This window comes from Lethenteron reissneri, chromosome 43 (genome assembly GCF_015708825.2).
Source record: "Lethenteron reissneri isolate LAM-NWPU_2019-01 chromosome 43, ASM1570882v1, whole genome shotgun sequence".
Lineage (NCBI taxonomy): Eukaryota > Metazoa > Chordata > Hyperoartia > Petromyzontiformes > Petromyzontidae > Lethenteron > Lethenteron reissneri.
The window spans coordinates 1,863,146-1,932,383 of NC_083821.1; the positions used below are offsets into that span (position 1 = coordinate 1,863,146).

Below are 69,238 nucleotides of genomic sequence, written 5' to 3' on the forward strand. Positions count from 1 at the left end.
GTTGGACAGCATGTCCCAACGCCACGCGTCCACAACCCGGCACAGCGTAGACAAACTATAATCGTAGAAATTGTCACCTATGAAGGCCAACACGGCACACGAGGGGGTAGGTGGCTGTCACCACGCCAGGCCCCCTTTCTTTCACCAGATACACATTTAAGGCTGAGCCGACCAAGGGGAGGGTCCAGGACTCCTTCAAATATGTATCACCGACAATGACCGTGAGTTGGAATCGATCTCGGGACGCCAGGTTCGTAGCGCAGTGCGTAAACCAACTACGTTGCCCAAGTCCACAGACACTCCAAGGCAAAGATCCCTCCGTGCAGCCTTAACAGACTGTTGGGACAAGTGCTGTTAGCGAGCAGCACCTGTGAAGGCGAGCACGGCACCCCCCCCCCACTGAACGCAGAGCGAGCTGCTCACTCCGTGCGCCATTCATTGCCTTTGCCACAGCGGGCGAGTGGACAAAAGCAGAGCGGTAGGAGCTTGACACCAGCTCGCCTCCCTGCTGCTATTGGCCGCCGCTTGTTTTGCAATGGGGGCACTTGCCCGCTTTGGCCACGCAATGCATCTTAGGCGCGGGACGCCTCGTCTGCACGCAGCGCAAACTCCCACGCGGTCTGCACATATCGGAGGGGGGGGGGGGGGGTCGAGTGATGTAACGGAATGCGCGGCGCGCAATGCGATGGCGACTACAATGGAGAGCGGCCCAGGCCGCCGTGGCCACGTTGCGCAGAGTGTGCTCGGCAGACGTGGGATCTCGGGAGCTCAGTCGGGCTTGAGTCTCTGGGCAGTCATCTTCTTGTTTCTTTCGGTAAAGTCACGTAGAAGGGAAGTAATAAAATAATAAAAATAAAACATAATAAAATAATTCTCACGACGTTTCGGCCACAACGCAAGCAGCCGCCCTCAGGTGAAGACTAGGTCTGTCGGGGAGACAGCGTCTGAATGAAACACCACCACGCTTGGAGCGTATATTTAAGCTGGGTTGAAAGGGGGGAACGGCCCACAGCTGCTAGCGGCAGCTGATGCTATGCTTTGGCTGCTGTCGGGCGACTGTGTTGGGGCAGTGCAGCTGACTCTTGATTTGTTTTTTTGCAACGATCCATCGGGATCTTGTGTGCGCAAGCAGTCGATTTCGTGGCTCCGTCTCCGTTTGTGGACGTCCGCTCTCGGGCGTGCGTTTCCGCTCCTTCTTCGGCTGCCACCACACTCCGTCGTCAAGTCTCGACCACCGGCCAAGGCGCCGCTTGAGTTAGTCCGAAGACTTGTCCCGTGTCTCCCAACTCCACGTTGTCTCTGCCGCTACTGTCGCTCCGGGTCAACGTGTTGTCCTTTCTCCCGCGCCTCCGATTCATAATCGGAATCAGAATGTGTATTTGTGACTGGAGGACGAATCCGATGAGCTGTAAAGCTCTTTTGCACAGATATCCAGTCGGGGCACGGGATCAGAACGTGACAACAGATGCTCTAAACGCACGTTTCTAAACGTGGAGGGAAAATCCGGAGGACCTGGAGAAAAATCCACGCGACCACGAGGAGAACATGCAAACATCAAATACACAGCAGCAGGCATCGTCACGGTCGGGATCGAACCCAAGACCTCCTGTATACCAGGCGAGGTAGTTAACATCTCGCCACCGCAGCAGCAACAGCAGCAGCAGACGCACGACTGAAGTTCCCTCTGCGTGCTGGGGGAGAGAGGAGGAGGAGGAGCAGCAGCCTGGCTTGTTGATGCCCATGTCGAGAGCGGACCTCAAAGGTCCTGGTGAAGGACTCTGGAGAGCCCCTCGGAGTGGGGGTGGAGAGGGTGGAGAGGGGGGTGTGGAGAGGGGGGGAGTCACTCCTGAAGGCCCCCTGAGCAAGCGGCGCCTAACGAAGCGTTCAGTCGTGAACGCAGCACGAGTGCACGATCATTAAGCCTCTCAGAAATAATAATAATTAATTAATAATCCGTGTAGCTTGTTACACTGAAAAAATAAGGAACCGTGTGGATCGTTGGAGTGGTTTACCGATTCGGTGTTCTGCTGTTTGGTTCGGGATGGAACGTGGGGGGCTGGTGGGGGGAGGGGGGCACAGTGGAGTCGTGCAGCTGATGGTTTGGAGGCAATCATCATCAACTTTGTGATCGTTATCGTAATGCATTCGTGTCGTCATCGTTATCTTCGTTATCAACATCGCCACCATTGTCGCGATCATTATTACATAATTCTTAGTGTTACTTTTCCAACATCGTCGTCATCGTCACCATCAACATTAACGTCATCGTAATTACGATCTCAGTAATCATACAAGTAATTCATCATTACGTTTTTTGTGTTAGATCGCGTAAATGTGTCGTAAACCCACCTCCACCCAACACAGCATACTACTGACGTTTGCCACGTGAACAAAATGCGCCAATTATTTTCAGGACTACTTCAGCACATCGATATTTTCTGGCTTCAACAAATGCTGATGTAAACTATTGGCCTGTAAAGCCGATAGATCGATGGACTAATACAGTATTTTACATGTTCGGTCACAGACTGGAGTTATTCATGTGTCGATCATATCAATTCGCATCAATTAGCAATGTTAATTATTCTACACCGCTTGCTTACCCAGAACATCATCTCGGAGTCTCAAGACCTTGTTTGCAGGAGGGCCTTGCCAGGTTTTCGCTGTCAGGGGTCGATGGTGGCCGCGTGTAATCCCAGCTGAGTCATTTGCTGGGAATCTTTCAGCATTCCTTTGCCATTTCCAACACCAGTTCCATTGCACAATTTGTATTTATGTAGACATATGTGTCGGTATGGAGGGAAACCAGAGAACCTGGAGAAACCCCCATTGGGAACAGGGGGAGAACACACAAACTCCTACACAGAGGGAGGCGCCCGAGTCGTGAATCGAACCCAGCAGCAGCAGCAAGAGTCGTCTTGCTGCCAGGCCACGTGCGGCGCTGCGGTGGCCCACAGCCTCCGCACGCCACAGCCACGTGGGCGATTTCGCTTCATTGATCGCTCTTCCACCCCCCTCCCCTCTTTTCCCACCGCCCTCCGCTCCCCCCATTCAGAGGGCGCACTTCTACGAGGTGTGGCCCACGCTATTCAGAGGTCGATAAATCACGAAGCCATCTCAATGATCCCCGAGAGAGCAGCTGGTGGGTGTGGTGCGAAATGTGAAAGGCCCTCACAGCACCCTCTCACATCGCCACCACCTCCTCCTCCTCCCACCACCACCACCAACCTCTTTGTTGTATATAAAACATGTTTCTGGCCATGTAGTTTCATTTAATCGGGGAGTGAGCTGCTCGGATATAAGACGCCACGTAGCTACCACCACCACCACCATCAACGTGATCACCTTGACTCACCATCACCACCGTCACCACCGTCACCACCATCACCACCGTCACCACCGTCGTACCGCGTGAGCGTCAAGGCCACTACCGAGTCCAACATCGAGACCACAACCGTGACCGATCACCACCACCACCACCACACCACCACACCGCTACAACCTCCACCACAACAACACAACCACCGCCACTTCCATCGCACGACCACAACCAACACCAACACCACCACCACCACAACGTCCACCCATCACATCCGCTTCGTATCAACCCATCGGTGACAGAGAGTGACGCGGCGACGTTGACCGATGACAGTTTGACCACGTGGGGGCGACGATGATTATGACGACGACGACGACGATGACGACCACGACGACCGACGCCAAGTGACATTAGCGAGGAGGCGAGCGGCCGCCTAGGGATGCGTGCGGCATGCGGCGATGGCCCAGGAGGAGGAGGAAGATGGGAGACGCGGGGCCCGTGAAGGAGGAACTCCCGAGCCCCCCATCCTCGCACGGACCCTTCTGGCCCCGGGACTGCGTGGGCCCGAGCAGCGGCACCCCGTGCCACGACGCGGCCACGGCCCAGGAGCGCGACGCGTGGCCCGCCTCCGGTGTGGCACGTTTTATTCGTTCGTTACGTCGTTCACTCACCCGTTGAATCGTTCGTTTGTTCGTTCATTCGTTTGTTAATTAGGACGGTGACGTGGCCGAGCGTCCGTGTGTTTTTTGCCGCATGATGCAGAGGTTCGCCGTTGGGGTACACTTTGTAAAAGGCATGCGTCTTGTCTCCTCATTCATTGGGTAACCTTTGTAAAATGCCATCTGGTGCGTGCGTGGTTCGTGTCTCTTCATTAATTGGGACACCCTTTGTGAAAAGGGAACCACTTTGTGAAAAGGGAACCACTTTGGAAGAGAAGAGAGCCACGTCTAAGCGCAAAGAGCAGGGCACACGGGACAGCAGAGGGATCTGTGTCGCTGTGGGGATCAGAGATCTCAACCCTAAGCATCTCGGAAATAAATTCGCAGGCATTTGTGCCCAGGTGTCTGAGACGCACGCTGTGAATGTCGTGGCAAGACAGGAGAAGCAATGCACAGGTCCGGAAGAGAACGTGGCCATCGAGTGTTGTAGCTCTGATTGGGCAGAAACGGTTGCGCTGTGAGGGAGACGTGGGTGCAGATTTGGGGTTGAGGGCCGGTGACCGAGACCCGGCATTGGAGCGGTCTCAACGAGTCCGGCGACCAAGGGGAGGAGAGAAGACCTCGGGGCAGATGGTGGGAGACGGTCAGGACAGGTCTTGGAGGTCGCCGCGTACGGGAACTGGTGGAGGGGAGGAAGCGTTCGTAGCCATGAGGTTGGAGGTCGCGGTGGTCGTGGCGGCATTTTAACCACGGTGGCTAGGAGATGTTAACTACCTCGCCTGGTATACAGGAGGTCGTGGGTTCTATCCCGACCCTGACGGCTGCTGCTGTAGATTTGGAGTTTGCGTGTCTCTCCCCGCCCGTGGTCGCGTCGATTTGTCTGCGGTTCCTCCGGCGTTTCACTCACATTTAGAATCAACATCACGCGTTTCGAGTGTCTGGCTTGCTATACATAGCCACACGATGACGATTACACTGGTCAACAAAAAAAATCATTTTTTCTGGCCTGGACTTTTGCAGCTGTTCTAGACTAATTTCAGGGTGCTGATTCCAAATCTGATCTCAGATTTGCTCTATCACATCTCATTCTTATGCTATCGGCATACCCCATTTTCATTGATTTTACCCGAAATTAACTACGTCACTTATGATTGCAAGTTGCTGCGAGTCAGTGACTGCTTTAGTGTTAAAATATGGTGCTGTATTTTTAGGATAGTGTGTTTATAATATCATTTTATGTAGATATCCACATTTATTTAATATTTTTCTTCTGCAGTTATTTTTATTGAAAATGGAATATTTGATATCTCAAAAACCTGATGTGATCGACAAAAACTGATGCCAGATTTGGAATCAGCACCCCAAAATTACCTTAAACCCGTTGGAATACCTAATGCCAAAAAAAGTGTGTTGACCAGTGTTATAAGCCCACTTCGTTGAGCTATCATTTGTGATAGTCAGCTCGCTTCTCAAAAATAATCTATACAGCTCGGTGGGCCTTACCTGGTAAAATAAAAACAAATCGTTTAAAATAGTTAATTTTTGTGCCCAGGTGAGCGCCTACCCGAGGCCACGTGGCCGGGATGTGGGCGGCACGGGGCCACGGGGGGTGGCGGTCGAGCGTCCTCAGCGACCGCGTGGCGAGGCCGCCAGGTCGTGTTCGACCCCGACCGATGGGGGACGCGGCCTCTGGTCCCGCTCACCTCGTCCACGTCGTCCACCGTCGCCACGTCGCCCACCGCTTCGCTCGCCGCGTCGCGCGCAGGGCTCTGCGCGCCCGCGCTGGTCTTCGAGTCGCGGTTCGAGTCCGGGAACCTAAGACAAGCACGGCGAGTGTAAGCGAGAACCTGTGTGTGTGTACCTGTGTGTGTACCTGTGTGTGTATGTACCTGTGTGTGTGTATCTGTGTGTGTGTACCTGTGTGTGTGTGTGTGTACCTGTGTGTGTGTGTACCTGTGTGTGTACCTGTGTGTGTACCTGTGTGTGTGTACCTGTGTGTGTACCTGTGTGTATACCTGTGTGTGTGTATACCTGCGTGTGTGTACCTGTATGTGTGTGTATCTGTGTGTGTGTGTACCTGTGTGTGTGTACCTGTGTGTGTGTGTACCTGTGTGTGTGTACCTGTGTGTGTACCTGTGTGTGTGTACCTGTGTGTGTACCTGTGTGTGTGTGTACCTGTGTGTGTGTACCTGTGTGTGTGTGTACCTGTGTGTGTGTGGCGATGGTGAGCGGGCCCGGGTAAAACTACGTGGCCGGGAGTCGGAGCCTTTCCCTGTACACCTTGGGGTGCGACAGGGATGTCCTCTGGCTCCCACATTATTTAACATCTATTTTGACCGCGTAGTTCGTGAAGCCTTCAATAGCTGTACCGGGGGAATTTCCGTTTGGTACAGATATAATGGGAGGCTGATCGACGCCCGGGTGCGATCAAGGGATGGCTCCCTATTGGTCAACCACGTTATGTATGCCGATGATTTGGTAATAGCTGCTCATTCAGAAGAGGAGTTGGAGGCGCTGCTGCTGGGACTGGAGCGTGCCACTAAGAGGTGGGGCCTTACCATCAGCCCCACCAAAACCAAGCACCTGCCTGGGTATTTTGTACCATCGGACACTCCACCCCCACAACTCCCAATTGGTGATGGGGCAGTTGTGGAGAGAGTGGAGAGTTTCCCATACCTGGGCAGTGTGCTTATGACCGGCTCCAGTCTATCAGCAGAGGTCTCACTCCGAATCAGTCGAGCGGCAATATCTTTTCATCGGTTGCGTAACGCTGTGTGGAAGCTACCTGGTCTGTCGCTCCGCACGAAGCTTCAGGTCTTCTCGGCCACGGTCATTCCCTCCCTTCTCTACGCTTGCGAGACGTGGACCCCCCTGGTGGAGCATCTTCGCCGGTTGGAAACATTTAGGCTGGCCTGCCTACGATCCATCCTGGGTTTAACCAGGCTGGATTGTGTGAGGAGCTCACAAATCCTTGAAAGATCTGGGCAAAGTCCCATCAGTGAGCTCCTCCGGCAGGCAAGGCTGCGTTGGCTGGGTCATGTAGCCCGCATGCCCAGCCACCGCATGCCTAAACAGCTTTGTTCGGCCGGATCGAGGGGGCTAGACGGGCGCGGCACGGGCTGGAGAAGAGATGGAGTGATGTGGTACAGGAGGACGTGGAGCTGAGTGGACTTGCCGATGACTGGTACCAGCGGTGTCAAGATCGGCCTCAGTGGAGGAGGCTCGTGAAGGACGCTACTGGGCAGTTGGAGGCAGTCGCCCTCCAACAACAACGGAGGGCGGAGGAGCGACGCTCACAACAACGAGCGGAGCGCCGGGTGGCTAAAGCACAGCAAGTTGGCACAGTAGGGGGCACAGGTGGTGCATCAGCCAGTCATCTCGGTCATCTCGGTCAGTCGACCAGTGGCACCTGGGTCTGCCCCGTGACCTCCTGCCAGCGGGCTTTCGACACTTCACGTGGCCTCAAGGTGCACTTGGCCTGGCACAAGCATCGTGGTGACGTCACCGCCACTTAGTGGCGAATGGCGGTTGTTGTTGTTGTGTGGCGAACGGTAGTGTAGCGGTTAGCGCGCTGCACTAAGATCTCGATTCCCGCTCACGGCCAACACCAGTGACGATTATCTGAACCGGTCCTGGGCCTCCCCTAGGTCGACTCAGCCTCAAATAAGTACCTGGTTCAATGTGTACATATCGCCACCCGGGAGACAAAGACGGCCGGGCGTGGTGTTGCCCCCCCCCCCCACCCTCGTGCCGTCTCTACCTTCACAGGTGCTACCCGCTAACGACACTTGCCCCAACGGTCTGCGGAGGCCACATGGCAGTGTGGTGACCTTTGTCTTTGCCAGGGGCGAGTTCGAGTACGAGTTGGTGCTGCGCAGCGACCTGCACACGGAGCGACACACGCAGTGGTTCTACTTCCGCGTGCAGAGAGCGGTCCCCGGCCCCTCGTACCGGTTCGTCATCACCAACCTCCTCAAGCGGGACAGCCTCTACGGCCACGGTGCGGTGCCGGCGGGGGTGGGGGTCTCTGTGCGAGGTGGGGAGGTGGGGTCAGTGTGGGCCATAGTGGAGGGGGGGGGGGTGCGGGGCTTGGGTAAAATCCCACGACGCCTTCAAACTAAATCGGAGGTGTTGCATCTGACACTGTGACGTCGATACGCAGCGCTCCCCCCCTCCACCCCAAGCGCGGGGCCCGGGGCAGTCGCCCAGTGCCCTGGTTAGGAAGCTTTGAGTTGGGGGTTGTGGATGGCTGGGTTTACTGGGCTGCCTCCGTCCGCTCGGCTACAGCTCCTCCACACGGCTACACGATACGAGAGAGCTGCAGCCGTGGGGGGCGGTTGAGATAATTCGGTGGTTGTGAGTGCTTGTAAGTTAATCGCACGGGTGGCTGAGACAGGTTAGTGACGTCAGATGATCGCGGCGAAGCAGGCGGCGGCGTGTATCTGCCGTGGTCAATGCACACCGCGCTCTTAACCGGGGCGGTTCGCCGGATTCGAACCGCGAACCTCGGCAGGCATGCGCCCGCTGGTGTACTCGGAGGTGGCGGCGAGGTCAGGGGCTCCGGGCTGGTGCCGGACGGGACACCACATCCGGTACGGACCCTGGAGCAACCCCAGCCGCAACCCCCTGCTCCCCGCCGGGGTGCAGTTCTACTGCCTCGACTTCCTCATGGTGAGCGGAGCGCCCACCTGCTGCCTCACCGCACCCGACACTGGAATTGAGAGGAAAGGGGCCGTACATAAATGACGTCACGCACGTGACATCAAACGATCAACTGATTGATTGGTCTGTCGATCGACCGGTCGACCGATCGATTGCCCTAGCGATCGACCGGTCAACTGATAATTTGATTTATCGATCGACAGGTCGATTTATCGATTGGTCAGTTGATCGACCGGTCAACTGATCGATTGGCCTATTGGTTGTCTCTGTGTGCACGTGCGTGTGTGTGTGTGTGTCTCCCGTGGCCGGTGGCGCGCGAGCGGCAGGAGTTTGCGCACGCGGGCGACACATGCTACCTGGCGCACTGCTACCCCTACTCCTTCTCCGAGCTGCAGGCGCACGTGCGGGCGCTGCTGGCGCACCCCCGACGCGCCGCGCGCCTCCGCCGCGACTCGCTGTGCGCCACGCGCGCCGGCAACAGCTGCTTCCTGCTCACCGTCACCGACTTCCCGCCCGGTACAGCGCGCGGTACAGCCAGGCACAGCCAGGCACAGCCCGGCACAGCCAGGCACGGCCAGGCACGGCCAGGCACGGCCAGGTACAGCCAGGCAAAGCCAGGCACGGCCAGGCACAGCCAGGCACGGCCAGGCACAGCCAGGCACAGCCAGGCACGGCCAGGCACAGCCAGGCGGCCAGGTCGGCAGCACCTCGTCGACTTTGCTCGATGCGTTCATCGTTGTGAATATTTGCGGGGTTTATCGATGGGTTGAACGATACGTACGTGCGTCACTCGAGTGATTGCTCGATTGATTGCTCGATTGATTTATGGGTCGATTTATTGACCAGATGATTTAAATATCACCCAAATTATTGATTTATTAACTGATCCCTCAACTGATTAGTCTGTTGATATATCAATAAACTGATTGGTTTATTGATAGATCAATCGACTGCTTGGTCTATTGATTGATCGGTCGATTTGTTGATTGATCGGCCGATTTATTGATTATTGATCATGTTTTGAATGATCGATTGATCGCTTATTCATTCATCAACATATCGATTCAACAGTGCAATCCCAGGCACGCGTGTCCCCGCGCTTCTTTGAGCTGTCGTCGCAGTTTCCAAGCTTTCTGCCACCAGCCGCCGTCCGTCATCATCCCCCCCTCCTCCGCCCCCCCTCCGTAGACTCGTCTCAGGATGACCGCACGGAGGAGCACGCCGGGAAGCTGGGGGTGGTGATCACGGCGAGAGTGCACCCCGGGGAGAGCCAGGCGAGTTGGATCATGAAGGGAGTCCTCGACTTCCTCACCTCCGACGAGCCCAGCGCCCAGGTCGGCTCCGCGCTCGGGTTGTTAACCGGTGACCCGGTAACCGTCTTTGAAAATCGCTTACCGGTTAGTGGGGAGAAGTGTGAGTACCTTGACTCCACCAACACGTGACCTGCCGATGGACTCACCTGTGGTCCAGCCCATTTGGCACCGCCACTGCCGCCGCTGCCGCTGCTGCCGCTGCTGCTGCTGGGAGGATTTAAGAAACTCGCGGCCGTTGTTTCGTTTTCCGCGCCGGGCGATGGGATTCAAGCAATACGTTGGCCACTCTTACCGAGTAAAAACCTTCGATGGTGCCGTTTGTTGCTGTCCGCTCGGTGTTTCGGACCTGCGCCGTATTTATATTTTTCGTGACGCCGAGCAGCGTCGCTTTGGTGAGTAAATGAGAAGCGGTGAAAAGTGGCCGGTGAACGTGAGAAGGAAGGAAATGAGCTGAACATAAAACATGATAATTTTTACAACGAACAAAACAATAACGACCGATAACCCCGTGACCTTAATAGAAAACATGACGTAATACGTGAAGTTTCGGGCAATGGTCCTACGTCTTAGCGCATCATTAATGTATATACACGTGATCGTAATGCTCTGGAGTTGCGCTCTAATTGTTAACTGTGCACCACCACTGCCAACGCTACAGCAGCAGCATCACTAAAAAAAAAAAAATCTGTATTTGTTTTTGCTCCGCGAGGTTGGCCACGATACGCCAGTGCAGCAGGTGGCTTCCCCGGCCTTCCCCGTGTGAAGTCCTTCGCTGTGCTCTTTGCGTCCCGCCGATCGGTTCATTTTTGTTGTAATCCCCCGCAGGAGCTTCGGCGCAAGGTGGTGTTCAAGATCGTGCCCATGCTGAACCCCGACGGCGTTATCGTGGGGAACTACCGGTGTGTAGGAGGGCGTGGGTTTGATCTCGATCCTGACGCCTGTTGTATGTTTGGAGTTTGCGCTGTCTCTCTCTCCGTGGTCGCGTGGATTTCTTTCCGGGTCCTCCGGTTTTCCCCCTCCACATTTAGAATCAACATTACGCGTTTAGGGTATTTGGCTGCTATACATTTCCACAAGATAAGCCACTTCGTTGGGCTATCGTTTGTGGCCAGGTCACTTCTGCAGAAGAGCTACGTAGCTGAGTGGGGCTTACCTGGTAAAATAAAACATTGTTCAATAGTTTTAGTTCATAGTTTAGTGTGATGCGCGCGACCCCCGCGACCCCCGCGTCACACACTCACCACTCACCCGACAGCTCTCGCCTAAACTCTCGCCACTCTCCTCCTATCAACTCGCCTCATCGATTGCTCATTAATGTATTATTGAAAAACGAGCAATACCCGCCGAAAATCAGCAAACAAAAAAATGTTATACCTTTTCCACGGCTATTCTTGCAGAGGGCGGGCATGACCTGACCTGGGGAATGGGCCAAACAAAAAATCTCCCAGTTTCTCTCCCTGGACTTCACCTCGCTGTGTTGGCGGCGGCGACGGTGTCGTCGTTGTTGCAGGTGTTCGCTGTCGGCCCGCGACCTCAACCGCAACTACCGGCACCCGGACAAGGACGAGTTCCCCACGGTGTGGCACACCAAGCAGATGGTGGAGCAATTCCAGAAGGACCGGCCGGTCAGCGCGCAGCAGCAGCAGACACACACGCACGCACGCACGCAAAGAAACGATAATAATGATTGTATCAACTTTTATCACTGCGCCACCACACAGCGTTCGCTCGCTCTCGTAGCGAGAGGATGACTCAGAGGCGCGAGGAGCAGCCACAGACGAGTGGGAAGGTGGCAGCAGGAGCCACGCAGTGAGCCGCTGTCAAGTGCCACGCTCTGCGGTCCTCGATATATTAAGATGTTATTGGACAGTTATTAATGAGCTTTTACTGGAGTACATTGAGGAAACTCACGCGTGCCCAGTCCCCTTTCAGAAACGCCGGAGGTCATGGCCGTGTAGCCAGGATCCGTGTAGCTCTGTCCACGATATTTAACTCGAGACCTGTCCAACAGACACTGCTCCCAGTTGCATCCGATTGTTCCAATTGTTTGTGCAATAAAAAAATTAGCTGTTGAACAAACAAACATCTCAAGAGGTGGATGCAGCAGTCGTATTTATGCACGTTGAACTTCTTTCGCACCGTACGTAGCCAACCGTGCTAATCGAAGATGCGGGGGTAAGGGACAACAAACTAAACAAAAACTGATTTTGTCAATCTCGATGATTTAAAAGTGCATCGCTCCCAGTAGCTTCCTAATATCGGAAGGAAGAGCGTTCCAGACGGCCGCAGCAGTCGCGTTGACGGTCACCGCTGGTCGTCACGCCGCCGCCGGTGTGGTACCTCGTGGTGCAGGTGATCCTCTACTGCGACCTGCACGGCCACAGCCGCAAGCACAACGTGTTCATGTACGGCTGCAGCTCGCGGCCGCCACGCGGCGCCGGCGACGCCAGCGCGGCGCTCTTCCTCCGCGAGCGACTCTTCCCCTGGCTCATGGCGCGCAGGGTGAGTGAGTCCGTTCGTCTGTCCGTGTGAATCCGTCCGTGTGAATGAGTCGGTATGAGTGAGTCCGTGTGAATGAGTCGGTATGAGTGAGTCCGTCCGTGTGAGTTCATCCGTGTGTGTGAGTTCGTCCGCATGAGTCCATCCGTGTGAGTGAGTCCGTCCTTCCGTGTGAGTCTGTCCGTGTGAGTCTGTCCGTGTGAGTGAGTCCGTCCGTCCATCCGTGCGAGTCAGTCCGTCCGTGTGAGTCCGTCCGTCCGTGTGAGTCTGTCCGTGTGAGTCCGTCCGTCCGTGTGAGTCTGTCCGTGTGAGTCCGTCCGTCCGTGTGAGTCTGTCCGTGTGAGTGAGTTCTTCCGTCTGAATGAACCCGTCCGTCCGTGTGAGTCCATCCGTGTGAGTGAGTCCATCCGTCCGTGTGAGTCCATCCTTATGAGTCCGTGTGAGTAAGTCCGTCCGTCTATCCGTGCGAATCAGTCCGTCCGTCCATGCGAGGCCGTTCGACTCGGATACATCAACTCGAATCTTGGAACTGACACCAGAGCAACACGAGCCGATGTTATCGCTCCGTCTCTGCAGCGGGCGTGAGCCTCCCGGCCGCGTCGCGTGCGCACGGCGTGCGCACGGTGGCCTTCTGTCGCACCGCCCACGGCACTTTCCCCAACGGGCCCGGTTGAGAGGCCGCGCCGGGCCACCTTTGCCTGTCTCTGCCGGACGCAGGCTCCGGGTCGCTTCGACTGGCGCAGCTGCAAGTTTCGCATCCGGCAGGGGAAGGAGTCGACGGGACGCGCCGTGATGTTCCGCGCCATGGGCATCGCCAACGCCTTCACCCTCGAGGCGTCGTTCGCCGGCTCGCGGGGACTGAGCGCGTACGGCCGGGGGATGGGGGGGGGGGGTGGGGTGAGGTGGGGGATGGGGTCGGGGGGTGGAGTGGGGGGCAAGAGGGAGGTGGGGTGGAGTGGGGGTTGGAAGGTGAGGTGGGGTGGGTGAGGTGGTTGGGGTGGGGGGTGGAGTGGGGGGCAAGAGGAGGGGGGTGGGGTGGGGGGAGTGAGGGGCAGGGGGCCAGACCCAGGCTCAGATTTCACTCAGCACTCATTTTATCCACACGTGGAGGTGTGCAACATTGCACGTGGCGGAAGCTGTCAGTCATCCTTGTGGAGACCACCACTTCCACAGAACTGTGCCTGTGTGCGTGTGCTTTGCTACAAGCCCAGCGAACTGAGTTCCATTTTGTCCACCAACACCAGTGATGATTCTCTCAAGCAGTCCTGGGCCTCCCCTAGGTCGACTCAGCATCATGCGAGTACCTGGTGCAGTGTGCAAACATCAGCATTGGGGAGACAAAGGCAGCCGGGGGTCGTTTCTAGCCACACCGCTCCATCGTGTGCCGTTCCGACCTTCATAGGTGCTCGCTAACAGCACTTTCCCCAACAGTTTGTTGAGGCTATACACGGAATCTTGTCTTTAGAAAAATATATATTTAAATATCCTTTGAGACCGTGAGGTGGAACGAACGGAGGTGGTGCCAGGAAGCGGGGTGCCCAACCACGCCGCGCGGGATCCCCCCGACGCCTTCGAACCAAACGGGGGAAGTTCTACGTCTGACAGCGTGACGTGGAACCGCTGGTGCCCCCCAAAGCGCGGGGCCCGATCCGGCCGTACCCCTCGGGGACGCCGCTGTGGCAGATGTTGCAATGCTGCGAGTGAGCCGTGTCGGTGGGGGGGGGGGTCTCGCGTGGCCCCAAACCCCAAGGCGCCGCTCTCCTCCCCGTGTCCCCCCCCCTCCCAGCAGAAGCAGCGCCAGGGGCAGCAGCAGCTACGACGTGAGTGACTTCCTCTCGATGGGCCGCAGCCTCTGCGAGTGCGTGCTGGACTACGTGGGCACGCGCGAGGACCCGCGGTGAGCACGGGGGGGGGGGGGGGGGGAGGTGTGGGCAGAGCCTGCCATGCTTGTGGACCCCCCCCCCCCTCCCACCACCACCATCGCTTGTGACGACGCTGGCACTGCCCCACGCGGCTGCCCGGCCCGGGTTGCGACTGAACTGATCGTGCCCCCCCTCCACCATCCCCACCATCCCCCTACACCGAGAAAGAGATGAGCAGCTTCTTGCAGCGTTCCGAGTCACTTTGTCAGCACGTGAATGTCGCTCACGGGGCTTTGTGTCGTCCACAGTCAGCTGTGGAATTTCAGTCCGGAGGATTTAATTTCATCTTCTTTAGCCGGCGAGCACCCGCGCGGCGCCGCACGTACATACAAACCGAACGCGTTGACAACTTAAAAGCGCCGCACGTCCTCCTTCACATCCTCGCTCTTGCTCCTCCACCTCGCATCCTTCTCGCACGATCCCCTCCACCGCCTCCTCCTTCTCCTTCTCCTCCTCCTCCACCGCCTCCTCCTCCTCCTCCACCGCCTCCTCCTCCTCCTCCACCGCCTCCTCCTCCTCCACCGCCTCCTCCGCCTCCTCCTCCTCCTCCTACCGCCTCCTCCGCCAGGAAGCTCGCGGAGGCCACGGTGACCCTGACGGACGCGCTCGTGAGTCGGGCCACGGAGAGGGGCTGCTGCGGCCCCGAGGGCCCGGCCGCCCCGCGGCAGCGAGAGAGGACGCTCCGGGCGGCGGAGGAGGCGCGGGAACCACCGCCCGCCCAAGGTTAGTTTCTGCCCCTAAAGGGGGGGCCCAACGACCCAAGTCGATTCGGTTCTCCTCCGGCTGTCCGACCGCACGGATCGGCGATGGCTGCTGCTCGAGCGATGGAAGCGCCGTGGAGGAGTGTCAGGCCCTGGACTGGAATCGGAGCGCGAGGGAGGGCAAGCGCGCTGTTAGAGGCCGCGTTGAGAGTTGAGAAAAGTGCTTTGGGCTCGGTGTGCACGAGTCTGTGGGTCTCTTGTGTGACTATGGATCTCTGTGTGACTCTATGTGTGTCTATGCGACTCTATTGGACTTTGTGTGAGCCTATGGTCTTTATGTGACGATGGGTCTCTATGCGACTCGATGGGTCTTTATGTGACGATGGGTCTCTATGTGACTCGATGAATATCTAAGTGAGCCTGTGGGTCTCAAAGTGACTCTGTGGATCTCGGCGCTTGACCGAGCCTCAACTTGGTGTAACCACGGTCGGTCAGCTGAGCCCCCGGGTGTTTAACTCTCGGATCTCAGTGCTGCCCCCTCGGGGGGGTGGGGGGATGGGGGAGGGGGTCTCCGACCGTTGAGCCACTCGTCTTCCGCGCTCCGCTCAAATATCACCAGCGAGCGACTCGGAGCGGAGCGAGACGTCGGACACGGAGAGCGCGCGGAGAGAAGCTGACGGCATCGACGACGCCGGCAGCAACGATCGGACTCCCGCACGACCGCACGACCCCCGACGCGTGCAGGTGCCCCCCCCCCCACCCCCCTGGCACAAATACCGCCGGTGACCTCCGGTCAGCATCGCATCCACCGATCCGTAGGGGTTCCTGGAGTTTCCTGCCCCCTTGGAGGTTACCTGCCCCCTGTGTCTAGTTTGCTGTCCTTACACCGCACCTCCGATTAGCACGGTTGGCTACGTGCGGTGCGAAAGAAGTTCAACATACACGTGCATTCTTAGTCCCGGCTGAAGACCCCAGCACCGGGTTAACACGGCCTCCTAACTCTCTCTTTCTCTCTCTCTGATCACTTGTTTCTGGAGTCTCTCTCTCGCCGGTTCCTTCTCATCACTCATCCCTTCCACCTCTACAAGCACGGGCCTCTGATATTCATTGTTTAAGGGCGCCCTAAACATCTAATTATTGTTGTCACGCGGAGTAAACTCCAGCGTGGCAACGCAGTGGTAACACTCGCCGTGTATTTTGTACATTCTGTCTCTCTCCCTCTCTGTTCTGTTTCGATTTCCTCCGGGTACTCGAGTTTCCTCCCATAGCTAACACACACAAAATCACATGGTGTGATTGGTGTTGGCCCAAAAACATCCCAGTACTGAAAAATAACCTCCGAATGACTCCACTTTGGGACATCCCCGCTGCGTGGACGCCCTTGCAGGCCGACACGAAGCCGGCCGGCACGCCGGAGCCCCCGGCGGAGTCGCTGGGACGCCTGGACGAGCGGGACGACGCCGAGCGGACGGGGACGTGGGGCTCCGCGGGACGAGGCTCGGGTCCCGACGCCTCTGGCCCATCGTGGCCCGGAGGCCCCGACGAACTGCGGACGCTGGAGGAGTGCTACCGGCGCCTCGGCCGGCTGGAGCTCGCGCGGCTCGCGTCAGAGTCCGAGTGAGTCGCTGGGGGGGGGGGGGGGGGGGCAGGGCTCGGGCGGTCGTCATCAGTCGTGGACTATCCACTGGCGGCATAGGAGGCATGAAGCTGCGCTGCTTCATGGAGATGGAGCGACGAGAGGCATCTGCGAACTGCTCCCGACGCACGCACGGAATGAGTCGGTACATTATTGCGGGGTTGACTCAACTTCACGATCACTGCAGAGTTGAATCATAAAGTTAAGTACCGCTTTGTGGAAAACAAACATTGCGTGTTCTATGGATGAACGTGCCCCCGGCCATAGAAATGTGGAACTCTTACCACTTGCCTGGAATGTCTGGTCAGTTTGTTATGAAGTGGCTGCGTGTTGGAGGAAACCGCAGACAGCCGAAATATCCCACACCTACCCAGAGATAAAACACAAACCCTTGGTGTAGGCTCTTTAACAACCCACGTTCTGCACCGCCACCCTGTGGAAGTCTCACCGCTGGCTTGCGCGTGCAGGAGCAGCGAGGACAGCAACAGCGACCCCGAGCCGGAGGTCAAGCCGGAACCGCCACGGAGGAGACGGAATCGCAAAGGGCACCGGGGTCCTCGCGCTCCAGGGCGGCTGCCCCCACTGGGGGGCCGGGTCCCCAAAGGCCCCCCCCAGACGAGAGATGCACCCGCTGGCAGAGGAGAGGTGCGATGTTGACCCCCCCTCCCCACCACCATCACCCCGTCACTGAAAATCTCGAATTTCACAACGTTTTGTGCGGTGATCCACCAAACCCGCTTGGCTGCCGCCGCCACAGGAGCAGCTCCCAGGATCGGCTCGCCCGGTGATCGTCGGTGGCGGTGACGCCGGTGGCAGCGGTGCGATCTGCCGGCTGCCGTCGGGGTTGGCGCCGCGGTCGTACCCGGCGTTCGTGAACCGCTACCTGCACCGCACCAACCGCGGCATCCCCATGTACGCGCAGGAGCGCGTGGCCGAGAGGGCGGCGCGGGTGAGCTCACGGGTCGGCAGCGGGTCACCAGTGGGTCACGGGTCACCAGCGGGTCACGGGTCACCAGCGGGTCACCAGTGGGTCACGGGTCACTAGTGGGTCACGAGTCACGGGTCAACAGCGGGTCACCAGTGGGTCACGGGGTCACTAGCGGGTCACGGGTCAACAGTGGGTCACGGGTCACTAGCGGGTCACGGGTCAACAACTGATCACCAGTAAGGTCACGGGGTCACTGGCGGGTCATGAGTCACCAGCGGTTCACCAGCAGGTCACAGGTCACGAGGGGGTCACGGGTCACCAGAGGGTCACTAACGGGTCACGGAACAGCATTGGCAATGCGATGGAATTACTCGGAGCAGGAGTAAAACATCAACCTAAGCAACGTTGTGTATGTGTCGTGTATATTGTGTATGTATTTGTCGTGTATATTCGTGGAGCGTTTACACAATTGTACGTGCATGATTTTCTCTCGCGTGTCAATCGAACGCATCTAGGCTGGCTTGGAGTAGGGATTATCGGCATAAGGCACTACCACTAGACTACAGGGTACGCCTGCCCATAGCAATCTGATATTATTGTGTACCCAATATTCCTATAATCGCGTGAACTGAGGATAAAATGAATCGGGACGGGGCATTCACGCAGCGCAGGCAGCGCACGCACGCAGCTTACGTGCGACGTCCGCTCCGTCGCTGCTCGTGTGGTGTGCAGAGGAAGGAGGAGCGGAGGAACTTCGAGAGGAATGGAGCAGCGCTGTGAGCCGACCGTGAGTGCCGCGTCCTTCGCTCAGTCCAATCCGGAGCGAGCGAGCGTCCGTGTGAGTCTATGTGTGTCTATTATTGTCTGCGTGTGTCTGTGTGTGTCTGCGTGTGTCTGTGTGAGTCTATGTGAGTCTGTGTGTGTCTGCGTGTGTTTGTGTGAGTCTGTGTGTGTCTGTGTGAGCCTATGTGAGTCTGTGTGAGTCTATGTGTGTCTGTGTGTGTCTGTGTGAGTCTATATGAGTCTGTGTGTGTCTGTGTGAGCCTATGTGAGTCTGTGTTTGTCTGCGTGTGTCTGTGTGAGTCTGTGTGTGTCTGTGTGTGTCTGCGTGTGTCTGTGTGTGTCTGCGTGTGTCTGCGTGTGTCTGTGTGAGTCTGTGTGTGTCTGTGTGAGTCTTTGTGAGTCTGTGTGTGTTTGTGTGAGTCTGTGTGAGTCTTTGTGAGTCTGTGTGTGTTTGTGTATGTTTGTGTGAGTCTGTGTGAGTCTGCGTGTGTTTGTGTGAGTCTGCGTGTGTCTGCGTGAGTATGTGTGTGTCTATGCGAGTCTGTGTGTGTCTTTGTGTGTCTGCGTGTGTCTGTGTGAGTCTTGTGTGTCTGTGTGTGTCTGCGTGTGTCTGTGTGTGTCTGTGTGAGTCTGTGTGTGTCTGTGTGAGTCTGTGTGAGTCTGTGTGTGTCTGTGTGAGTCTGTGTGAGTCTGTGTGTGTCTGCGTGTGTTTGTGTGTGTCTGCGTGTGTCTGTGTGTGTCTATGTGATTCTATGTGAGTCTTTGTGAGTCTGTGTGTGTCTGCGTGTGTCTGTGTGAGTCTGTGTGTGTCTTTGTGTGGGTCTGTGTGAGTCTGTGCGTGTATGGGGAGCGGTGGTGTAGCGGTTAGCGCACTGCGCTACGAACCCGACGACCCGAGTTCCATTCCCGTTCACTGCGAACTCCACTGACGATTATATGAACTGGTCATGGGCCTCCCCTAGATCTACTCAGCCTCAAATGAGCACCTGTGTGTGTAAACATCAGCACTGAGGAGACAAAGGCGGCCGGGCGTAGTGCTGGCCACCCACCCCCTAGTGTGCCGTGCCGGCCTTCATAGGTGCTCGCTAACAGTACTTGCCCCGACAGTCTGTGAAGGCTACACGGGGGGCGGGAGGACCTTTGTCTCTGTGAGTGCGTGCTGGGGGCGCGTGGTTTGTTCTTGTTCCCCCGCAGATTTGTTTTTAGAACGGCGGCGCTGCTCGGTGCTCTGACCTCTGACCCGCACCCGGCCACTTCAAAGCCCCCTCGCGCTACCTCTCCCTCTCCTTGCGCGCGGCATTAGAGAAGCGATCGACGTCACGCTGAGAGTTGCGCAGCTGACAGCACAGGGGGTGGGGGGTGGGGCAGGGAGGGGGGGTAGAGGGCCCCCCCCCCCCAAGTGGGATCGTAGCGGGCGCGGGAGGAGGGCCGCGCGTTCGACCAAACAGATCGTCACGTGGCTACGTACGGTGCAAAGGAAGTTCGCCGTGCATACACTCACAATCGGGCGGCAGTTCCACGCCAGGAGCGAGGATTGACGCGAGGTTCTAATTGGGAAAGAGTTTCATTGTCAAACCGAGTCATTAATTATTGGCAGATGGGTATCGATGGGTCGGCAGGTGTTTGCAGTGGGGGGGGGGGTGGCGATGATTCCTGCAGAGCTATCCCAGCCGAGCGACCATCGGAAGGCGAAACTCAGTTCAGGCTCGGCACGAGCGAGGTGATCGCTCCTTTAAACTTGGAAACCGTGGACTGGATTCACCCCACTCCGGCGTGACGTAGCCGGCTTCGTCTCACGCGGCGCTTTGTCCTGCAGGAGCCGCTCCTGGGACGGGAGGTGCTGTCCGACTTGCGCTACTGCAGCCTCGTGTCCATCTGGCCGGCGAGAGACACTCCGCGGTGATTGTCTCTCACTCAGAGCCCGACAGCCACTCCGTCACGGTCACTCTCTGTCACCTCCTCGTCTCTCTGATAATATCTAACAAGAGGAATTATTTGCTCCGATCCAGGTGCCTGCCTTGGCTCCTCCCACCCTCAACCAGTATATATACAAGGACGGGTCTCTTGGAATGTATCTCACTTGATACAGCAATCGTGCTGTGACGGTTCTACCTAAAGACGGAAGCTTGTGTTGCCTCCGAAACGTCGTGATTTTTACTTTATTTTTTATTTTACTTTTATTAATTTTAATTTACATTTTTTACCTACGTGACTTTACCGAAAAAAAATCCTTGCAGTCACGAAAGCTTCAAATCTAGAAGGGATTCTTTCGTCATTGCCTCGTCGCCTCCGTGTCTCTCTGTTGCTGCCACTGCCATGGTAGTTACGACAACCGTCACCTTGTGTTGATGTACATCTGTGCATAAACACGTGCATCAGTCCATGCGTGTGTTGATGTACATCTGAGCATCAGCACGTGCATGTGTCCATGCGTGTGTTGATGTACATCTGTGCATAAACACGTGCATCAGTCCATGCGTGTGTTGATGTACATCTGAGCATCAGCACGTGCATGTGTCCATGCGTGTGTTGATGTACATCTGTGCATAAACACGTGCATCAGTCCATGCGTGTGTTGATGTACATCTGAGCATCAGCACGTGCATGTGTCCATGCGTGTGTTGATGTACATCTGTGCATAAACACGTACATCAGTCCATGCGTGTGTTGATGTACATCTGTGCATAAACACGTGCATCAGTCCATGCGTGTGTTGATGTACATCTGTGCATAAACACGTGCATCAGTCCATGCGTGTGTTGATGTACATCTGTGCATAACACGTGCATCAGTCCATGCGTGTGTTGATGTACATCTGTGCATAAACACGTGCATCAGTCCATGCGTGTGTTGATGTACATCTGTGCATAAACACGTGCATCAGTCCATGCGTGTGTTGATGTACATCTGTGCATAAACACGTGCATCAGTCCATGCGTGTGTTGATGTACATCTGTGCATAAACACGTGCATCAGTCCATGCGTGTGGTTGTGGGGAACCGGGAGTATAACGCTTAGCGCGCTGCACTACAAACCCGGTGGACAGAGTTCGATTCCCGCCACCAGTGACGATTATCTGAACCTGTACTGGGCCTCCCCTAGGTCGATTCAACATCAAATGAGTACCTGGTGCGGTGTGTAAACATCGCCACTGGGGAGACAAAGGCGGCCGGGCGTAGTGCTGGCCACCCACCCCCTCGTGTGCCGTGCCAGCCTTCGTAGGGGCTCGCAAACAGCACTTGCCCCAACGGTCTGCTAAGGCTATACGGGGGATCTTAGTCTCTCTCTTTGTGTGTGTGTGTGTGCGTGTGTTCGTGTGTTCTCAGCCACCGTCCCGGCCCCAGGAATTCCCTGTCCAACCCCTCCTCGGTTCCCTCCCGGCCCCAGCTCCCACCGGAGCTCCCGTCAGCGACAGGGGGAGATAGAGCCTGAAACTTGCCGAGCATCGGTTACGAGTGAAGCTGTCCAGGATGAATCCTCATCCTCGTCGTTGTCGTCAAACGTGATCAATCCACAGCTGGATGAAGGTCTCTCCGAGACAGAGAGAGAGAAGAGTAGACTGGAGCTGCAGGGCAGAGATGTGAGCGATGATGTTCATGCAGTCAATGTGTGAATGGAGGAAGGCGTCAACGATTTAGTTAATGTCTTTGTTTTAAGTGCGTTTTTGTTACATTTCTTAATCTGTTTTCTCAATGCATTAACATGTTTTGCTGCCGTGAGACAAACGAGCCACGCGTAAATGTCTCAGCAGTGTACCTCATGGGTCTGAGAACGGCCCGCAGAAGTGGATGTCGCAGAGTTACGCCTGAGAACCCTTCAGGTGACCTCTTACCGACACAGTGGAGCGCAGCACTCATCCACCCACACGCTCTGCGCACGCTGCTCAAACCAAAACAAACAAAACAAAACATCCTTCAAGTGGCTTTGTTATTCTTTACACAACAGGACAAAGACAAAGATCCCCCGTATAGCCTACAACAGGCTGTGGGTGCAAGTGCTGTTAGCGAGCGCCTGTAAAGGCCAGGATGGCACACGACGGGGTGGGTGGCCAAACCCCACGCACTGGTCACAATCGGACGCACACCACTGCGCCGTGAGATCGTGACATGTCAGTCGAACTGATATGGGGGTTTAAAAATAAAGACGTCAAAACATTCTCACGGCTGCGATGTAGCCAAATAAAGTTGCACATCCAAAACGAACGCGACGGGTTGTGTTTTTCGTGCAGTCGTGTGATTGGTTGGTGGACCGGGCTGAGAAATTCTTCTACTCGCTCCGCCTGAGAACCACGTTTAACCACATGCGGCTGAAACCTGGACTCTAACCCAGGCTGGCAGCAAGTTGCCAGCTCGGCGGTTTGACGTCTGATCAAGCCGGCCTCCTCTGATCAACAGCAGAACACGCTAACACATTCGTCAGTAAAAGTGTGTGGCCTTAACAAATAATGTATAGAACAGGGCACGATGCTGGCAACGGTCCTTATAGCCCAACGTCGTGTGCTATGAAAAAAAGACCCATTTCTCGAAACGTCACGTGTCATGAAGAAGGGCTATTGCCCGGAACGTCGCCTATATTGTTTTGCTTTTAATGAACAGCGTTGTCAAAAATGTTGAGTTCTATTTTGTTATCAGTGCTTCTGCACCACCACCGCCGCTTGTTAACTCACGACTAAATAATGTTTAAAAAATATATATTTCACCAGGTAAGGCTCACTGAGTTGTACAGCTTTTTTTCAGAAGCGACCTGGCCACATGATAGCTCAACAAAGTGGCGTATAGTGTGGACATTGATCGCAGCAGTCAAATACTCTAAACGCATGTTGATGTTGATTCTAAATGTGGAGGGAAAATCCGGAGGACCTTGAGAAAAATCCACGCGACCAGGGGGAGAGAGAGACACACACAAACTCCAAATATACAGCAGCAGCAGGCGTCAGGATCTGGATCAAACCCACGACCTCCTGTATACCAGGCGAGCTAGTGAACATCTCCTAGCCACCGTGGCGGCCCCACGCAGCAGCAACGACAGCAGCAGCAGCATCACCAAATGATGCTCAATAAATGCACAAATCAATAGCGGGGAAAAAACATGAGAATTTAAAAATAACCTTCTGGGAGGGTTGACACGCAGGGGGTGTGTGGCTCACGTGACACAGGGTTGGTCCCCCCACCCCACCCCCGGATCGTCCTGTACCAAAAATTGGGACGGTGTCATCTTTTCGCCAACGCGAGCACTTCGTGACGACAGCAGCATCAGCAGGTTAAGTCGCATCAAGCCGGGTCAGCATTACGAGGGGTATCGGAGGTACGAATGGTCGGATTTAGTAAGCGGCGGCAGCGGCAGCAGAGGCAGCGGTAACATTGGCATGAGAGCAGCAGGTTGAGCATCATGAGCAGTAACAGCAGCAGCAGCTGCATCAGATGTACCAGTTTCACGTGTATTTGTTTACCCCGCGGGGAAGTCAAAAGACCAGGGCGAGTCTCGTCGGCAAGAGCGATCGGAGGCATCAACAAAATGGCAAAAGGAAAAAAAATCGCGTATAGCGATGAAGCAAATAGGGATCGCCAGGATGGTCAAGGCTTTGCGTGTGGCCTGTGCTCCGGCACTGTGGAGGCGAGGGTTGGTGGAGCACCGTGCGAATGCCGTGACGCTCCCTTGCCCGTGCGCATCCAGTGACCATCACCCTGGCTGGCCAAGAGCGTGGCGAGTACGGCGAAGCGTGGACTAATCTCCATCTCGTCCCATCTGTATGGGGATAGAGTGTTGCTCCCTCGCACACGTAGGGTTGCTCTGGATGCTCCGGTTTTCTCCCATATGTGTAATTGGCTGAAAAACACGTTAATATATATATACAGAGGATCACAGAGCTTGGGCAATCCTCGCGCTTGGAGCCGTTCGCTCTCTTTGAGAGTGAGAGGCAACCGTGCACCGTACAAGTCGTAAAGGACTACGTCACGGGACCTCCTTTGCCAGGACCAAAATATGAGAATAGGGTTTCCCCTTTTTTCTGGCAACAAAACAGGTGTTGAGATGTTAAAACACCAAACTGAAACCTTTTACAAGGAATCACGTCTGCATTAACCACAATACTTGTGGTCAGAATGCAAACAACACGTCTTTTGGTGTCCTTTGGTCCAACACCATTTAGAGACGAGGCTCAAAAGAAAGCTGTCTCTAGTGTGGACAAATCAGTTTCAAAGACAATGCATATATTATCCGAGTATGCTTTTTTCTGTTTGCATTCTGACCACAAGCATTGTGGTTAATGCAGACATGATTGCTTGTGTAATGGGTTCAATTTAGGCGCACACACTTCTTGGGAAGCAACACTCATTTATTAATTAACACAACGTTTACTCAACAGTTACTCTTACTCTACACATAGGGTGGTGACCACCGACCTACACTAGCTAACACACAATTGTATTTTAGCCGCTCCAGCGTGACCCAGCCAGGTGGCTGCTGGCAGTCCGCTCACTGTAGGTCTTCTCTTCTGGCATCTTCACGAGGTGTCTTCATTCTTCTCAGGAACAGCCCTGCTCTGCCTTCACACCACGCTTATATCTCGTCTCTCTGGCGTGGCCGGCTCCGCCCAGGCCACGCCTCACTTCCCAGGCCACGCCTCACTTCCCAGGCCACGCCTCACTTCCCCCACCTCTGGGAAGGTCCGGATCCCTCCAGCACGTGACCCCCCAGGCACCCCCTTGGGGCCCCCAGCCCTCGTACGGGCCAACACAGTAGTGACCGTTCTGTCACTACATCACCCCCCCCTGTATAAACACACAGCCGTCCCCGGCTGTAACACAACTGTGAACATCTAAAAGGTGTGCCTCCGAACCAGCAACATCAATAAATGACCGGCGACCGATAAGAAATACAATCACGTAATATATACAGAATCGACGAGGGTAAAAGGGAACCACATAGAAAACGGGGAATTAACAACAAATATACATGAAAACCGGCTAACCCACTTACGCTCCATCACAGCCCCCCCACCGTTAGAATCACGCATGCAATGACAGTCACCCGTTAGCACCCCCCCGCCTTTCCGACGTGGCGTCACAACCAGTAGCACGCGTCGGCCATATCGGGGGGGGAATTTCCATGTTACCACCCCACCGCCTTTCCGACGCGGCGTCACAACCAGTAGCACACGTCGGCCATATCGGTGGGATTTTAACCCAGTCTCTCTCCAAGACTCGCATCGCAGCATATAGCTGTACCGACCGAGCTGAGACGACCCAGTCTCTCTCCCAGACTCGCATCGCAGCATATAGCTGTACCGACCGAGCTGAGACGACCCATCGTTCACTCACTGCACAACATGCACCCTAACAACTGAGGGAAACAGTCTCAACGTAACAGGCCAACTCCACCCGAACCTTACGAATCTCCAGCCCTCTGTTTCAACGCGCCTCAGAGGGTCTCAACCTCCGAGCCGTCAGGTCAAGCCGTCAGCCATAGCATGACGGGACCATCCTCCCTGAGCCATGTGAGCGCACAGCCCACAAGTCTAGACAAGCCACAGAGTGTCTCGATCTCTGGGCTGTCAGGTCAAGCCGTCAGCCATTGCATGACGGGACCACCCTCCCTGAGCCATGTGAGCGCACAGCCCACAAGGCTAGACAAGCCACAGAGTGTCTCGCTCTCCGGGCTGTCAGGTCAAGCCGTCAGCCATTGCATGACGGGACCACACACTCCGAGCCATGTGAGCACACAGCCCACTAGGCTAGACATACCACGGAGTGTTTCAATCTCCGGGCTGTCAGGTCAAGCCGTCAGACACAGCATGACGGGACCACACTCCCTGAGCCATGTGAGCACACAGCCCACTAGGCTAGACATACCACGGAGTGTTTCAATCTCCGGGCTGTCAGGTCAAGCCGTCAGACACAGCATGACGGGACCACACTCTCCGAGCCATGTGAGCGCACAGCCCACTAGGCTAGACATGCCACGGAGTGTTTCAATCTCCGGGCTGTCAGGTCAAGCCGTCAGCCATTGCATGACGGGACCACACTCTCCGAGCCCTGTGAGCGCACAGCCCACTAGGCTAGACATACCACGGAGTGTTTCAATCTCCGGGCTGTCAGGTCAAGCCGTCAGCCATTGCATGACGGGACCACACTCTCCGAGCCCTGTGAGCGCACAGCCCACTAGGCTAGACATACCACGGAGTGTTTCAATCTCCGGGCTGTCAGGTCAAGCCGTCAGCCATTGCATGACGGGACCACAACGTTCATGTTAGACACGCAACACTCACTGGGCCATCCTGGTCAGGATCTGCGCCCCAAGATAAGTGACAGCCAGCACCACAATTCCAAATCCCTGGCAGCATGTCACCATCGCAATTTAACACCATCACAACACATACAATTTGAATTATGATCCCCCACAGAACTGATCCAATGCCGAACAGGTACGCACAATTTGTGACGATCCCGAATATTCAATGGTCACAACAATACACCTCACATCCCGTATCCGTACACATCATCTCCGAGACTCGCATTGCAGCAATGCAGCTGTACCAACCGAGTGGAGAGAGCAACGCAATTTGACGGCAATTAACGGAAACGCACCCCCGATCCATGTAGAACACAAGGAGCATTCCCGCACAAAAGACATCATCTGTGCAACAACGGACAGGAACCAACCAGTGAGTTTGAAACAAACCGAACCTGTAATTTCAAAATCCCCTTCAACATTAACCATGGGACTCAGGGCATTCGAATAAAAAAAAACTATACACAAACGCCAAGAATCGCCGAATTGATTAATACAGTATATGCAGTATACGAAGTTCGTACAGTCAATCATTTGGCGCAATGTTCCATCCAGTCCCCACATGGCAACACACACAATCAATACTCCAGACAATCCGTACATAGTAAATAATCACCAGCAAGTACCCAACAGTCCATACACTGTTAACAATTTCAAGCAAAGCTCCATACGGTCTGTACATTGGCAACAATGACGATCAAAGTTTCTGACAGTTACAAGTGACAATCACGAGCGAAACTCCATACAGTATACACAATAACAATGGCGAATTCGCAACACAACGATGTAACAACACGAGTCATTAACACAGCAACATACAGGATATCAACGGAGCTCGGGACACCAACAACGAATTAATCATTAACTACCCCCAGAAGATACCGATCTCGACGCCGTAATTAACAACAAACACTGGTCGCCGCGTCAATTTCTCACGCACACAACCGGACGAACACGTTCCGCATCCCAGCGAGTAAAAAAAACCCGCGATCGCAACCCGGCACACGCAAGATGGGTGAAGTTATTATTATTATTTTTATTGGGGCCGGGTGCTTGTCAAGTCACAACTCGCCTGGCAAACTGTGAATAGCGGAGGGCGGCAAGGTGGAGCACTGGAACGGCCCGAAGAATCTTTGATGGTGAACACGGCCTGCTCTTGCGAACCCATCCACCTCTCGCGCTCGAGCAGAAGGCTGGAACTCCCCCTCTGCAGGCGTTGATGTCGGCGGGAGCGGCATTTCGGCAGCAGGAGCGGTGTTTTGGCGGGAACAGCGCCCCGACCAGCCGCCGAAATAGCGGGAACGGCGTTTTGGCGGGAACAGCGCACCGACCAGCCGCCGAAATGGCGGGAACGGCGTTTTGGCGGGAACAGCGCCCCGACCAGCCGCCGAAATGGCGGGAACGGCGTTTTGGCGGGAACAGCGCCCCGACCAGCCGCCGAAATGGCGGGAACGGCGTTTTGGCGGGAACCGCGCCCCGACCAGCCGCCGAAATGGCGGGCCCACCGCGTGGCCCGCATGCCCGGGCCTCCCCCGCCAGCCACCGCAGCGACGATGGTGTCCTCTCGCCGCGGCTCCGTCGCTCCGTTCCCGATGGCGGCGAAGCAGCAGTGCGATGCAAGTCCCGCCGCTCCGCGTGCAGCGCCATCTCTCTCTCTCTCTGTCACCGGGGCTGCCATCCCCGGGGCTGTCCGAAGGACGGTCGTAACACCATCCCCGTCGTACGAAGACGTCCAGATGAGTTTTGTATTTGTTTTTCGTGTGCCCATTTTACTTCCCTAGGATAACACCTAGCAATATTTATTTTTCCACAACTTCTGACACCAAATGTAATGGGTTCAATTTAGGCGCACACACTTCTTGGGAAGCAACACTCATTTATTAATTAACACAACGTTTACTCAACAGTTACTCTTACTCTACACATAGGGTGGTGACCACCGACCTACACTAGCTAACACACAATTGTATTTTAGCCGCTCCAGCGTGACCCAGCCAGGTGGCTGCTGGCAGTCCGCTCACTGTAGGTCTTCTCTTCTGGCATCTTCACGAGGTGTCTTCATTCTTCTCAGGAACAGCCCTGCTCTGCCTTCACACCACGCTTAATCTCGTCTCTCTGGCGTGGCCGGCTCCGCCCAGGCCACGCCTCACTTCCCAGGCCACGCCTCACTTCCCAGGCCACGCCTCACTTCCCCCACCTCTGGGAAGGTCCGGATCCCTCCAGCACGTGACCCCCCAGGCACCCCCTTGGGGCCCCCAGCCCTCGTACGGGCCAACACAGTAGTGACCGTTCTGTCACTACACTTGTAAAAGGTTTCAGTTTGGTGTTTTAACATCTCAACACTTAATTTGTTGCCAGAAAAAGGGGGACAACTTATTCTCACAAGTTGTAAAGAGTATCGTTACAGTATCGGGAGCAAGCAATAGCAGCACCGACCATAGAACGAGTAGTAGCTGCACGTGCTATCCGTGAAGGCGAGGCGTGGGGTCTGTGCCCTGACTCAAAGAGGCAGTGGTGGAAATTCCGCATTTCCATGACGTATTTCCAACAAAGTGGTACTAATTGTATCGGTCCTGGAGGAATGGGGGACTTAGTTGTGAGTTGACCACTCCGACAAGGATTTGAACTCGCAACCGTCTGCTGAGTTGCGAGGGACACAATTGCTTGGGTTAGTGAACTTAAACAATCAAGTCGTGGGTAGTTTAAGAGCGGTGGCGCAATGGTTAGCGTGCCGCGCTGCGCTCTCAACGCGGTGAACCTAAGTTCAATTCCCGGTATCGGGTAAGACCCACCCCCGCTGTCTCCACTCTCTTAGTCTCCGTGGATCTCCCGGTCTCTCCCAGCGCCGTCATCGTTTCGCGTATCTCCCCGTGTTTCCATATAAGTCTGCCCCCGTCTCACCCCATCTCTCCTCGCGCGCTCTGCCCCCGTCTCTCCCCATCCCTCTCCAGATCTTTCCATCTCGTCTCCCGGGTGCGCGCCGTGTGTCTGCCACCCTCGGTAGGGCTCTCGCCGCGTGTAACCAATTCTCTCGCGGCAGCTGCCAAACCATCGTGTCAGCAGACACAACAGCAGTAGCAGCAAAGCCGTTTCATCCTGGTACAACTTTAGCAGCTCGTCCAGACGCAACCCCCAGTGGACGAGTCACTTCAGTGGCCACTCACTCACACACTCAGCCAGCCAGCATCGCCTGCCAACTCTACTGCGTTGATGTGAAGGTGCTGTTGGAGCTTGCCATGCCTCTGTACTCGGGTACGTATCCTTCATTGCCTATCCACGTGTTGCACCCCACTCGTTGTCCATCCACTGCTGGACGAGGGCCACCTCGCAGCTCAGGAAGCTTCGGGGAATTCACAAATCTGCACGTGATCTACCAACTCTCGCCTCCCAAGCACGCGACACGTGCTGTTTGTTGTTTTTGTTGTTTAAATTTGTAAATTCACTGTAAGGTACGAACAGCCGAATTACCAATCCACCGCTGGATGGCGGCTTCCTGGCAAGCACGTGCGTGGGTCGTGCCGAGTTAGTTGACCATACTTCACCACGCCGGTGAGTGCGGCTTGGTCGGAGCGGAGATGGATGCACGGTGTCACCACTTGCCCTCTTGCTGCCCACAGAGCCCGTAACGCCTGTTATGGCACCGCTGGTGCATCCTGGTACGAGTCGATGTAGAAACTAGTGCTGCAGGTTTACACACAGATGGACTTATATCGTGTTTACTCTGCAGTGCCTTGCCTTAGGCTGTCAGTAGATGTCGCCTAATAATGGCATTCATGCTTATAACGGTTATTTAATAATAGTAATCATAATGGCCATCCCTTTGTTAATCCACTGCTGTATGAAGATCTCTTTGCAAGCGATGTCAGACAGATGGGAGTTGTTTGACCATACTTCACCGAGCTGGTGGGCACGAGTTGGTGAGGGGGGTGGGAGGCCAGGACCGGTTCGGGTAGCGCGCGCCACTGGTGGTAGCCGTGGCCGGGAATCGAACCGAGGCGGCCGGGATCGCAGCGTAGTGCGCTAACCACTGCGCCACCGCTCCCCCTCCCACCCCTTCCCCCCTCCCCCTGACCCCCGTGATAATAAAAGGAATGCCAACGATGCACCCAGGAACAGCCTCGCGGAGTCTCAAGACCATAGTGAGGGGGTGCTGCTACATACGGATGTTTAGCCTAATGCACGAATGAGACTTTGGCTTGGCACGTGTGTTTTGAGTAAGGCGTTTGAATAGCGCCGTGTATTGGTGTGTATTGTGCTCGTAAGCGACTTGCTTCATGTTGAGTGTGTGAGTGTGTGTGGGATTGTGTGTGAGTTTGTGTGAGTGTGGGGAGCGGTGGTGTAGCGGTTAGCGCGCTGCGCTGCGCTATGAACCTGCCGACTCGGGTTCGATTCACGCTCACGGTCAACACCAGTGACGATTATCCTTAACCGGTCTCGGGCCTCCCCTAGGTCTATTCAGCCTCAAATGAGTACCTGGTGCAATGTGTAAACATCGTAACTAGGGAGACGAAGGCGGCTGGGCGTGGTGTTGGCCGCCCACCCCCTCGTGTGCCGTGCCGGCCTTCATAGGGGCTACTCGCGAACAGCAATTGCCCCGACAGTCTGTCACAGGCTACGCGGGGGATCTTTGTTTTTTTGTCGCCGCAACGTGGCGCTGACTGTTTTTTTTCCACCACGAAATGTCCCCTGCACGGTATTTGTGCCGCAGCCTGCGCCGCTCCACAATAGGGGGAGGGTGGGGGGGTTGGCACGGGCTGCCTCTGCGTGTCCCCTCCTCTGTGTACCGGCCTGACGTCTCCTTCTGACAGTGCAGAGGGTGCTGCATCTGTGGTTGTCAGTCGCTCTGAGAGCCACTCCGCGCATTCCTCCCCTAATGGGAGAGGCGTAGGGATTGTGGGATTAAAATGGGGATTGGGAGGACGCTTTTGGTGGACGGGATTTATTTTATTTTATTTCCATGATATATGCCAAAGGGCCCGAGTGTTAAATCACACACGGATAATACATGATGATGATGATCATACTGTGCAGGTGCGCACGGTTGTGCTGCTGTTTGGATTTCGCCACTGTGTGATTTCGGGAGTGTGTCACGGCGTGTGTTGTTCGGCTCGATGTCCGACGTTTCGCTCCGCGGGCTGCTGGGCGAGCTTTTTCAGGAAAAACTGAATGTCTGCAGACACAAAAAAAATCTGACATAGCTAATGCCCGCTTCGGTAGAAGATGCGTGAACTAATTAACGTAAGTCAGACTTAGCCGGGCACAAATTACAAAGCGCGCATTTGCGGTGGGCTGATGTCACGGCGGAGGCCTTAGCACGTGGGTGAGATGTATCAGCCTCACTCGATTGCCGAGGTCAAGACCTCATGGAGCTCAGAGCAGTTTGAGGTCAACGTCCGTGGAACGTCGACGTCGATTGAATTCGGTCGTGAAAAGCATTTCAGTCACCGGTGAGCCGGAGAAGATTTGTCGGTCACAATGTGGTCAATACATCAGCCACGTGTCACTGATAACGGACTGTATTTATAAACGTGACAATCTCGTCGGGTGGTGGAGGGGTAATGACACGAATTGTGGCACAAAACTACCATCACGTAACCTAACACAAAAATAAACGCGGATCAAAGTAATCACAAAGATTATCGTGTAGATCATGGTAATCACGCTGATGGCGGTCGTGATGATAATTCCGATGTCGACACCGCTGATGATTATACATCTACTTCTGATGATAACGATGCTGCTTATGATGATGATGCTGCTGATGAGGATGATGATGCTGCTGATGAGGATGATGATGATGCTGCTGATGATGATGCTGCTGATGAGGATGATGCTGCTGCTGATGATGATGCTGCTGCTGATGATGATGATGCTGCTGCTGATGGTGATGATGCTGCTGCTCTTTGGCCCCTGGGCCCCGTGGCGTCCACTCAGTGCGGGTCAAGTGGGGCCGCCAACTCCACTGCGTCACGGAGCTCGACTCGAGCCGCCCGCCGCTTGCGTTCAAGTCTCGCCTCTTCTCCCTCACCGGCGTGCGCCCCGAGCGACAGAGAGTGGTGCTGCTTGGCACACAGCTCAAGGTGTGGTGAGGGGTGGGGGTGACCTTGTGTGTGTGTGGGGGGGGGAAAGGCACGTGGGATCTCAGGGGAGGCAACAACGTTAGGGGCATCCGCACAAACCATGGCAGTAGATGCGGATGATACCAGATGCACAAATGGAAAAAAAACTCTCCCGTAGACTGCGGCCATCTAGAACAGACTTAGAACGACGCAATGCCCCAATCCACAAACACGATGGAGACATCACAGCGATTCACTCCGCTGCTCCTTACGCGGTTATCCGGGTTTGACCACGTGAATGTGAAATCAGTCATACGAAAGAATAATAATTATTTTCAGCGTTATGTTTCTCGTGTTTTATTATTTTCTTAGTATTATATAGACAGCATATTGTTTTTTTTACTCGGGCAGAAATATGACTGGGTAGTTCAGATTGAATCCGGGGGTTTTAGCCGCCCAGCTGTGATGAGACCGGGTCCTCAAACTGTGTGTCGAGTCGATCGTCTCCACGCCTTACCCTCGGTCGCCTGTGACTTCCTGGTCGACTCGTAGACCTACAGACGAAGCTGTGGTGGAACCGAGTGCGGATGGGGAAGATCTTTGCCGATGTTCGCCTACAAAGCTGATCCCTGCACCAGTCTTGGTTCTCGAAACGGAATTGCGGAGAAGGATCGTTCAATACATTACTCTGAGTATGAAAATGATATTCCAATTATATCACCAGCTGAGATGAAAAACCATGTTTTAGCAAGAAGTAGCCCTTGTTTGTAAGTGCAACCTGAGCATAAGTTTGAAAAGATAATATCGAAGAACATTCATAGATTATTCGATAGATTATTGTTTTGCAGGGCCATGAGAGATGGGGAGACCTTCATCCAGCAGTGGATTCATGATGACTGCTGGTGATGATGGCATTCGTGTTCGTACCCCCTCCTGACTGAAGCTGATGTTGTCTTCCTTTAGGACCACAGCTGGGGCATATTGAAGCTGAGAGACGTGAGTCCACGTGGCCCCATCACAGCCCGAGCACGTCACCATCACGCACGCTCTCATCACTCGGAGTCTCGGTCGAGTCTAAACGATTAAAACAAAACCAATTACACTATGGGGACCTCATTTGCCAGTAAAAATATGATAATTGGTTCTTTACCCTTCTATCTGGCAACAAAACTGACACCTTTTTGCAAGGAGTCATGTTTGCATAGACCGCAATACCTGCAGTCATAATACAAACAAAAGAACATAACTCTGATAATGTGCACTGTCCTTGAAGTTGATTGGTCCACACCCGAGACAGCTTTCCTTCGAGCCTAGTCTCATATGGGTTGGACCAGATGACGCCAAAACATAACTCTGATAATGTGCATTGTCCTTGAGTTGTGCGCCTTTTGGCGTCATCTGGTCCAACCCATATGAGACTAGGCTCGAAGGAAAGCTGTCTCGGGTGTGGACCAATCAACTTCAAGGACAGTGCACATTATCAGAGTTATGTTCTTTTGTTTGTATTATGACTGCAGGTATTGCGGTCTATGCAAACATGACTCCTTGCAAAAAGGTGTCAGTTTTGTTGCCAGATAGAAGGGTAAAGAACCAATTATCACAAAACCAATTGTTTGTATTTTACCAGGTAAGGCCCGCTGATCTACACAACTCCTCTTCACACGTCCACAAACGATAACCCAATGAAGTGGCTGATCGTTGTGGAAATGTATAGCAGCCAAATACTCTAAACGCGTTGCTTTGTAGACGTAGAGGGAACAGAGAAAAATCCACGCGACCACGGGGAGAGAGACACGCAAACTCCAAATATACAGCAGCAGGCGTCAGGGTTGGGATCGAACTACCTCGCCTGCATACCAGGCGAGGTAGTTAACATCTCGGTAAGACTCGGTTCTCAGGATCAACTCGCTCTTTCATAGCCAATGACCTCCCACTGCTGGGCCAAAGGCCTCCCCCCAGTGTCCTCCGTTACTCAGCCTTTCTTACCACCACCACCATCAAAGCCATTTCCTGTTGAAATGATCATTGAGGCATTGGTACTTATCTCCCGTTTATAGTGGTGGTGATTCCATGTTCCCATGACGAGGACAATGATATACATACTATAACCACTGTTGACTTCCCTACTAAGTGGTACTATTTTATCGACCTAATAGATATGATGGGCTGAGTCACCTCCCCCCCCCCACCACCACCCAAACCAGGAGTTGATCTCGCTGGCTTCTGATTGCGAGCCATTCGCTGTTCCAAACACACACACGCAGATCTGACACCCGTGTGCGTGTTCCCAGGGTGTGTGGGGAGTGGTGGTGGAACGGTTTGCGCTCCCGCTCACAGCCAACACCAGTGACGGATTATCTGAACCGGTCCTGGACCTCCCCCGAGGTGCGGCGTGTAAACATCAGCATTGGGGACGACGAAGCCGGCCGGGCGTGGTGCTGGCCACCCACTCCCTCGTGTGCCGTGGCGGCCTCCATAGACGCCACTCGCTAACAGCACTTGCCCCAACAGTCCGTGAAGGCTTTACGGGCGATCTTTGTCGCTGTGCCCAGGGTGTGACGGTGCTGCTCGTTGGCACGACGGACGAGCTGCCCCTGGTGCCACCGGATCGGCCCCTGTTTGCGGAGGACGTGTCTCGAGCAGGGCACCTCCCGTCTGCGGTGAGACCCGGCAGTGACCCCGACACCAACGCGCCTCTCTCGCCCCATAGACTGGTAGACAGTGCGCCAGGTTAGCGCATAGACGCTCACCAGGTGAGCACACGGCCGCTCACCAGGTGAGCACACGGTCGCTCACCAGGTGAGCACACGGCCGCTCACCAGGTGAGCACACGGCCGCTCACCAGGTGAGCACACGGCCGCTCACTCGGTCACAGTTCCTATGATCACTGTTTCATTGCTTTTATGGCTTTAATTTGGTGATTTTCGAAAAGTTTTTTGGTTTGGCCATGTTTGTTTGTTGTAGTACAGAGTTAGACTGATGGCCTTAATCTAAGTTGTCTTGTGGTTGTTTGTTGTTTGACTTGCATCCCACTGGGATTTTTGCACATTTTTGTGTACGGTGCTTTTTCTGCAATATTTTACTGTCTTTTCTTGGATTTTCTGTTTGCACTCAGTCACATATTCACTTTAAGATGTTTTTTGTTCATGTTTTTGTTTTTTGCTTGTTGCGGTTGCACCCGATTCAAGAGCCGAATGGCTCACAGGGCTATACCTAATAATGAACTTGAAACTTGACTGCGCCACTCAAAGAGTGAGCACACCTCCGATTGGCACGGTTGGCTACGTACGGTGCGAACGAAGTTCAACGTACGTGCACAAGTGAGAGAACACAACTCCTGCGCACATCTGCTCCCTTGACGGCGGAGAAACTCGTTGAGATTCACGAGCCGCGTGTGATTACGTCACCTTCCCCGGGAGATTCCCCCACCGTCCCCCTCCCCCCCGATCCCAAAGTGGAACGGAACGCAATCCGAGAGAGGACCTCCACCGCGGAGATGGAGCGATGAACTCGTCTCGCGCGCAAGGCGCTGGGTGGGATTTTGCGTCGCAGGATTCGCGAAGGACGGTGGCTGCGGCAGCGGCGCATTGGCGAGGCTCTTCATTCATCCAGCAGTGGATTGCCCACGGCTCTGATGATGCTGGGGGTGATGGTGGTGATGGTGGTGGTGATGGTGGTGGTGATGGTGGTGGTGATGGTGGTGATGGTGGTGATGGTGGTGGTGATGGTGGTGATGGTGATGGTGGTGATGGTGGTGATGGCGATGGTGGTGGTGGTGATGGTGGTGATGGTGGTGATGGTAGTGGTGATGGTGGTGATGGTGGTGATGGTGGTGATGGTGATGGTGGTGATGGTGGTGGTGATGATAGTGGTGATAGTGTTGATGATGGTGATGGTGGTGATGGTGATGGTGGTGATGGTGATGGTGGTGATGGTGATGGTGAATGTGCGCTTCCGTCAGCTGGCGCCACCCGTTGGGCTGCTGAACCTGGGGAGGAGCTGCTACCTGAGCGCCGTCGTGCAGTGCCTGGGCAGCATCCCCGAGCTCCGAGCGGCACTCGCCGGGTGAGCCACGGGCACTCGCCGGGTGAGCCACGGGCACTCACCTGGTGAGACACGGGTTCTCACCTGGTGAGACACGGGTCCTCACCTGGTGAGCCACGGGTCCTCACCTGGTGAGACACGGGCACTCACCTGGTGAGCCACGGGCACTCACCTGGTGAGCCACGGGCACTCACCTGGTGAGACACGGGTCCTCACCTGGTGAGCCACGGGTCCTCACCTGGTGAGACACGGGCACTCACCTGGTGAGCCACGGGTCCTCACCTGGTGAGCCACGGGTCCTCACCTGGTGAGACACGGGCACTCACCTGGTGAGCCACGGGTCCTCACCTGATGAGCCACGGGTCCTCACCTGGTGAGACACGGGCACTCACCTGGTGAGCCACGGGTCCTCACCTGGTGAGCCACGGGTCCTCACCTGGTGAGCGGCGGCACTCACCTGTTGAGACACGGGTCCTCACCTGGTGAGACACGGGCACTCACCTGGTGAGCCACGGGTCCTCACCTGGTGAGCCACGGGTCCTCACCTGGTGAGCAACGGGTCCTCACCTGGTGAGCCACGGGCACTCACCTGGTGAGCGACAGTATTCACCGGGTGAGAGGTGGTTCTCATCTGGTGAGCGGCGGCACCCACCTCGGCAGCCGTGAGATGCGCGCACAAGAACAAACAGCCACTAAGTGGCGGTGACGTTACCGCAGCGCTCGTGCCAGGCTAGGTGCACTCCGAGGCGACGTGGGGGACTGTCCACGTGCACTCACGCGGTGGCGATGCGCTCACTAGGAGCTGGAGGGACCGGATACCCCACTGCGGTGTGAACCAGAGTCACGGTACAATACCTCCCCTGGATCGTCCTAGATCATCATTATTATTATCATTCCACTTGTTTAGCCACGAAAGCCTCACTGAGTCTCATGATTATTTTGCAGGAGGGCCCTGCCAGATTTAGTTTGCAGCAGAGGGGCAATATTTGCTTTCATGTATAATCCCCTTTGAATACTTTGCGGTGTAAAATTTCTAACTTTTTGGAACCAAATTTGGAACTACGATCCCGGCACACAATGGCCTACGGTTAACGCACACCGCGGTATTAACCAGGGAGGCCTACTGGCTTCGAACCGTGAACCCTCTGCAGCAACAAGATGGGCCGTGAGATGTGAATATATTCCCGTGGCTTTTGCAGGTTCACGGAACGTCGGACAGAGCGAGGGGGAACAGAGGCTGCCGGGACCTTCACTGCAGGTCAGAGGGAGGTGAACTCCACTCGGTCAGCATGGAGCGGTGGCGAAGTGGTTAGCGCACTGCGCTCCAAAACCGACAGCATCGGTGGCGAATATCTGAGCCGGTCCTGGGCATGCACGAGGTCGACTCAGCCTCAAATGAGTACCTGGTGCGGAGTGTAAACAAAGGTGGCCGGGCGTGGTGCTGGCCACCCACCCCCTCGTGTTCCGTGGCAGCCTTTGTAGGTGCTCACAAACAGCACTTGCCCCAAACAATATGCTAAAGCTATACGGGGGACCTTTGTCTTTGTGTGTCGCCTAAGTGCCCCCCTCTCTCTCTCTCCATGACGCACTCGAGCAGCGCTACGCGACCTCTTCGACTCGATGGCCCGCGCCACCGTCTCGGTGGACACCTCCTCCTCCTCCTCGTCGCCCTCGTCTCGCCTGGCCCAGGAGCTGCACCGCATGATGACGCGGGGAGATGCCCGGGGACCCTACGCCGCCCTCGCCGACTCCGACGACCCGGCCGATGCGGTCCATCCCCGCTCCCCCGCCGAGGGGCGACCCACGCCGACTCTACCGCCCGTCGCGCTCTGGAAGGCCCTGCACCGCGCCGCGCCCGACTTCGCGCGCACGGGGCACGACGGCCTTCACCTGCAGCAGGTGCCCGTGGGATTGTGCGAATCGGTGCGGGTGACAGTGTGGGTGGGTGAGCCTCAACGGAGTAGTACCTGGTGCGGTGGGTAGATGTCGCCACTAGGGAGGCAGAGGCGGCCGGCCGGGCGTGCGTTGCTAGCCACTCACCCCATGCCGGGCTTCATAGGGACACGCTAACAGCACCTGCCCCAACAGTCTGGTGAAGCTAGACGGGGGATCTTTGTATTTTTGCATGGCTGCATTCATGATGATAAATACATCTCTCCCAAGCCCTCCCAACTCTAACATTTCTCCAACTCTTCCATCACTCAAACCATTCCAATCCCTCCCACCTCTCTCGTCCCTCCACTCCCTCGCATCCCTCAAATCATTTTCATCCCTCCAATCATTCCCATCTCTCCCATCACTCTAATTCCTCCAGTCATTCCCATTCCTGCAATCCCTCCCACCTCTCCAATCATTCTCATCCCTTCGATCATTCCCATCCCTCCCACCCCTGCCACGACCCCCTCTCTCAGGACGTTGCCGAGTGCTGGACACGAGTGCTGCGGCTGCTGAGGGAGACGCTGCAAGTCGAAGATCCGGCCTGGGCCGACCCGGTGAGGAATCCAACCTGGCCCCTGTCACCTTCGCGGCGATCGCTGCCAGAGGAAGTCGGAGAAGCTGAAGGCGGCAGGGGAGGGGGGAGATGGTTGAGGCCCACTTCTCAGATTCGGACTCTCGAGATGTGATGACACGCCCAGTAGCGATGTTGTACTGCTGCTACTTCTTGAATGCGCAACCTTCGATTTTCTATGTTCGCCTGTCTCTCTGTCTACTCTCCACGTCTTTGTGTGTCTCCTTGTGTCTCTCTATTTGTCTCTCTGCCTCTTTCACGCATCTATTTTTCAGTGTTTGTCTCCACCTGTGTGTCTCTCTCTCTCTGTATGTATGTCTGTGTTGTCCCTCTTTCTCTATCTTTCCATGTATCTCTCTGTGTCACTCTCTGCCTATCTATCTAACTATCTGTATCTCTCTCTCTGTATTTTGCTATCTCAATAAACGTGCGCGCGTCGAGTGCTGACTGGGGGCACGCGATCTTTCACTGCGCGCAGGAAGTGTGGGTGGACGGAGATGGAAAGTTGAACTTCGTCGAGCAGTTCTTCGGGGTGAAGGTGGACAAGAAGAAGTATCCTTTCGTCACCCGCATTGCGATCACCACCATTTCCCGTGGGCGGCAGTCGTGTGCCATCCCACTCACTGATGGGACAGTCGGTGCCGTTCACAACCCTTGACCGTGACCTCGGTAGGACGCAGCATTCGCTGGAGAATGGAAAGAGCAGAGAGAGTGGAGAGACCCGGGACAATGGAGAGACCCAGAACAACGGGGAGACCGCAGAGACCCAGAGAAGGAGAGAGACTCAGGGAAACAAGGAAGTCCCAGAGAAAGGAAAGACACACGAAGTCAAAGAGACCACGAGAAAGGGAGAGAGCCATCACAATGGAGAGACCCAGGAGACGGGGGAGACCCGCGTTTCTCTCATCGAGCTCCGCCGTGCGACGAGCGACTCGGGCTCCACGCTGGACTTCTCGGCTCGCCTGGCACTGGTAGGTGAGCGGCAGGGTTGCCACGTGGTAGGTGAGTGGCAGGGTTGTCACGTGGTGTGTGAGCGGCAGGGTTGCCACGTGGTGTGTGAGCGGCAGGGTTGCCACGTGGTGTGTGAGCGGAAGGGTTGCCACGTGGTGTGTGAGCGGCAGGGTTGCCACCTATACTGGTTTCCCCGGGATCGATCCTCTTGTTGTGGCAGCAAGCCGTCCTGGAACATCTATAAAAGTCTTCCCTGAACACTGGAGGTCCTGGTTTTGTCAGCCGCGTAGTAATCGCTGAATCTCTCATTCAATATTCTCCAAAACGCTGCCATGCCAGCTTGGAGTAGTGACTGTCGGCGTAAGGCACTACCACTAGAAGGTAAGGCTATGCATAATAATCCTATATCATCGTACGCCTTATTCTGCCGCGATATCCCTAAAATGTGTAGTTTATTGATATTTATCAGAGAAACACATTGCAAGTTTTAGTGATATAAATGTAGGAGCCCTCTATTAAAAGCTTGACATTTTGGTACCACCACCCCCCTGGGAGGTTTCTAGATCCGCCTCCGCCTGACCCCCGTGCCCTCTGACCCACAGGCCGGGGTGGTCCGTCTGCCCGCGTACCTGGGCGTCCACGTGACTCGGACCCCGGGCGACGACGCTCACCTCCAGGTGTGAGTCCCAGACATGTCTTGGCCGTGCCGGCCCCCGCCCCCCAGCGAGTGTTGAGAGTTTTCTTGTTGCCCTGTCCACCCCACCCCCAACGTTATGATCCCGACCGTGCTCTCGGTGTCTCCCCGTCGACACGAAGAATTCGTTCGGGTCTAACCGAGGGGGGGGGGGGGGGGCGAGGGGGGATGATCATAAATTCGTGCGTTCTCAAATCGAGTGATTTAGCGGTGTGGTTTTTCGAAATTGGCATCGGTTGGACTGTGACTCCGGCACACGATGACCGGGTCAATTCGATTGATGTCACGGGATCTTTAATGTCGTCTGTGAAGCGGACGATGAGCAGTCGGGGGTTTTGTTGTTGTTGCTGTTTAAAATTAATCAGGGCGGCCTGCCAGAATGGAAGTGTGAACCTCTGCGAGGGTGGACCAACATCGACGCCCTGAAATAATTTGTTTGTCTCGATCTCCCGGGGTGCGGGTTGCGGTGGGGGGTTTCTGTTTTGCAGGAGGCAGCCTTCCCACTGAGGGTGGACGCACTGCAGCTCTGCAGCCCGGCGTTACGCGAGCGGCTGGGGCCCGGCAGGAGGCGCCTCCAGGAGATGGAACGCAGACGCCGCAAGCACGGCGAGCAGGTGCCGTAACTATCACCACGTGACAATGTCATTTGTTGGCCTAGGTCGGGTGGTGGAGGGGTCTGACGATAGAAATTTGGCCGCATCGTGATGTGGCCTCACCCAAAAGTTAACTGATTATGATTCGGAAAGGAGAGCATACGACATCAAGGCGACTAGAATCGGTGTATGAATCTGGATACAGACATTAGATGTACAAAGTGGGGCGCCACGCAATGTGTTTGAATCTAAAGCGCGTGTCCTTGATTTTTACTCAATTCTCGTTCTGCTCCGTGGATTCCTTCAGGACAGCTCCTGGGGCAGCACGGCCTCGAATGACGACGACGATGATGAGGATTACGATGGCTCCTTTGATGACGGTGAGTGACGCGCTGTATATCTGATCGTCACATGTTGTTGTTGTGAGAATTGTTCTTCAACTCACCAAGTGAGCGGTCTTGCCACACAAATTTGGCCAAATCATTAGTGTGCATGGCCTGGCACGAAAAAAAACAATCATCAATCGTAATATTTGTATGCGGAAACGACCTACTTCGTGTTATTATTATTATTATAGCGAATGTTTTCCGTTCCAATTTTCAGACGTGGGCTCCAACAACAGCGGCTGCTACGACCTCCGCGCGGTCGTATCGTGGACGAGGCCCCGTTGGGAGGAGGATGGGGGTGGCCATTATGTGTCCTGGCTGCACTGGGATGCAGGTAAACGGGGGAAGTGGGTTGGGGCAAGTGGGGTGGGGGAAAGGCGGTGGGGGAAGTGGGGTGGGGGAAGTGGGGGGTGGGGGGGACTCTATTCTGTGCAGGTGAGGAAGCCTGGGAATGAATCCGAGTTTCAGCAACTCCCTCCCATTGCTACACTGGTTTATCAAGGTTGGCGAGTCTAAGCTAAACTATTTTAGTTTTACCAGGTAAGGCCCACTGAGCTATATAGCTTATTTTCAGAAGCGACCTGGCTATCAAAAATGAAATTTATAGCGGCCAAATACCCTAAATGCATGTTGATTATACATGTGGAGGGAAACCCCGGAGAAAGATTCACGCGACCACGGGGAGAACACGCAAACTCCAGATATACAGCAGGAGTCAGGGTTGGGATCAAACCCACGACCTCCTGTATACCCCAACGTGTTTCCCCGTCTGCCGCCAGGCCACTGGTGGAAATGCGACGACGAGATTGTGACGAGGGTGACCTCCGAAGAGGTCCTGTCGCTGCGCGCCGGACGAGGAGGAGGTGGTGGCGACGCGGCGTGCTTGCTGCTGTACGGCCCGCCGGGGTCAGCCTCGTCGGGGTCATCCTCGCCGGGGTCAGCCTTGCCGGGGTCATCCTCGCCGGGGTCATCTTTGCCGGAGTCAGCCTCGCCGGGGTCATCCTCGCCGGGGTCATCCTCGCCGGGGTCAGCCTCGTCGGGGTCCGGCCCGCCGGGGTCAGCTTCGTTGGGGTCAGCCTCGCCGGGGTCAGCCTCATCGGGGTCCGGCTCCGACTCGTCGCTCGCGTAGCCCCCTCGAGCCATGTGGGTTAAGCCGCTCGGGCAAAGCTTCTCACCGCGTCTCCCCGAACCCCCGTTTCACTGCTCGCGGACTGCCTGGAGTGGTTGGTTGGTGTAAGTTGGGGATGGGTGACACGTGTGACACGTCTTACACGTGTCACACGTGTAATACGTGTAACACGTGTTACACGTGTATGTGTCGTGGGGGAGCGGTGGTGCAGCGCTTAGCACAGCACGCCGACGAACAAGGCCACCCGAGTTTCGATTCCCGCTCACGGCCACCAACAGCAGCGATGATTATCTGAAACGGTCCTGGACCTCCCCTAGTGCGACTCAGCCTCAAATGAGTACCTGGTACGGTGTGTAAACATCGCCACTCAGGAGACAAACACGGCGTGGTGTTGCCCCCCCCCTCTCGTGGCGTGTCAGCCTTCATAGATGCTCGCTAACAGCACTTGCCCCAAAAGTCTGCTAACAGCTATATGGGGGATCTTTGTCCTTGCCTTGTGTGTACCTGGCTAGGAATGCGCGTGGTTGTATCGTGTGGGATGTTAATGAGCACGAAGCACCCTCCCACCAGCTGACGCGGCCTAACGAGAATACGATCCGCTGCCTGCACAAATGTGCCAATGTGTTTTTGATTTGTATTTCAGTACCGCTATTTATTATCCTGTTTGCAGCGAGTTGTGGTGTGGGTTTCATATTATTTGTTAGTTTGCACATTCCCTCTACCCTGCGATGTTCTGTAACTACCACCACTGCCGACGCTTCTTGGGCTGCTATATGCAACTATGGGTTTCAATGTAACTCTATGGATATCTCTGTAACTCTATGGATTTATAGCCAACTCTATGTAACTCCGACGTCCTCTAACCTGCCGACGCTCTTGGGCAGTGGCTCTCCCTGGAAAAAAAGAGCTGCTTAGCTCATTGGTGAACTTCTTTTGCACCGTACATTGCCAACGATACAAGGCGGCCTAGCCCAGCTGAAAAGATTAAAGTCTGAGTGTGTATCACTGCAAGGGGCCTCTTGTTGCGGCAGAAGTAACTGTGCGTGTCTTTGTGAAAAGATGGCCCGCTACCACAGTTATTGAGAAGCCCTATTTGGTCCCTGGGAAGGCAAATGTGCCCCACCCCTGACGCAGACGATGGGCACACGGCTCGCGAACATGCTTTACACGATGGCTTTTATTCAGGAAATCCAAATTACGAAGACCTGCAATTCACGTTTGATTTTATTGATTAACTTCAAGTTTGTGCACACTGACCAACGATCCGGAAATTAAGGCATTTTTCTCTCTTTGACAAGTGTTCGTCCAAATCCCAAGCCGACGGGTAAAAATTATCTCTGATCGCGTCGAACATAAACATGCACGCGAGAAGAGAAGGCCAAACAGAAAGCAGTCCAGTAAATCACCAACTTGAAAATCTATCTCAACGTGTAAAAAAAAAATACCCAAAACGATGTAACGATTGTAAATTACCGCATGAACGTCGCTTTAAATAAATCTCATTTAAACACAGGGAAATGTTTCCAGAAAGCACATTTGGCATCTGACGGCCAGTTTCCTGTGGTCTGAGTATAAAATGGGACCCACTTGATTATGCCCTTATTTTGGCTAAATACCAGCTGCGAGATTCAAAATATCAGTTTGAGTGCCATGCAAAGAACATTTGTCTGCAGCTGGGCAGGCGGGACGATGCAGTCTCCTAGTGTGTGCACCACAGGCCACTTGAAGGATTCTCCGAGGTAGCTCTGCGGGATCCTCTTCCGCGGGCTGTCGACTAAACAGTCCGGTTTGTATCGCTCTACGAGAGTTCCACGTGGATTATTTATCTCATTACATGATGCTGCAACAGGGTGGGCAACATGACAAAATAGAAAATGTAAAAAAAAACACCCCATAGGCTTGCCAAAGCAGTGCAGACATCATGCGAGCAGCTTCGGGAATTCGATGGGCACGCTTGGCGAATTTCTACAAGCGCGCCTCTCACAACGAACGTTTCCGGGTCACTGGTAGACCAGCTGGCAACGTTGACTAGCCCCAGCCACACGTATACTGGGCATGCTGTGCCAAGTGCAGAATACATTTTCCAGCTCGCTGACCTGGATAGACCCGGAATGAAATACAAGCCCTAGGTACGACAGCACTAACCTTGTTTGGCACATTAATGGAAGTGTCAAGAATGTGTTTCTGTTATGCTGATACACGTACAAAACAAGGGGGTGAATTAGTTCAATGCTAGGAAGGGGGCTAAATGGTTCAGTGCTAGGAAGGTCGTGAATGAAAATGCAATCCCAAAAACAAATGGCTCGTGTGGATATATTCCTAGGCAGGGTGTCCAAGGGCGTTACGACTCAACGTTGAGGCTTTAATAACAAGCAAAAATGCTTTACAGTTATCGTCAAGCACATGATTATGGTAATCCAGCGATATCACTGGCATATGCTGTTAGATCAACGCGTGCGAAACGTCACCGACAGCAAGGGTTTAAATTATCACGTGATATTTTCTAGCTCGCTGGTAAACTGGAGTAGAGGCACGTGACCAGTAGCAGCCTCAGCCGGAGTGCGAGGTAATGAACGAAGCTTCACACTAGCGTGGGACGAACAGAGGCAAGGGGTGTGTAGTCAGTAGATAACAGCTGCTCAGTTATATGGGTCGAGGTGTATTTTGAGTTCAGATGAAACCATTAACAACAAAAATTACCAGGTAAGGCCCACCGAGTTATGTAGCTCATTTCAAACCTGACCTAGCAGCAAATGTTTGCCCAACTGGCTTATCGTGTGGAAATTTGTGAAAGTCAAATCCTCTAAAACGCATGTTTCTAAAAGTGGAGGGAAAAACCGGAGGACCAGGAAAAAAACCACGCGATCACGGGGAGTACATGCAAACTCCAAATATACAGGTGTCAGGGTCAAGACTGAACCCAAAACCTCCTGCATACATGGCGAGGTAGTGAACAATTCACCCCCCACGGGTGCCCCAGTTGCTGAGCCCTTTCCACCACATGAGTAAACCGCAGTGTCACCGTGAGGCAGGCAAGCGCGTGCGCTAACCCTCCTTCCTGATAATGTCCCACACGCTTCCGGTTGCAGCACTCCTGGAAGTCACATGAACTCGTCGGAGTCGTTTCCATCCTGGACAGAAGGAGAAACAAAAACATCAACCCTGCCTCACTCACACAGCACCAGGGCTCAAACTCCAGCCCCCATGCTTCAATGCTGTCCACCTTGTCATGCCCACTAACCAGCCACGATCCACCTGGCACCAGCGAACAAGCCGATTTCATCGCTCCATCTCTGCGGTGGACGTACCTGTCTCGCATGTTTGCTCCTCTGGTTAGTCTTGACCACTGGCCTATCATCCCTTCTCGCGATGTGGCCTAGCCAAGGCCGCTCTTTCGACGGCCGATATGATGTGTCTAAACTTGCGTCATGTTCCCCAAATCCTTTGCGTTCCACCTCTCCATGCTGCTTTGCAAAATATTCAGCTTTTTTAGGGTAAATAATGGTACAATATATTAATCTCCCCTGCAATACTATTCACAAATGCACGCTTTTTCAAAGCGTTCCAACTCGGGTTGAAAGCACGACGCATTGGCGGCTGTCCTCACGTTTATCTGTGTCACAGCGCGGTCACAATAACTCTTGTAAAGATGCCCAAATATTAATAAAAATGTTATTTAAAGTAAAAATTCGTGTTACTATGACCGAAATACTCAATAGAAAAATCAAGAAAACTGCTGAAAGTGATACCTAAAACTAAGCGATAATAAAGCAGTGAAATTGGAGTGAGCATTCCGGCCAAGAAGATGATGTCACACACCATGCTCGCGTCTTCAAGACATGCATTCCAAGTGATTTAGGAAAAAAAGGCGTATGGCTCATCTTGCAATACAATAACAAGACTGACGTCGCAGTTGATGCCTGCACTTGCTCTCATCACAGAACGGTTCGTTACCTGGTTTGAGGTCATGTTCTCTTCTTTCATGAGTGCCGAGTAGCTCCTGAAAAAAAACAATCAGCGGCGTGTCAACAACAGGTGCTGTACAGCAATAACCACAAATATTACTTCCCCCATCAATCCATGCTGTTGACTTCCTGTCACGTTCAAGTCTGGGCTCAAGTATTTTCTCCCCTGCCTATGACTGCCCCTCTCTCGACACAACATGCCCAGTTTCTGTACAGCGCCTCGAGATGCGGGGGCATATAGAAGCTTCTTAAGTCCACATTGTGGTACAGATGTTGGGTGGAGTGGCGGCACAGTGGTTCGCTGCACTGCGAGTGAATTGGCGACCTTTCACTCCCTGCCACGGATAAACTTAAGTAGCTCGTGATATCCTAACTGGTCCTGGGTCGCCCCCCTTCATCAACCTGCACTGACTGGCATGGTGAAGTATGATCAAACAATCCCGATGACTGTCACGGTTGCAGGAGTCTGCATCCAGCAGTGGATTGACAGCAGTAAATTATTAACGTTTTACAACGAAGGTTGAAAGTAATTTTGCGTTAGCTATGTCCGTCTGCCTGTAGATGAGGCATGATAACTGTCATAAAGAGAATCCAATATGAACTCAATTTTAGTCAAAAGCTGTGTCGATATTAGGGGCTCACAATTCTGATCAAATTGATCAAAACAGTTGCCTAAAATGTAGTTATAAATATTAGGGTTAAAGGAATAATCCACGGGAGCAAAATGCTATGACGTAATTGCGTGCGACGCCATCGCCCTACGTCATGTCGTGTGATGCCACCTTGCTGTGTGGTTCGGAAAATACCATCATCCGTCACCATCATTACCAACCAACTGAAAACTTCCGACGAGGTCAATCGGACAATCTAAAAGGGTTTATGGAATCCATGGACGTGCGCGATTTGTATTCCTTGCAAATCGTATCGGGAGGGTGTCAGCTGTGGTACCGCAGCTCCTCCTGCTCCCTCTTCCTCCTCGTCTCTTCCTTCTCGTTGCGCTTCTGCTCCTGGAGTTGGGCCTTCTTCTCGCCGCGCTCCTCACGGTCCCTATCCTCGCGCTCGCTCGCCAGGTCCGGGAGCCGTTCATCCCGCGTGCGGTTCAGCCGGTTCATGATCTCGTTCACGCGCTTCTCCACGGTCACCGACCTCACCTGCCACACATCATCATCAACGTCGTAAGCGTCGTCGTCATTGTCCTGTACATGGGCACCTGATATCCATATTGTCTTGGATCGGGCACAACAGAATCGGTGCGTAGATATGGGCGTGAAGGCACGCTGACGTGGCGCCGTGCTGGCACGTGCGCCACCCCTACCGCACGTGACAGCCGTGCACATTGATGAGGAGTGTCCCTTACGACGGCCTGAAGGTGCGGTGAGAAGGCTGGGTGAACTAGACGAAGTTAGGGATGATCAAGTAGTTGAGCGACTTGGATAGTGACCTTTTACATCAATAGCAAGAAGATCATCACTGTCATCATCACTATCTAGACCAATGTGCATTGTGGGTAACAATGCGGCATTGGCACGGGGTTGGTGGCTGTTGCCAATAACGATATTGATGACTTTATGACAATAATGCTGATTATCATGACACTGAAACCCGAGAAGGGTTAATGAGGATCACAATGATGAGTCTTGATCGGTGTTTCTCAACTACCATTCAAGCGATCACCCATGATACAGCTTGCAGATAGCACCAAAGACAAAGTTCACCCATATAGCCTTAACATACTTTTGGGGCGAGTGCTGTTAGCGAGCACCTATGAAGACCGCCATGGCACACTCGGGCATCGGTGGCCAGCACCACGCCTGTCCGCCTTCGTCTTCCCAGTGGCGATGTTTACTACACACCGCACAAGGTACTCATTTGATGCCGAGTCGAACTAGGGGAGGCCCAGGACTCATTCAGATAATCGCCACTGGTGTTGACTGTGAGCGGGAATCGAACTGGAGTTGCCGAGTTCGTAGTGCAGCGCGCTAACCGCTACACTACTGCTACCTTTAGATAGCACCACAAAGACAAAGATCCCCCGTATAGCCTTAACAGACTATAGATAGCGCCACGTACTCACACACGCACTCACCTCCTTCTGCTTATGGAAGCCAACTTGCCCCACGTCCATGTCTGCCGTCTTCTTCAGGTTGCCCCAGGGCGTATAGACCACGGCGATGTTGTTCATTTTATTCCCTGCAACCACGGAGCGCCCGGGTTCATTCATTTAATCAGTTGTCCTTCCCCACACTTCCAATTAGCACGGTTGGCTACGTACGGTGCGAAAGAAGTTCAACATACATACGTACATCTATCCACTGCTGCTCCATCTCCCGTGTAGTGTTAGGGTGCCTTAAATTATCTCGCTCTCTTTATTGGCCACTCACCCTGGATGCTGTTGGCCTTCACGAGCTGAGCACAATCGATGAGCACTTCCGTGGGGATGTCATCCATGGTCTGACCCTGTGAGGGAGCAAGGGACAAAGCAATGTTCACAAAGTGCAGTGGTGCCTTGATGCATGAGCGTGGATTTATATCCCACCTCAGTTACGGACTCGGTCTATAAGACTGTTTCGTCTCACCCACAATGGGTGGTCAACCACCACAAACCACACTGCAGGTCACACTCTCACTAACACACTCACCCACTCACCACACTGCAGGTCACAACACTTCTCTCTCTGCTTCTTCTCTAACACTGCTCCACTTTGAAATTTCTATCGGCGTCTCTTTTCCCCAAGCTCTTATTATAATAACCAAGTTAAATTCAAGCAACGTGAATTGAACTTGCTGGCCACTTGATGTTTTGAGCCTTTTTTAAGCCTTTGGGCCTGTGGTTAGAAAATGTACTTTAAAAAATATGGCAAATAGGTTCCCACTTTGTAAGATAGGATTTTGTACATCCGGCCGGTCAACGCGATGGTGCGTCTTGGTTTTAATATCTTATCTTATTTTAACCCTAGTTTTCGTTTTATGTTTTACCGTTGTGTGCTCGGTCACTGCGGCTCATCTCTAACCTCTGCAGGCAACGTCGCCCCGCAGCACCTCAAATGACCTTCTGCTATAGATTATCTTTACTTTTAAGAGGGAAACCATTTCAAATTAGTTTTTTTTTTAATATCTCACCTTCTGCAGGCGTAGATACACGTGTGCTGAAGACAGCTTGTCCACGTGAAACCTGCGGTGCGGCAAATCAAGTGAAAAAGCGGAACTCCTAATCAAATGTAGTTACCATAATCGCGTGTGTGCATTTTGTTGTTGAATCCGAAAGCCACTTTCAAGTACGACACTGTGATATATTTGGTAAAATTATATTTTTATAACTTTACAAAAATAAAGTTACGACGAAAATGGGAGTGTTAAACACCTTCATGTGTTCTTACCAAACATCTTCAGGCCAGCCGTATTTAATAAGCTCCTCATCTGTGGCAGAAAAGGATTTGAAACTGTAAATTAACCTGTATAAGATGTGAAAATACAATACGTGAAATAATACAATTGCAGTCTCTTGTCAGTACAATTATAATAATGTAAACGTGTAACACGCACACTATTCACTCAGTCTCAAAGAGGGAGAACTACTCAAGTGGTGCGAGGAACCATACAAGTCGGCCGGCAGCAATGCGGCGATCCAGAGCCAACACAATTTCCCAAGCTCTACAGTCCTCTATATATACGAGGTGTTATCGATCAATTCACGAGTGTTTACATGATGGCTGAAGGTTTCCCCGCGTTGGTCATGGGGGTTGACTAAACTTCACCATGCTGGTCAGTCCGGGTTCGTGTAAGGGGGAGCCCAGGAACGTTGTTTCGGACTCCACTCACGACCAATGTTGGCCGTGGGTAGGAATTGAATTAAGGTTGCTGGGTTCATAAAAAGGGTCCCACTCTCTCGATTGTTGAGTCATTCTCTCGAGTAGACGCATCTGCCTTTGGTAGTTACTACACCTTTGGAATTTTTCGGGCGTTCCAATGCTCTTGCCGGAACACAACTCGCGATACCAACTGAATCTGATGGTGGGTGGCACACAAAAAAGAAACGAGCTTAACATCCCCGGGAAGGACAGCTCTCAGGCTGAACAGGGATGGCCACAGATACTCACTTTCGTACTTGTCCTTGCCCACGTAGATCGTGTATGGTGTCGAGCCAACTGTGAACAAAGGTAAGTTATGGGGTAATTCATGTACGCATTACTTTTCTTGTTTAGTTATTTTTCGACCAGTCTTATTATGATGGTGCTGTGGATGCAATGTGATGAGAAGAAGCAACAATTTGGAACTCGCAAAGCAGTGCATCCCCTCCTACTACTAGAAAATGGCATGCAAAAGCGGTTACCACAGAACTATTTTGAGATGTCTTCAAATTATCTCCAGTCCACACATTAGCGGGCAGCACTTCTCTACCTGCCCTGCTACGGAGGGTAATACTTCAAACAACACACACAGCCGTGTAAAAAAATCACACAGCCTCTGTGCATATGCTAACACAACAATTGGCACGGGCTTAAGAAGTGCATTGTGATCTTCTTGTGAGCAAATGTCATCGACTGTCAGAAGCCGCGATGCAGAGACAATTGTGGACCAGTTTCGTCCGTATGAAGACTCATCAGCACGGTAGAGTCACCAATGCTCGCTGCCGCAGACCCCGTGCCTCTGTTAAACCATACAGGGAAATGTTCCAATGGTGAGTGCGAGTGTGTGAATTGCAGTGTTTGGTAGCTCAGCACTGTGTGAATGAGACGCGAGTGTTGGTGATTGTTAGGGCGATTAGCTCACAACCCCGAATCTATGTAAACAAAAACGACCGAATGGGGGCTACCGTCCTCGATTAGGACTATTTCTGCATCGTCTGCCTTCAATCTTACACAACACTGTAATGCTGAAATTACTGTACCGTGCAGAATACAGTACATACTGTACTACAGTACGAGTCTTACATTAGTATTTACAGCACCGTTACAGCGAATTGTCTTTTACAAAACTACCTCTGCGTGATCGCCGTGTCATTAACCTCATTGTCACTGCTGTTACAAGATATGTTATTAGTCATTTAGCTTCGTATTGATTTGGACACCACTAAGCGTGACACAGCCTAATCGAGCAGGCCGCACGTACCGTTACTCACGAAATAAAACACCATCGCGACGCTCCTCCCCCCCGTTACCCTCGACACACGATCCCAATGTTGAACTCCCACGGAGATACTAAATAATATTCACGCTGTTCGGACGACAAATCTTTATTCACAGCTCGCAAACTAAATGACGTCTCTCATTCACAAACTCGGCGGCCGCGACACGCGAACTGGAATTCCCACTACGCACCGGCCACCCTCGATGCCGAATTGCGCGGGTGGGGGGGGGGTGTGGCTGCGACTCGTCACGTGACGGGCTAATAACGCACTGTGATTGGTCAGAGCCCTCCCCCCCCCTCCCTACTACCGCATTGACCAATGACGGCAAGAACATTGGCCAATGGACCCTTATCCGTGTTGTAAAATCTAATTATGTTATTGGCTCCTTCTGAAACTCTCAATGAACACGTGGTCCTGCTGCGGAGGGAGATGGTAGCAACGTGTTGGGTTGCTCGGTCAATGGCCTGCAGGGTCAACGGCGGCGTGGTGTATTCCGCAAATATGGCCCACTGTGAGGGCGGGCACAAGCCGGCGTGAGTAGGTTAAACGTTGAGTTTTATAAGGGTACCACGGGGTGACCAGTCCCTCCCCACCCAGCCCCACCCCTCCCACCCCCCACCCAGCCCCTCCCTCCCCCACCCAGCCCCTCCCTCCCCACCCAGCTCCTCCCTGCACGACGGACGGACGGACACAATAATCCCCTGTGGGCTGGTGTAACCAGGAGGTTCCTACCAGTAATATTTGTTTTGTGTGTGTACAGGGATAGTTTTGTGAAATAAAACATTATCTGCTTGTGTATTCTGTTAGTTATATAGCCCACACGCTTATTGTGATGTGATGCTTTCCTTCGTGGATTAATCACGGAACACATTTGGAAAATGAATCCCCTGTTAATTGGAATTGCATGGCCTTGTGTGAGTCTACCTTGTACAGCAAAGAGACAGCTGCCACTCGGGGTGCCCCAGGCGAGACCGCAAATGAATCATGGCCCCCTACTGACAGATTCACGTCTGTGCAGGTCGGGTGCTGAGTCACCTTGTGCCGGGCGCAGTGACGTCTGCCACGGGGGGTGCCCTATATGATTGTGTTGAGATGAGATGTGTGTGAAGGAATACAGACGCTGCACTGCCATGAAGTATGGCCACTCTATCAAAAACAGTAAAGTATGTACGAATCGAAAGTCAACGATTCTTCAAAAACAAGTCAGAAGTAACAAATATGAATCGATAATAATCGATCAATGCATGTAAGATTCGATACATCAATCGTGAGAACAAAAATCTATTACTCGTGATATACCGGCTTCAAAGATCAGTGCATGCAATGTATAAATAGGTGCATTAGTTTATATATTTAAGTGATTGATAGGTGAGGGAATTCATGAATTGATGGTTGAATGAATGAGTAGATTCTTAATTGGTGTGTAAATAAATAAGGCAGTTCATGAAATAATTAGTGATTTCCTCATTTGTAAATTGAACGGGAATGTGGGTGGATGAGTGGCTTAATTGGCGAACAGGTTTGTAAATTAATACATTGATTGATTGTGAACGCATAAGTACATTTAATAATTTAATGAGCCGTTCATGGATTAATCATTTCATGAGTGAATCAATCAGTTAATTGACTATTACATTTATGTGTGTAATTGATTACATCGATTACATTCGTAAACGGACGAGGGAATCAATTTAATTAATAGATGGGGTGAATAGATGGTATGAATGTATGGTAAGAATGAATGGAATGAATCGAAGGTATGAGCGCCTTGACCATTCAGCAAACGATTTGGAGTCGGCACCACCCAGCCAGGGAAGAGGCTTACGACTTGCCGTGTGATTGCAGCTATGAAGCCATCCCCACCCGCAGCCCCAATCAGCCGCCGCCCTCCCAGAGGAGATGGCCAAGAGCGGCAGGGAGGTTTTAATTGAGTCACCACCCCGTGAGATCCACCGCCGACCGCTCCGCGTAGGGCACGTTCAAGGTGTGCCCGATCAATTAATCAATATCTTAATTTATGAAATCAGGTGTGGCCCTGTCGAGATTGCGTGTCTCTTTAAAGTGTGGTCGTCTGGGTCACTGTTAAGTTGTGGGGGTGGGGTGGGGGGATTGCATTATTGTTTATTTGTGAATTTAATATTTGAAGCGTGAGTGTTTAATTGCCATTGTTTTATTGACTCGTTCTCTCACACAGGGTGGTGGTGGTGCACAGTTGGCTCCGTGAGTTCCCAATTAAAATTCGCTGGGCTCACGACATGGGAGGCCCATATAACATTCGCGAGTTAACCGATGGCTGAATTACAATATTGTTCAAAGCATCATCATATTGATGAATTGAAACGTGATGTTCCTATTGCTATCATCATCATCTTCACGATCACGCTGCTATACATACACTGAAATATGCTTCCAATTCGCGAGTCAAGCGTCGTACTAAGGACAGCCCCTCCTTCTCTCCACGGTCGTCGTGCCGGCCTTTGTTGCTTGCGAGAACCATCCCACTCATTATTTGCGCGCAACCCACGAGCACGGCCCTGACACAGCACGCGGCAGTGGCAACGCCAAGTTCACTTGCACATGTGGCACTCGTACAATGTGTGTCAGTGTGCCAGGGAGCCTCCGCTTACATTTACTCCCGCGCGCGTTTAGACGACGCACGACGGTCATCCTTTCCGACAATCGCCCCGCCAGCTCACAATCATCCTTTGTGTCCATATCGTGTATCGTGAGTGCTGCCTGTAAGCGAGATCACAAGTCTGAATGCGTTATCGTGGGTGGGGGTGGGGTGAGTTGGATGTGGGTGTGGTGAGCGGGGGTGGGATTTTGGAAACATGACAGATTTGAATGTGTTTGATTATATCGGTGGATGGGGCGATGGTTGGATAGGTGAATTGGTGGTTGGATAGGTGGGTGGGGAGAAGTGTGGTTTAGTGAGTAGGTGATTGGGTGAGTGGTTGGGTGAGTGGTTGACTTGGGTGATTGATTGGATGGGTGAGCTGGTAGTAACAGATTTTACAGGTCCTAATGTATAATTGTGGCTGGGTGGATGGTGACTTGGCGTATTGGGTGGAAGGGTGGTTTCGCTGGGTTGATGAGTGAGTGGCTGGGTGGTTAGCTGGGTGGTTGAATGGCTGGATGAGTGTCTGGCTTTGCGGTGGAGAGTAGCTGGGTGGGTGGGGGAGCGGCGGTGTCAGGGAGGGTTGGGGCGGCCGCTGGTTGGCTGTTGACGCATGATACAGCAGTAGCAGGAGCAGCAGCAGCAGGAGCAGCATTAGCAGCGGGCAGCCCTCTGTAGAGCGCGTCTCCATGCACGCAGCTGCTGCAGACAACGAGAGGCAACAACAGCAGCAGCAACAACAGCAGCAGCAGACAGCTTTCATTTGTAGCGAAATGGGCCCCTTCACGGACATCAAGGTAAGATCCACCCACACATTCTGCCAGCCACAAATAATCCCGTACGCTCATTGATGCAGGCAGGCTGTGTCTATCTGCAGCTTTGTCTCTCCGCAGCTTTGTCTCTCCGCTATTCTACGTCTCCGTGTCTTTACTGTCTGGGTACCTGTCTCTGTGCCTGCTCTCTCCGGGTCTCTCTGCCTCTACGTCTGCCCGTGTCATTTTTCTCTCAGTCATTCTGTGTTGTCTGTCTGTGTGCGTGCGTGTGTGTCTCTGTCTCGTTGGCTGCTCGTGACTGTCACCGCCTCCGTCCATCTCTGACCGTGTCTCTGTGTCCTTGTCTGTTTCTCTGTCCACCACCACGCGATCTATCCGTGCGCATCACGGAGGCCTGCGGCGGGGAATGATGGTGCAAAGCTGGGACGACGATTCGTGCGGTGCTGTAATGATGTCATGCGCGCGCGTGTGTGTGAGTTTGTCGGTGTGACACTCAATATCGCGGTGATTTCACGATTGCCTATCGTCATCATCGTTAGCCATGATCGATCCGCTGCTGGATTAAGGCCGCCTCCCCAAGCTGTCGCCATCCATCACGATCCTGCGATGCGACGATCAAACCGGCATCTGCACGCGAGCCGATCCCATCGCTCCGTCTCCGCGGAGGACGTTCTCTTTGGCACGTTCCCCCCTTTGGCTGCTAGTGCTTCGCGTCGTGTTGCTTGTAATCATAACCACAATCGGACAGGTTCAATCCACTGCTGAGTTAACCTCCACCACCACCGAGCCGTGGTCGTCGCCCACGACCTTGCGATGTAACAATCCACCCGGCACCTGGTCACGAGATGATGTCATAGCTCCATCTCCTATGCGAAGGCACGTCCATACATACTGTACACAAATATGTTTGAAATAAATGATGAGGCTAATTTACAGCCTTCTGCCGATCCACAGAAGGCTGTAAAAAACGAACGTGTAGAGAGATTAAAATTAACGTAGGTGGTAGAGCGGTGGCGCAGTAGTTAGCACACTGCGCTATAAACCCTGTGAACTGAGATCGATTCCCGGCCACGGCTAACATCAATGGCGCACGATATCTGAACCGGTCCTTGATCCCCACGCTTCATCGACTCGCACTGACCACCGTGGGGAAGTATGGTCACACATCTCCCATGGCGTCAAAGGGCATTCATCCAGCAATTGATGAGAACAGGACTTCACATTATTATTAAAGAAACAGACAAACATAACGTTAATTATTCTTGGTTCTTTCGATAAAGTCACGTAGAAGGTAAATAATAAAATAAAATAAATATTGCTTTTATATATTTTTTCTTTTATTATTTCCCTTCTACGTGACTTTATCGAAAGAACCAAGAATATGAATCCCTGCAGTCACGAAAGCTTTAAATCAACATTTATGACGTTAATTATCAAGAATACATCATTAACATTTTAGTGCATCGGCACGTGTTGGTGATGTTGTTTGCTGACAATCCTTGGACCGGTTTCGACTTATCTGAATCATCAGCAGGGTTGGTGCCTTGAAACCAAGGTGATATGGGCTTGCTGGTTGTAGCGGGACCCGGTGGGTCTGTACTGCGTGCATATTAACAATGACCTACATTCACATTTAAATAATTTGGTGATGCTGCGTTGGCGCAGAAGCACAAACCACAACGACACAAACTCAACACATCCGTCAAAGGCCCTTCCTAAAGATATGAGGCGACGCTTCGGGCAATGTGCCTTGTTAATGAGACACATTATTGAGATACATTACCTCAATATAAACACTCGTAAAGAATTGTCAGGGTCATCATAGCTAGCAGGAACAGGAGGACATCCATCAGCATGTCAATAAAGATAAACTCAGGGATATTATCATAATTTATATAATCATATGTAATAATCATCTATAATAATCGTCAACCCATCATCATCACCACCATGGTCGTCAGTAACACATCATCAGCAGTCGTGCGAGGGCCACTGAAATATTCCTGGAGGCTCGATGCAAAATACTAGGATGAGACCCCGGGTGAGGATTCCTCGGATCTGATGCTCGAGTAAATTGGCTCCACCTGTGTGAGCTCGTGTGTGTGTGTGTTGGCTCGTGTGTCTGTGTCCGTGTGTGAGCGTGTGTGTCTGTGTATGTCTGTGTGAGCTCGTCTGTCTGTGTGAGCACCTGTGTGTGTGTCTGTGTGAGCACCTGTGTCTGTGTGTGTCTGTGTGTGCTCGGCTGTCTGTGTCTGTCTGTATGTGTCCGTGTGTGTCTGTGTGAGCGCATGTGTCTGTGTGTGTGAGCGCCTGTGTGTGTGTGTGTGTCTGTGTGAGCGCGTGTGTCTGTGTGTGTCCGTGTGTGTCCGTGTGTGAGCGTGTGTGAGCGTGTGTGTCTGTGTGTGTCCGTGTATGTATTTTTGTGTATGGGTGTATGTGTGCGAAAAGGTCTCTAAGGTGCAGGTTAGAGTACAGGGCAGATAGACAGCGAGTGATGGCTGTTCAGCAGTCTTATGGCCTGATGGTAGAAGCTGTTTCGGAATCTGTTGGTCCGAGATCCGATGCTCCTGTACCATCTACCAGACGGTAGCAGAGTGAACAGTCCGTGGCTTTTAATTGAATGGGGGCATCACGAATACAGCAACTAAGGCGTCATAATCGGCAGCAAGATCATCATCAGCAGCAACTTCAATGTTAATCATCATATCATGCTCATCGACGGCAGAAACTAAATGATCGTCATCGGCTGAGTAAATTATCATCACTTATGAAATGAATGTCGGTAACTCACCACGGGCCTCGTTAGCGAGGCAATGAGCCTCTGATAGGGATGCGAGATTGCGCGGAGCGGGAGGGATGAGTGACGGTGCCAGGGCTGGGTGGCAGTGGGGGTTGAGGGGGAGACGGGGGGCGCTGCGCTGGGTCGTGTTCACATGGGAGGGAGAGGGGACCCAGTGCTCACGCGTTGCCACCGCCCCAACCACTCGCTTCATGTTGGAGGCGGCCTATGGGACGTCCAGGATAAGTGTCGATTCTTGCGACCGATATCAGCCAGAGAGAACGACAGAGACGCACAGACATGATCCCTCATGGAAGCCTTCGATCCGTGACGCCTACTCCACTAGACCAACCCCCCCATCTACTCTCCTTTGCCCCCCGCCCCCCACCAACTACGCCCAGGGCCAGAAGTCCCAGTCGCGATCTTGTGCTGGGTCATCGCGGAGCCGCATTCCTCGCCTGGTTTCCCGGCACAGCCCTGATGGTCCTGATGAGGGAGGGGGCACGGCCACAGCCTCCTCCACCCCGGCCACACCGTCCACCCCGTCCACCCCGGCCACCCCGGCCACACCGGCCCAGGTCCCGGGTCTCCCCGGGCCACCGGAGCGCTCGCGGCGCCGAGAGCAGCGCAGCGGCTCCTCCCAGTCCGGTGAGCGCCGGTGGCTTCAGCGGTGGCGTGGATATCGAGTGTGCAGGCTGTGCAACTGCGCCGAGTTCCACGGACTGGAGGGGGGTGGGGTGGGGGTGCTGGGCTACAAAGAGGATGAATCCCCCCCCCCCCTATCCTCCTCCCTCTTTCCCTCCTCCCTTCCGTGGGCTCCGGTGACGAATTGGATAGGGGACCACCTTTAATTCCGAGCGCCGAGGGCTCATGCCAACCACACCCCTACGCAGGAGGCGTGTAAACAAATTGGCACGGATCGCCCGTGCAGACGGACCGGGTGCCGATCGGGAGCATCGATTAAGAGGCGCCGGAGAGCAGCGGCAAGCCCGTCGCCTCCACCGAGACGGTGCCAGACCACGGCACGAGCATGACGACAGCAGAGGCTGCCAGGCGCTTCAGCCGGGACTGTGCTGCGCCATGCTCCGCGAGCAGCCTCGCTCCCTCACTCGCTCACGTGACCGTCGCCTGCCCTCCACGTGGGTGGCGCTTCGACGTAGGGCGCCGCGGTCGCTGCAGGGCGCTGCCTGCGAAATGGTTCCGCGACTGTGATGATTGTTGTCTTGTCTGAAGCTGACGGGAACGAATGCTGGTCCCGGTTCAACGTTGGTACCGCCACCTCAAGGGGGAGAACAGGGGGGGAGAACGGGGGGGAGAACAGAGGGGGGGGGGGGAGAACAGAGGGGGGGGGGGGGAGAACAGAGGGGGGGGGGGGGGGAGAACAGAGGGGGGGGGGGGGAGAACAGAGGGGGGGGGGGAGAACAGAGGGGGGGGGGGGAGAACAGAGGGGGGGGGGGAGAACAGGGGGGGGGGGAGAAGAGAGGGGGGCAGAACAGAGGGGGGGGAAACAGGGGGGGGGGAGATACAGAGGGGGGCGGGGAGGTACAGAGGGGGGAGGGAGAACAGAGGGGGGGGGGGAGAACAGAGGAGGGGAGGGAGAACAGAGGAGGGGGGGGGGAGAACAGAGGAGGGGGGGGGGAGAACGGAGGGGGGGGGAGAACGGAGGGGGGGGGGGAGAACGGAGGAGGGGGGAGAACGGAGGGGGGGGGGGAGAACGGAGGAGGGGGGGGAGAACAGAGGAGGGGGGGGGAGAACGGAGGGGGGGGAGAACGGAGGGGGGGGGAGAACGGAGGGGGGGGGAGAACGGAGGGGGGGGGGGAGAACGGAGGGGGGGGGGAGAACGGAGGGGGGGGAAACGGAGGGGGGGGGAGAACAGAGGAGGGGGGGGGAGAACAGCGGAGGGGGGGGGGGGACAGAGGGTGGGGGGAGAACAGAGGTGGGGGGAGAATAAACAAACTCCACAGAGTGATGCAGGCGAGTCGGGAATCGAACCCGGGCACTTCTTGCCGAATGTTCCCAACTGCGCCAATGTGTCGCCCTTCTAGAAGGGGGGGGGGGGGGAGAGCTTCTCGTTGAGCTGGGTGGAGCCGTTTGTTGTGAGAAGCCGCAGTGACTCACCGAGTCGGAGGGGGAATTGGTTCCACGCGAGGCGGAGGCAGCAGCAGGATGCGCGAGGAGGAGGATCCTGTGTTGTGCTCTGCGCGAGCTCTCCTGGGAGTGGCGCTCAGGGCATCCGAGTTCGTTAACTTTCCACTCGGCCTGAAGCTCCCGTGACAATTTACGTTCAGGTTAAAGGCGCGGCACCTGCAATTGCTCGCTCGCGTCACTGCTGGCGGAAGGGCCTCCAACGAGAGGGAGCTCTGGAGAGCCCCATCTAGAGGGTGTTTTTGGCCTGCTCTTCCACACAGGTCAGACGACTTGGAAGTGGTGGGATGACGCACAATTCGCCTCGCTCTAGTCCACCACCACCAGCAGCAGCGACCAATGCCGATCGACTCATTGTGGTGGATCGATTTATACTGCTGAGTGGACAGAGGCGGTGGTGCGGGGTGATTCAATAAACTTGTCTCATTGTTTCAGCTGCCGCCCTGAGAGATCTGATCGAGCCGACTACCTCTGGGTGGCAATTCGAGTGTGCTCACCATTATACCTGGACAGCTGACAGATTTTTTTTTACGTGACCTTTTAATATCTGTACAAAAGCCTCACTGAGTCCCGAGACTATTTTTAAGGAAGGTCCCGCTACATTAGAATTACATTTTTACATTTAAATTATTTTCAAGCCCCACGGAGTAAGGTACAGTCTCCCGCTCCTATCCACTATCTCTCCAGCCTCTCCGCTCGTGTTCTATGAAGGCTATTGCCCGAAACGTCGCCTATAATATATGTTATTGATGGACGTGTTGAGTTCGTTATTTGTGCACCACTGCAAACGCAGCAGCATGAGATTTTTTTAATTTATTGGGACGTCTGGTCTATTCCATGGGTGAACTTATTGCAAGCACTGAATGTATGATTGTTAAAATTGCAGGATGATTTCTCACACGGTAGCAGTCTTCCTGCTGATCGCGGTGTCATGGGGCGGGGAGCAAGCAAGCGACACTGGACAGGCGACCCGAGTTCCATCCCAGGCCACCTCTAATATCAGTAGCGGATGCTATGTGAACAGGGTCCCAGCCTTCAGCAAGCAACCCGCATGAGGATTGAAGTTCCGTAGGGGTTACTTGACCATACTTCACCACGCTGGTCAGTGCGTGTTGGCGTGGAGCTTAGACGCGGGAGCATAGAAGTACAAACATGTTTTACTCCGCTGCCCTCTGCTGCCCACAACGTAGCCCTTGACAGCACGTGCGCGGCGGTCGTCCATTCCAAGCGCTGCTGTCCAGGCTGAACCCCGCTTAGCTTCCGAGATGTGATGATCTGCTCATGGGTCAAAATGAACTGAATGAATAGAAATGCTAATATTAACCTGTCCCTGCGAGGCAGCTGCCAGGCAGTGTTTGGGGAGATGCTGAATCCATATAATTAATATTTCATCGTCGTTAAATATTAAAGGCTCTCGAAATCAGTGCTGTTTGAAAGTTAATATCCACGCCTGCTGTAATCCATTATTAACCACGGCAACCAATTCCTGATTATTTTGAATTATGATTCATATTTAACCAAGCAGTGCGAAAGTGGGGTTGCTGCCGTTTGATCTCAAGTGTGTGGGAAGGCAAGACATAATAAGTCGAGGCATGCAGAGGTCCGGCAGGGCACGTGGCAGCTGCGTGCTGTAGATGTGAGTATTCTAAAAAAAAATTGCGCTGGATTGGACACGTGCACATGGTGGAGGGGAACAGAGTAAGCAATTATGCATGTTGTGGGTTTACTCTCCAACACACCGGTGTGCTGAACTCGTAACTAATTGTGACGTTTTGTTTACGTGACAAACCTTGCCAATTGGCTGGCTGTGTCCGGTGGTGGCGAGTTTGATGACACATTTATATTTACGCGATCTAACCCCCCCAAAAATAAAAACAACAACCCTCGATTATATGCTAAGCAACTTGGAGGTTGGGAAGAGAACGTCGCATGCGGGTGTTGTAGATCTGATTGGATAGAAACGGTTGCGCTGTGAGGGACACGTGGGTGCAGATTTGGGGTTGAGGGCCGGTGACCGAGACCCGACATTGGTGTTTTAACATCTGAACACAACTGTTTTGTTGCCAGAAAAAAGGGGGAAACCTCTTCTTATATTTTGACACTGGCAAAGGAGGTCCCATGATGTAGCTGCTCACCCAGAGCTCTCATTGTCTTTATGCTGTTCGCCTTTTGGCGTCCTCTGGTCTAACGCTGTTTGAGACTAGGCTCTAAAGAAAGCTGTCTCTGGTGTGGACCAATCAGTTTCAAAGGCAATACATAAATTGTCAGAGCTTGTTTTTTGTTTGCATGTTCACCACAGGTATCTGTGGTTAATACAGATATGATTCCTTGTCTTGTTGCCAGAAAAAAGGGGAAAATCGATTCTTATATTTTAAAACTGGCAAATGAGGTCCCATGATGATTGGAGCGGTTTCCACGAGTCCGGCGACCATGGGGAGGAGAAGACCTCGGGGCAGATGGTGGGAGACGGTCAGGGCAGGTCTTGGAGGTCGCCGCGAGCCTCTTGTGCAGCAGCCATTGCCGGATTATCCCAGTAGCACAAGTAGCTACATGTGTAGTAGCTACGGGCCCCGCACTCTCAAGGCCCCCGCGCTAGATACTTTCAAGCTATGCATTCCGGTGCAGTGATTTTGCACTTGCTTTATTACTATAGTACTATACCGCCTTCAACTTTTATGAATGACTGGGTGATTAAGGTTAGCGATTTGTCGTATTATCTGGCTGTATAGCAAATGAAACAATACAATAACTTTACTATGCAAGTAAAAAATTGTGTTTTAATATTTACGTGTTTTTTTTATTTAGGGCCCCTTTATAACATATGCTACAGGCCCCGCACGAGGTTCATCCGGCACTGGCAGCAGCTGCGGCAATGTGTCGAGAGTAGAAGCGCTGACAAGTCTGGGGTGGTGGCATCAACGGATTTAGCCTTGACGGCGCGTGCATCTTGACGATGTTTAATTGTGCTCATTGTCAACCTGGGTGGCCCGCTCTCACCAGACAGAGCCTTGGACTCGCAGTGGGGACATGTCCGGCTTCAAATCCCGGTCTGGGTCACACTCAGTTAAACATCCCAACATGGGGTCATTAAAATGAGTTGACCTTTAAACAAACAAAACGAATACAAAAATGTAAACTCAAACTCATCCTTTGCGATCCGTTGGATTTTCACGATTCTGGGTCACTATTTCAAAACATGAATCGATCACTTACACCAACATCAACAACAAAAAACATTCGAATGTATAACGCCTCTTCTGGCTGCAGGAATCGGGCGAAACAATTGCATGCGACATGCGAATCAACGATCGTCACAGACAATCGCTTCAATGTGGTCTTAACTTCAGCACCATGGACAGTGCTCCACGCGGTCCACACGGGGTCACACGCCGAACACATTCAGGCGCTATAAACCCGGCTGGACATCTGAGTTAGATTCCCGACCACGGCTAACATCAGTGGTGAGTGATATCTGAACCGCCCCTGGCGCACCCCAACAACAACAACCGCAATTGACCACTAAGTGACGTCACCACGGCGCTTGTGCCAGGCTATGTGCACTTTGAGATCACATGCAGTGGCTTGCTGGCAGGACGTCATTGGAAAGAACCAGGTGCCATGGGTTGACTGCGGTGCCAGGCTAGGTGTAGGAGGGAGGTCACGGGACAGACCCAGGTGCCAAAGCTTGACTGACTAAAATGACCGACAGATGCACCGCCTGTGCTCCCTACTCTGCCAACTTGCTACGTTTTATCCGCCCGGCACCCTGCCCGTTGTTGTGAGCGTCGCTCCTCTGCCCTCCGCTGTTGTTGGAGGGCGACTGCCTCCAACTGCCCTGTAGCGTCATTCACCCTCTACGTGATCCATACTGTCGCGTTGGTGAAGTATGTTCAAAGGACTCCCACTGCCGTAGACACTTGTGTGAGGAGTATGCCTTCATCCAGCAGTGGATTGGCAATTCACTCGGTAAGCGGCCGATGTCGTCATGCCACCAAAGCGACGCAGAGGTTGAGCCTGGATGAGCGATTATTGTGCACATCAGATTGCGATCGGTTGTGTGGCTACCTGGTGGGCAGCAGCGAGCAGTGGAGAGAAACACATTTATTGTTGCATTGCACTTCTATGTTCCTGGGCTTCGCTTACCCGCACTTTTCAGCTTGGTGAAGTATGGTCAAATATCCCGGCACAACCCGTGCGGCGTGGAGAGTCCCTCATCCAGCAGTGGACTGGCAACAGGGCTGCACATACAATAGGGCTGCACATCTAATAGGGCTGCACATCTAATAGGACTGCACATCTAATAGGGCTGCACATCTAATAGGGCTGCACATCTAATAGGGCTGCACATCTAATAGGGCTGTACATGCAATAGGGCTGCACATCTAATAGGGCTGCACATCTAATAGGGCTGCACTTCTAATAGGGCTGCACATCTAATAGGACTGCACATCTAATAGGGCTGCACATCTAATAGGGCTGTACATACAACAGGGCTGCACATACAATAGGACTGCACATCCTACAGGGCTGCACATCTAATAGGGCTGCACATCTAATAGGGCTGCACATCTAATAGGGCTGTACATACAACAGGGCTGCACATACAATAGGACTGCACATCTAATAGGACTGCACATCTAATAGGGCTGCACATACAACAGGGCTGCACATACAATAGGACTGTACATCCTGCGGGGCTGCACATAATAGGGCTGCACATCCTACAGGGCTGTAATCCAATAGGGCTGCCCATCAACGCAGTGTACAGAGTTAAACCCAACACCAACTGACAAATAAGAGCCCCCGGGAAAGCACAGAACAGTCGCCTTAAACGCGAAGCCACACAAGACAGTTTACAGCAACGATTTGACTGAACTAATTAATTAAAAATCAAATTAAAACTACGTCTCAACTTATAACCCAGACCTGTGATTTATTGTGTATTGATTGTTATTAAAATCGTGAGAGACGGTGACGGCGTAGTTAGACAGTGGCTGGTAATTATTACAAAACAAGTGTGTTAATGTCACGTGTAAGTACACCTCTTCGCTTCTAAGACGTCTTGGACCGTGTGCATGAATCGGCCAAAGTGCCCTCTGTGCTGGACCGCTCTTCGTAGCTCCCTCCCGGGCAGTCACGCGCTGGATCATGGTACCTGCTACTAATTCACCTGCGCAAATAGAAAACGGTTCCGATTGCGATGGTTGTTGTCGGTAACACGAGCGAATGAACGCCGCCGCGCGCCTTCGCCCTTTGCTTACGAAACACGTGCGCCAATGAAGCCAGCAATCCAGACCGGATTTTCCAGCCACCCCAGTTGTGCGCCAGCGCGCGTGTGCGTGTGTGTGGTTTCCTTTTGGCCGAGCAGCGTGGCTCATCCTGTTTGTGTTCATCACATGCCCGCCCGCCCGCCCGTGCGTGGTGTCGCCTTTTGTTTCCGCGGAGTGTTACTGGAAAACTCCCGATCGCCCCGGCTAGAATCGGCCGCCGACACAGCGACCGCGATGAGACGTCGCGACGGCCGCAGTGATCGCCGCGGCTCGTTCGCGACACGACGCGACATCGTCGTCATCGGCAGCAGCAGCAGCATGAGCAGCGTGCGTGCCCGACCGATGCGCGCAGGTGGTGGCGGCGGCGCGGCGGTGATGAGGATGACGAGGGCGATGACACCGACTGCAGCAGTAGCCACATTTGGTCGCCCGCGCAGTCCAATTCCAGCAGCCTCCTGACGCTGCATGGAGACCGGAGTGGTGGTGGTGCAGCAGCAGCAGCAGTGGAATCATCAGCCCAGCAGAAGCGACCCCGAGACATGTCCGGGCAGATCGCGAGTGGAGGAGTACGGAGATTCGGCTCTGCGAGAGACCCCGTGTCACGACCACAGCCCACAGGTCGGTGAATCATGCAGCGTGGTTCACTCATTCTGTATTTGAACAGGTTTCAGCATTCGACTTTATATCCTATTCCTCTCACATTGATTGACTCGCCACCCCATCATCCTCGACGCAGCCGCTAAAGCGAGCACCACCTTGCGGGGAAATCAACAACGGTTGGCCTATGGATGGACTCGCCTCCCGCCATGCGAATGTGGAATTTCCATCACTGGCTCTGCAGGGCTGTAGACGCGAGAGGAACACTGATACCTCGAATGGCTCATTTGAGAAATAACTCTCATTGACCCACTGGCCTACAATGGACTTGATAAAGAATGTAACGCTCTCCCCGTGTAAGATATGGGAGCCATATATTTCACAATATTCAAGCCAGCTGTTGAGAAGTGGGTCATTAGAAATCGAAGGGACATCTATAAGTCGATCACGTTGTGTTGAATTATTTTGGGTAACCGGTGGATGGATTTTACCGAATTCTATTGGTGGAGGAGGATGATGAGGGAGGGGTGAGTGGGGGGGGGGGGGTGTGATGAAGGGGAGGGGGGTGGGGGGAAAATGGGGGTTAGATTTAAGTGAACTCCTATGGTGCAGTATATTTATGTTTTAGAATCTTGGAGTGATGCTAAAATCTTATTTATGTCCCACTTGTGTTGCTATTGGCCTAATGGTGTCATGAGATGAAGCAGTTCACATTCACAGTTCTAGCGGTAAGCAGTGTGTCACCGTGTACCGGAGAACCGCTCCGCTAGACCATATCACGGAAGCGTGTCTGAGATCGTTTGCGTCTAACCCCCCACCACAGGTGTTGGTTTATCATTCTCACACGCCCTGCTAAGTCAAACCGAATTGTATTATCCTCCGAGTAAGAATGGAGCAAATTTAAACGGAAAACGAAATGCATCACGATGCCTTGTGTGTCGTAGACATTAGAGATGGGACTGGTACCAGGTTCATTTACGGGTGGCTGTGACCCGGATTTGAACCCCAGGATATCGGCGTTTCCCAGCCGGCTGGGTACTCCAAAATGGCCATTGTGAGACCTCCCCCGAGGTACTGGAGAACCCCCCCTGTGAGACACGATGAGACGCACATTCCCCTCCACCCCCCCCCGCTGCCGTCTCCTGCTCGAGCTGTAGAATTGATGCCCAATTAAGTGGCGCAGTCCCCGTCCCGTGGGTGCAGTGGACGCCAAATAGAGGAGGAGGAGGAGGACAGTTAGCAGGGGCAGCAGGAGCTGGGCGTGGTCCACGCCCGTGTCAATGTCTCACCATGCCCCTGTGTGTTGTCCTTGTGTCTCAATGTCTACGTGTCCTTGTGTCTTAGTGTCCACGTGTCCTTGTGTCTCCATGTGTCTCAATGTCCACGTGTCCTTGTGTCTCCATGTGTCTCAATGTCCACGTGTCCTTGTCTCCGTGTGTCTCAATGTCCACGTGTCCTTCTGTCTCCGTGTGTCTCAATGTCCACGTGTCCTTCTGTCTCCGTGTGTCTCAATGTCCACGTGTCCTTGCGTCGCTATGTATCTCAATGTCCACGTGTCCTTGCGTCGCTATGTATCTCAATGTCCACGTGTCCTTGCGTCTCTATGTATCTCAATGTCCATGTGTCCTTGCGTCGCTATGTATCTCAATGTCCATGTGTCCTTGTGTCTCCGTGTGTCTCAATGTCGCGTCTCTATGTATCTCAATGTCCACGTGTCCTTGTGTCTCCGTGTCACTCTACCCAATCCTATTCCCCTGTATCCCCCCTACCCCCGTGTGTTCCTGTGTCTCCATATTTCGTTTGTTCCATCCATTTGTGCCCTCGCTTTGCTTCTTCCCACGACTGTGTCCATGTCTCCGCGTCTCAGGCTGCGAGGCGGACATCAGCTCGTCGGGCAGCACCAACAGCACGTCGTGCATGTCCCTGTCGGAGCACGGGGCTCGAGGGGGTCGCATCCCAGGGGCCCAGTCACTGAGAACCCCGTCCCCTTGTCAGGGTCTCGCGGAGACCCCTGCGCTAACCCGGCCCAGCCCTGGCCGTGTTCCCCCTCCTCTTCCTTCTCCTCCTGGCCTCATCGCGAGTCCAGTCGCCGGCTCCGCGAGCGCCCGGCCCAGCGCGCTGCCTCTGCTCCTCCCCGTGCACTGCGCGGCGCCTCGCAGCCTCGCGCTCGGCCCACGGTGAGGACGGGGAGAGGGACTCTGGGGCGAGAGGCACCCCGGGGGGAGAGGGACCCGAGGTGTGGGGGGTGGAGGATGGTGTCGTGGTCCAGGTTGAGTTTGGGTGCCTAACATGTGCTCCATGAGAAACGAAGTCCTTGATAATCAACATTTATGGTATCTTCTTCTTTCGTATGACCGATGCAGATCAACGACTACAATTTCACATTCAGGTGGCCAAGCCAGATAATCGAGTCAGGAGCAGCGGCGTGTGCCGCTGTGATGTCTCCTTGTAGTTTGTGCACTGAGACGGCCAGAGAGCGAGAGAGTCAGACGGATGGGAAGATGCAGACTCCTCTGTTTAGAGGTCTCTGACCCGAAGATCAGGACCCAGTAACCGGCAAATGTTCGGGATCCACCCTCGACTCCGAGTCCGTTTTGCAACGGACTGAAAGCAGTGTTGTAATGGTCACACGCAGAGCTCGTTGGGCGTGATAAGTGCAGCGCGTTCATGATGGATTGAATTCATTCCTAAGAGTGCCTGATAACACATTTTCAGACTTGCTAAAAGAGGCAGATTGTAGCTGAATGGAAACAAATTAACACGAGAGGCATAAAGAGCGAGACAGGGAGATGGCAAGAGATGTAGACACTGAAAACGACACGATCACGAATGCATGCAGACAGCAAACCCCACCCTCACCGTGCCACCCATACTCCCCGTGCCCCCCA

General features: G+C 53.7%; 5 protein-coding genes across 9 annotated transcripts in view; 4 read left to right on the plus strand and 1 right to left on the minus strand.

Moving 5' to 3' along the window:
• Positions 1 to 3,155: 3,155 nt before the first annotated feature.
• Positions 3,156 to 22,624, plus strand: LOC133353340 (cytosolic carboxypeptidase 2-like). Of its 4 annotated transcripts, none has more exons than XM_061569492.1 (19): positions 3,156 to 3,950; positions 5,531 to 5,813; positions 7,824 to 7,978; positions 8,492 to 8,649; positions 9,036 to 9,156; positions 9,829 to 9,974; positions 10,779 to 10,852; positions 11,464 to 11,578; positions 12,306 to 12,455; positions 13,170 to 13,318; positions 14,239 to 14,349; positions 14,943 to 15,097; positions 15,695 to 15,819; positions 16,463 to 16,692; positions 17,179 to 17,356; positions 17,469 to 17,660; positions 18,372 to 18,426; positions 20,239 to 20,321; positions 21,749 to 22,624. In XM_061569492.1, exons 1-17 carry the CDS (start codon positions 3,770 to 3,772, stop codon positions 18,417 to 18,419), a joined length of 2,571 nt encoding a protein of 856 aa, XP_061425476.1. In that variant the 5' UTR covers positions 3,156 to 3,769; the 3' UTR covers positions 18,420 to 18,426; positions 20,239 to 20,321; positions 21,749 to 22,624. The 4 variants fall into 4 exon arrangements, with proteins under 4 accessions (XP_061425476.1, XP_061425474.1, XP_061425473.1 ...); XM_061569490.1 differs by having other exon boundaries at positions 3,157 to 3,950; positions 8,967 to 9,156; positions 18,372 to 18,477; XM_061569489.1 differs by having other exon boundaries at positions 3,157 to 3,950; positions 8,967 to 9,156.
• Positions 22,625 to 29,623: 6,999 nt separating this feature from the next.
• On the plus strand, positions 29,624 to 44,246 carry LOC133353219 (ubiquitin carboxyl-terminal hydrolase 14-like). The gene is made up of 15 exons (XM_061569295.1): positions 29,624 to 29,963; positions 32,646 to 32,791; positions 33,734 to 33,766; positions 35,323 to 35,430; positions 36,732 to 36,835; positions 38,014 to 38,072; positions 38,412 to 38,713; positions 39,226 to 39,306; positions 39,802 to 39,875; positions 39,997 to 40,294; positions 40,877 to 40,951; positions 41,457 to 41,582; positions 41,869 to 41,941; positions 42,165 to 42,281; positions 42,727 to 44,246. The coding sequence occupies exons 1-15, from the start codon at positions 29,948 to 29,950 to the stop codon at positions 43,074 to 43,076; spliced, it is 1,962 nt and encodes a 653-aa protein (XP_061425279.1). The 5' UTR covers positions 29,624 to 29,947; the 3' UTR covers positions 43,077 to 44,246.
• Positions 44,247 to 44,282: 36 nt separating this feature from the next.
• On the minus strand, positions 44,283 to 52,371 carry CCDC25 (coiled-coil domain containing 25). 2 transcript variants are annotated; one of them, XM_061569296.1, is made up of 9 exons: positions 52,151 to 52,371; positions 51,139 to 51,186; positions 50,419 to 50,458; positions 50,162 to 50,213; positions 49,423 to 49,498; positions 49,128 to 49,231; positions 47,990 to 48,192; positions 47,031 to 47,076; positions 44,283 to 46,207 (listed from the first exon to the last, which is right to left on the minus strand). In XM_061569296.1, the coding sequence occupies exons 1-9, from the start codon at positions 52,173 to 52,175 to the stop codon at positions 46,178 to 46,180; spliced, it is 624 nt and encodes a 207-aa protein (XP_061425280.1). In that variant the 5' UTR covers positions 52,176 to 52,371; the 3' UTR covers positions 44,283 to 46,177. The 2 variants fall into 2 exon arrangements, with proteins under 2 accessions (XP_061425280.1, XP_061425281.1); XM_061569297.1 differs by having other exon boundaries at positions 52,161 to 52,370.
• Positions 52,372 to 55,218: 2,847 nt separating this feature from the next.
• LOC133353232 (TATA-box-binding protein-like) lies at positions 55,219 to 59,459 on the plus strand. The gene is made up of 3 exons (XM_061569317.1): positions 55,219 to 55,583; positions 58,740 to 58,986; positions 59,434 to 59,459. Exons 1-3 carry the CDS (start codon positions 55,476 to 55,478, stop codon positions 59,457 to 59,459), a joined length of 381 nt encoding a protein of 126 aa, XP_061425301.1. The 5' UTR covers positions 55,219 to 55,475.
• Positions 59,460 to 66,125: 6,666 nt separating this feature from the next.
• Positions 66,126 to 69,238, plus strand: part of LOC133353282 (syntaphilin-like) — a 5,413-nt gene continuing 2,300 nt past the window's right edge. The window contains exons 1-2 of the mRNA XM_061569389.1: positions 66,126 to 66,371; positions 68,218 to 68,527. Coding sequence (XP_061425373.1) covers positions 66,293 to 66,371; positions 68,218 to 68,527 — 389 coding nt within the window. The 5' untranslated portion in view covers positions 66,126 to 66,292. The remainder of the gene's footprint in view (positions 66,372 to 68,217; positions 68,528 to 69,238) is intronic.

Excerpts from the sequence above, each read along its gene's own strand:
- LOC133353340 (XM_061569490.1), top strand. The coding sequence starts at position 3,770 with ATGCGGCGATGGCCCAGGAGGAGGAGGAAGATGGGAGACGCGGGGCCC. Across the intron at positions 5,814-7,823 it reads CTAAGACAAGCACGGCGAGT|GGGCGAGTTCGAGTACGAGT; the intron begins GTAAGCGAGAAC and ends TGTCTTTGCCAG. Across the intron at positions 8,650-8,966 it reads ACTGCCTCGACTTCCTCATG|GAGTTTGCGCACGCGGGCGA; the intron begins GTGAGCGGAGCG and ends CGCGAGCGGCAG.
- LOC133353219 (XM_061569295.1), top strand. Across the intron at positions 39,876-39,996 it reads GTGAAGGTGGACAAGAAGAA|GACGCAGCATTCGCTGGAGA; the intron begins GTATCCTTTCGT and ends TGACCTCGGTAG. Across the intron at positions 41,942-42,164 it reads CGATGGCTCCTTTGATGACG|ACGTGGGCTCCAACAACAGC; the intron begins GTGAGTGACGCG and ends TCCAATTTTCAG.
- CCDC25 (XM_061569296.1), bottom strand. The coding sequence starts at position 52,175 with ATGGTGTTTTATTTCGTGAGTAACG. Across the intron at positions 50,459-51,138 it reads GGGCAAGGACAAGTACGAAA|ATGAGGAGCTTATTAAATAC; the intron begins GTGAGTATCTGT and ends TTTCTGCCACAG. Across the intron at positions 49,499-50,161 it reads TGTATCTACGCCTGCAGAAG|GGTCAGACCATGGATGACAT; the intron begins GTGAGATATTAA and ends GCTCCCTCACAG.
- LOC133353232 (XM_061569317.1), top strand. The coding sequence starts at position 55,476 with ATGCACGCAGCTGCTGCAGACAACGAGAGGCAACAACAGCAGCAGCAA. Across the intron at positions 55,584-58,739 it reads GCCCCTTCACGGACATCAAG|GGCCAGAAGTCCCAGTCGCG; the intron begins GTAAGATCCACC and ends AACTACGCCCAG. Across the intron at positions 58,987-59,433 it reads CAGCGGCTCCTCCCAGTCCG|CCTCGCTCCCTCACTCGCTC; the intron begins GTGAGCGCCGGT and ends CTCCGCGAGCAG.